At 32.9% G+C, this 72,089-nt stretch overlaps 1 pseudogene; it reads left to right on the plus strand.

The window, feature by feature from the left end:
* Window positions 1-41,596: 41,596 nt before the first annotated feature.
* On the plus strand, window positions 41,597-48,979 carry LOC101978303 (centromere protein Q pseudogene; annotated as a pseudogene).
* Window positions 48,980-72,089: the final 23,110 nt, after the last annotated feature.

Consider the following 72,089-nt stretch of genomic DNA (forward strand, 5'->3'; position numbering starts at 1 on the left):
GGTGTGTCCCTTCAATCTACAGTCTTGACAGGGTTCTGTGGAAAGGTAGGAGAGTATATTCTGTTTTTTTTTTAAAGGGCCTCAAGAAAGATAAGAATTTACATATGAGTGCCATTGCTACTGTACCTTCTCATGCTTCCTTGTCACTTTCCATTTCTTCTCTAGCACAGCTTGAAAGCCACCCAAAAGACCTAGACAAATGTCAAAGTCTATCCAATGGGTTCATCGTGTGGACCTTGCAGCTTCTGCTGCTGCTCCTACTTTCCTCACTTGAAGTAACCAGAATTCTGCTGGCAGCTCCTCAGGAGTCTGCATCTCACCACTTGCAGCAAGGGTCTGGATTCAGGTGTCAACATTCCTGCTGTAGCACCGACCATGTCCCCTGGTCAATTAGTTTCTATTTCAGGTCCAGAAAATGGGAATAGTTATAGGATTGTGACAAAAGATTGTGAAACTAGGGCACTTGCCCAGGATGTGTGAGGCCCTAGATCCCATCACCAGCAAAACACACACACACACACACACACACACACACACACACACACACACACACACCATAAGCATTGTCTGACTTAAATTAAAAAAAATCTAAGTAAAATATAAATTAATAACTAATTTTGATTCAAAATCACTATATCTTGGGATATCTAGAGTCCAAGATAAATAATTGTATTACACAAGATTCCTTACAATGAAGAAAATATTGAGAGGGGATAAAATTTGGAGGTTATTAGTGAAGCACTCAACTGTGTGCATGAGAGCAGGAATAACTACTTCCTTTCAATTTTCATTTTAGGACATAGAATGATCATTGCCTTTGTTTTCCTTCTTTTTATTTTTATTTTTTTTGTGATCCTTGGCAAATTCTAATATTTGATGTATTCAGAACATGTAATTCTTGTTTGATTCCAGAGACTGTCAATGAATAAATAACATGTTCGTACTTCAGGCCTCATCTGATTTTATTCGCTGTTGCTATTTTTGCTCACTTGCTGTACTTTTTTGTGTCCTACTTCCTTCTCAACCTTCTTACAGATAAAATCTTAGATGATTTCCTTTAATCTTAAAAAGCTTTTCATAATGATAAAAAATATAACTCTGTAGCTCAGAAACCAGGTGCACTTTTTAGTTCTCAATAGTGACATGAAATGCTTTCCCCAAATGCTTTCATTAGTTGAGATACCTTCAGCAGCTATATTCTAGGTTTAGCAAACCTGTGGAGAGGTCATTAATTTCATTCAAATGCCATGGATCTATGAATTTGCAATTTATGTTAAAAAAGCTATGAAGCCAATAGCACTTTACCCTCCCCACCTTAACTTTTTCTTGGCCTAGAAGTTGTCTTAGTCTGTTTTGTGTTGCTTTAGTAAAATACCCAAGGCTGGGTACTTTATAAAGAAAACAGGTTATTTGACACACAGTTCTGGGAACTCAAGAGCATGGTGTCAGCATGTGAATGGCTCTAGGGAGAGAGATCTGTCTATATCACAACATGACAAATGGCATATTAGTGGGAGTGTGTAGTAGAGTGATAGGTCACATAATGAGATATGAAGCCAGAGAGAATCAAGGGTCAAGATCACTCTTTTGTTATAACTCTCTCTCTCTCTGTCATGGAAACAAAGTGATGAAGTACATGAGAACCACATTAATCCTTTCCTGAGGCATTGCCCCCAGTCACATGTCACTTTCCACTAGGTCTCACCTTTCAACATCACTGCACTGAGGACCAAGCTTTCAGCTTATGAATCTCCGAGGAACAATCAAACCATGTGCAAACCACAGAAGAGATGTTTTATCAAAACCCTTTAAGAATATTATTGTTGTTGTTGTTGTTATTATGCCTCCTATCTGTATCAATACCTTCCTTAATTTTTCATTGTCATGAGATGAAAAAAAATTAAAACACTCATTTATGTGCCTCAGAATCAAATATGATAAACCTCTTTATCAATAACTTCTTGATTTTTATTATTTTTTTTTCAAGTTGAAATTGTTATTTTAAAGTAAGAATAATGGATATTTACAACAGCTGGTCATTTATAATTGGTCTTTGCAATAGTTGAGAGACAAGATCAATTAATTCTCCTTGAGAGGCAACCATAGGTGAACTTAACAGGCCAGTCTGTCCATTTCAGAATTGCCCTCCACACCACATGCCATTGAGGTTGACCTTAAAAGCAGATGGTAGCTCACTAAGAAAATGTGAGTTCATTGTCAATGTAATTAATGCTTTTTTTTTTCAATGAGAAATACTAGCCTTGGAAATATGAGCTCTAAGAATTTATAACATACATATTTTTGTATCCTGTATTTTGCAAGATGAAGAAGGCTAAGAGAGCTAAATTCTGAGCTATAGGAAAACCAAAGCCCATTCCCATAATGGTTTAGGTAATTTCCAACTTATGGAGATGTGATTTCTGTGGATGACAATTTCCCCTATTATTTAAGATAAAAATATTTGTGCAATATATTCATCTTAAGTGTTGTGATATGGCATTTTGGATTCTACATTTTGATGAGGCTGAGTAAATGATCCTGGATATCTATGCATACTTAGTTTAACATTCCCTCAACAGTTTTCAATTTGATATATAGCAGCTTTACGTTAGGTCAAACACTTGACAAGTTTTTCTTTAGCCACTACCAAAATATCACAAGGTATCTACTTGATAACTTTAAAGTGGAAGGTTCCAGAGAGGTTTCTAATATATTTTCAAGCAAATTATCATGATCTCACTATTTTTTTTAAATTATCAAATGCAATCTTTACATTGAGACTTTAAAAGTGCACCCTCAATATTCTTTATGATTTTCCTTATGATATATTTCCACTTCAAAGATAATTTTGCTGTATTTAATCAATTGTACATTTATATTGTAGTATACTAACACTCCTTATCTTCATTAAACAACCTTCTGTCTTTCATGTTTGAAGGAATATTTATAGCCGAAGACAAGTATCTTTGATAATTCTGCTTTAGGTAGCTTCCAAAATTAGAGGCTTGTTTATGTAACCATATTAATATTCTCCTTCCATAGACTGACACTGAAAGACCATGAAGGGTTTGTTAGTTTATTACACAGGACTACTGCACTGATGGTATCACAAGTGTTTCTTTAGTGCAGTAGCTGACAGCAGAAATACCAGTTTTAATGAAGCTTTGCACAGGCTCTTATCTCCTGCTGGGACTGACTCTGTTCTAAATAGCTTGGCCATTGACTCATCATTAGACTCATATCAAGAATCAGCCTGTACTTCTCTGGCTTACTCAGAGACCTTCCCTGCTTTATGGCTTGTATTTTTATATTCATACAGAGTGGACAAAGTTCATTTAACAGTCTTATTTTTCCATTATTTTATATGACGAAATGAAAGTTGATCATTTGTAATTTCTGGGTGGCTGAATTTTGGAGATATACTCTTGCTGTGTGAGCAACTCCTCTAGCATAAATGGTGTTGTTCTATATGCTTACCTCAGCTTTCTTTCTGTGTGTGTGTGTGTGTGTGTGTGTGTGTGTGCGTGCGCGCGCGCATGTTGATTGTGTTTACAACATGAAAGAAGGAGAGAGGATAATGTGAGTCTTTCAGAATTTTCCAGTGGGGAAAGAAATACCAATATCCTATCACTGCAGTTTCTCACCTGCCATGTGCTTTATATAGATATGACACCCTTCCCTGTAGAACATTACGGATTTGGCATTGCTACAAATCAAGAGGAAATAAGAAATAAGCAAGATTGAGGTAATACGATATATATGGGTATATGATTCACATATTAGGGTAATGCTGTTAACTGCCACAACATAGCTCCTCCAAATCAAACTGCTTGAAGTGCATTAATAAATCTTTTTACTCACGTCATAGTCTCTTGTGATAACCTGGGTCTCTGGAAGCCTCATTTTGAAGGGGTGACTTAAGGATCTGAGCTCCTGCTACAGTGTGGCTCTAATACCTTGAAGTAATTTCCTTATGACTACAGAAACAAGGGTGAGGGATGGGAGAAAGAGAGAGGGAGAGAGAGGGGGAGAGAAGTGAAAATGAGAGGGAGGGAGAGGAGAGGAAATGAGGGAGGCAGATGAAAATGTGGAATTACAAAAGGTTTACCTTTTGTAAGTGAAAGTGCATTATTTCTTTTTGCTTTTTATTATTGGGCAAACCTACTTAGGAAGTAACAACCTCACTGCAGAGAGGGATGGCATATGTTTAAATATGTTTGATAAAACATGCAGCTGAATTGTGAGTAGTTGGTGAGTCCTCTGGTTACCAGTAGCTCCTCATTCTTCTTTGTATACAGAACACATTCAGCCTTTCCCAAAGCTGTTGACTCCAAATATCCATCAGTCATCACATGCAGCTCGACATCTAGGATTTTTAACTGATGTTCATTCTTTTCACTGAATTCAGCTATGACTTTTTCTGGTCTGAAGAACCTACTGCCTAAACTAGATATTATATGTACAGCCTCTTCCCACCACCACAGATTATTTAAAGTTGAGACAAGGTATCTGTTTACAGTAAATTACAGGCTTTTAAGAGTTTTTACATCCTGGTCAAAAACCCATGAATCCCCTTCATAAGACTCATTTATTTGATACTATATGTTCTCTTTTTTTTCTTTTCCCCAAGCAAGAACTCCACACATGTACACATTGTGCAATGCTTAAATCATCCAAACATCCAAATCCTCAAACACTCATCATCTTTCCATGGCCCAAAGATTCAAAACTCTCTCCTTCAGCCCTCTGAAACATTCAGCACTGCACAATTATCTATAGTCACCGCCGTGCAGTAGCACATCAAAATTTCTAGCTCCTGTCTGGCTGTGACTTAGTACACACTGATCAACCTTTTCCCATTCTGTCTTCCCTAGTACTCTCTGAAGCCTCTGTTAACTACAATTCTACTCTCAATTTCTATGAGTTCAACAATTTTGAATTTTATGAATGAGTGAAATCAAGTGATACTTTTCTTTCTCTGCTTGGATTCTTTTACTCAACATAATGATCTTTACCTCCATCCCTGATGTTATTAATAACAGGGTTTCTTCCTTTTGATGAATGAATAGTATTTCATTGTGTACATGTGCCATATTTTTCTTTATCCTTTCCTCCATTGATAGACACTTAAGTTGTTTTCCATTTCTTGGCTATCGTGAATAATGATACAATAAAACACTGGAGTGCAGATGCATCTTCAATATACTGATTTCACTTCCTTTGGATATATATCAATTCGTGGAATTACTGGATCATGTTATAATTTTGTAATTCTTTTTTTAACTGTTTGATGGACTTCCAAGCTGTTTTTCACAATAGCTGTTTTAATTTGCATTACTACTTACAGTGTGCACACTCTCTTTTCCAAATTCTTGCCAGCACTTGTTTTCTTTCGTCTTTTTGATAATAGGCCTCTTACTAGAGTGGTGTGAAACTTCATGTGGTTTTCATTTACTTTGTCCAGATGATTAGTGATGTTGAGTACTTTTTTAAAAAAAAAAACCTGTTGGCCATTCATATGCTTTCCTTTAAGAAATGTCTCTGTAAATTTATTACCCCCTTTTTCAATCAGATTTTTTGTTCATGTTTTCTAATGGGTTAAGTTTCTTATATATTCTCAATATTAATCCATTTTCAGATGTATAGTTTCTCCCATTCTATAGGTTGTTTCTTCATTCTGGTTGATTGTTTCTTTGGCTGCACACCAATTTTTTAGTCTGAGTAATTTGATTTGTCTGTTTTTGATTTTGTTTACTGGGATTCTGATTTCACCCCTGCCCATTTCAATTACATGATTTTCATAACTGGTGAGAGATAGTGGAGTCATTTTATTCCTCTACTGGCTTTACTGTGAATATCCAGTTTTCCTAGCACCATTTTTTGAAAAGAACAAAATGCTGTTCACTCTATATTCTTGGCATTTGTCAAAAAATCATGTGGCTAAAGATGCACAGGTTTACTTCTAGTCTTTCTTTTTAGTTTCATGTCTTTTTTTATGCCAATATCATTCTTTTTTGAATTCCACAACTTTTTGCCATATATTTTGAAATCAGGTATATAAAATCTCATTCTTTGTTCAGGATGGCTTTGGGTTTTTTTTTTTTTTTGTAGATCCATACAAATTTTTGGACCACTTTTTTTTTTCTAGTTTGATGAAGAGTTTCATTGGTATTTTTATAGGAATGGCATTGAATCGGTAGATCATTTTGTGCAGAATGGACATTTTATCAATATTGATTCAATCCACGAAAATGGTATGTCTTTCATATTTTGTTTGTTTATGTATCTTTTCATCTTTTTCTCATTAATGTTTAATATATTTCACCATTGATATCTTTCCCCTCTTTGGTTAAATTTATTCCTAGAGATTCTATTTGTAGTTATTGCAAATGCAACTTTTTTCCTGATTTCTATTTTAGATAATTTACCATTGATATGTAACAAAAATATTGATTTCTGTATGTGGATTTATATGCTGTAACTTTGCTAAATTAATTTATTAGTTGTAGTAGTTTTTTGATGAAGTCACTGGATTTTATATATGTGACTTTTTTAATAAATCAAAGTATTTATTTCCCAAGATCTGCTCACAATACAAAATAGTATTTTATATATAATAAAGTTCAAATCAAACGTATTCCAATAAAATATGATTAAAATACAAAAGTATTAAGGTTTCTTCTTTTCAGACAAAAGCCAAAACATCAAGTCCTTTTCTTATTCATATTAACTCATACTACATCTTTTTAAAATTTAGGTATGCAAAAATATTATGCCATTTTCACTGATTTGCATTTTATTAATTGATTATATTTTCATTGTCCTAGTTTCATTGTCATAAACTAAATTCAATAACCCCTTGGAAACAGCATCAATATCAAGAAATGTGACATGTTTTTACATAAAAAATTTATAGACTTCCAATTCATCTCTTTGAGTGAGTTTCATATGTCAGACATCATGACGAGCATTCTCCTTGAGTATTCCTCAGGATTTGCCATTTGTTCTCTCAATGGTCTCCATGCCTTTCTAGATTTATTTATAACCATGTCCTGGCATAGGAGATGATAAAAAATCAGCATATTTGAAAAATATCACTAAAAATAAAGCAGAATGTTTTTAAGATAGATTGACCAGAGCCTCTATGTTCACTTGATTTAATATTTTTTATTAAAACAAGCAAACAAACATCAAATTTTAACCCAGTATTTTATCCAAAAAGTCTGAAAGAAATTCTGAGTAACATTTTTGTGACAAGTGATAATTACATTAGTCCCCTCTGTTATTTACTCTCTCCTGGACGTATTACTCAGTCCTTCTACATCTCATCTCTAAAATAAAGATAAAAATATTATTTTCCTAATGTAACTTTGAAGACTAAATAACATGACACAAATTTTAGTGATAGTAACTAAATCTTCAGAATGTTATTTTTATTGTTGCTTTTATCATAATTTTCATCCATAGTTGCAGTGTTACATGAGTGTGTTGTCTCTAATGTAGGTAACATAAAACAAATGTTTATTTACGTGAACATAAAATAAGATATAACCTTTAAGAAAGCTGTTTAGTGACTTCTTTGTAAATAATCTATAGTAATTTGAGAAGATTCAACTTTTTAAAAAATATTTTTTTAGTCATACATGGACACAATATCTTTATTCTATTATTATTTTTTTAATGGTGGTGCTGAGGATCGAACTCAGTGCCTCACATGTGTGAGGTAAGTGCTCTGCCACTGAGCCACAACCCCAGCCCGAGGAGATTAACTTTTATATTCAACATTGCTTTCTTTCACCTGATTAGTTCATGGATGTCCACAGATTAAATGAATCCTTATTTAGTCAGTTAACAGCATTTGTAGTAGCAGATGGCATGTTGTATATATATTCTTTCTTTAGGCTTTAGTGATATATTGAGCAATCATATGCTGTGTAATGGTTGCCTCAGGAAATATACAGCAATTTATTCCAAAAGTACAGGGCAGCCATGTAGTATTTGGGCACAATGGCATAAACAGACATATGCAGATGGCAATGACAGCAATACAACCAGCATAAGTACTAGCAGTGGATTTTAAGCACCAATATGCCTTTGGGGCTCCAACATGCACTACCCATATTGCCATTCTTGATTTGTTTTAAGAAGACATTAACTAACTTTTATTTAGTTTTAACTCTTTGTTTTAGATATGGTAGTCTGAATCAAGATACTGAATAATGCATTATGATCAACTTAGCTCTTCAAATCTTATTCAAGGTGTTGTCTGATGAATCATACACTTTCAGTAAGAAACATATCTTCTAATTTGCATATTTATATATATTGCTGACAAAATAAGAATGTCTTTTCCTCTTCAATTATTACTTTTTGTTTTGTTTTGTTTTTAGTAGATCAAGATATGATATCCTTGTTCTCTTGAACATAAATGAAAACAACTCTGTGCATGGAAGAAGGTATGTCTTGAATTACCAATCTGAAGAGGGTTGGAAATCACATTTTCACATTCATTTAAGCATTACTGTTCTTACTTAATATTTAACTATTATAATATTCCATACCCTGAAGAGAAAAACTGAATGAAATCAATGATGTTTTAGTTAATTAAATAGGCTATGTTTTGTCAATTAAAAATTTTCACCTGGAAGTTTGTGAAAACATGAGTTTATAAACTCATAACAGAGTTGATCAGGCTTTTCATGTTTTCCTGGGTTTATAATTAGACTGATGGAACTTCTAATATAATGACTTTATCACTATCATTTTATCAGCATAAAAATACTGTATATTTTGTATTAACAAATTTCTCTCTTTCACTTTTCTCTCAGAAACTACATTCATATTATGGCAAAACAGTTTGGAAAAAGAAGCCATTCTTTTGACCACTCTACTTTTTTTTTCCCCTCTCCTTAATGCTGTTCGTGTTTTCTCAGGCTTCACAACACAAGACCTTGCTCTTCAGAGGATAGCCACTCTCCTCCTCATCTTTGAAAATCAATGGACGTTTTCCTCTTTTCCACTTTTCAAGCTCTCAGAAACATCTAACACAAAACAAGCTCTTTTTTTCTGAAGTACTTACATTTCTTGGTTGTTCAGAAGACACACTCTTTGTCTTGCTTTCTACCTACTTTTTCTCTCTACTTTTGCCTTTGTTAAAAAACAAATAAACAAACAAAACACTTCTCTGCTACTTATCTTTCAAAGATGGTGCCGCCTCAGTGTTTTACTTACCTCATTTCTCTATCCCTTATTATGGTTAAAAATGTAGGTTATGAATCAGACTGTCTTAATCTGAATCCTCTGCCTTTATGCATGCTACATAGGTTCTTAGTGCTTCAGTCTTCTGAATTGCAAAATGAGATAGAAATACTGTTTTAAGATGAAGCTTTTATGATTAGATGAGCTAATTTAAATTACATATAAAATAGTGTATGGCAATATACATATTATATGTATATCTATATATGTATTTGAATGATGTGCACATTGTTATGATCGATTTTCAAGGGATCTAGAATTATTCAATTAAGTTACAAATTTATTATTATGGATGATGGCTCATGCGAAATTTGGAATTTTGTTTCTATAATTCCATCCCTGAGTTTTCTGTTGAGATCCCATGTTGGTAACTACCTGACAGCTTAATACCTCCACTTTATTGTCTAATAGCAATATGAAATTTAGTATAAGTCAACCAAAATTGTTTACTTTTTATATATCTATAACTTATTTTTCCTTTAGTCTTCAGTTTATTTTTTTAATATTTAATTTTTAGTTGTAGTTGGACATAATACCTTTTTATTCATTTATTTTTATGTGGTGCTGATGATCAAACCCAGGGCCTCGCACGTGCTAGGTGAGCACTCTACTGCTGAGCCACAATCCCAGCCCTCAGTCTTCAGTCTCTTTAAATGACATGATTTTCTACCCATTAGCTCTAGACAAAAATTTAGGAATTGTCCTTTAGTCCTTATCATCCAACTATGTGTTCATTTTTAATTAATTAACTCATTAAAGAAATGTCTATTGATTAGTAAGTTTGTACCTAGTACTCTTATAGAGATACACCAGTAAACACCACAGTGAAATTCTTTGCTAGGCTAAACCTTACAATTAAGTGGGATTATATAAATAATACACAAATGGTTGAACTATTTAATAGCAAAGATCTCTGTGAGTAGCATGGGAATCAAGTTCTGTAAATGGAAAGAGTGGATCCAGGAGTCTGTGGAGTGAGAAGAGTCCTCTTAAAGAGATGTCAAACAATCTTGAACTTGAATTATTATTATGGCTTAGATATGAGATGCCCCCCCTCAAGCTCATGTGTAAGAAAATGCAAGAAAGTGTATACATGAAGTGATTGAGTTATGAGAGCTTTAACCTAATGAGTGTATTAATTCACTAATATAGATTAACTCAGGTGTAACTGTAGATAGGTGAGGAGTGGCTGGATGATGGTCACTGGGAGTTTAACTTTGGGGTTTGTATTTTGTCCCTGGTGAACAGACCTTCCCTGCTACTTATAGCCATGTCCTGAGCTGCTTTCTTCCTCCATGCCCATCTGCCATGAGGTTCTGCCTCATCTTGGTCTTAGAGCCAATTTGCTCTCTATGGACTGAGAACTCTGAAACTGTGAGCCCCCAAATAAACTTTTCTTCCTCTACATTGTTCGAGTTAGGTCTTTTGGTCAGAGTGATTAAAAAATTAACAAAACAGTCATACAAGAAGAAAGGTGAGAAAGAAAAAAAAATGTTTAGAATGAAGATTGAATTGTTTGAGGAAAATAAAATAATTAGTTTCATTAGTAGAAAATTATGATAGTTGAGATGAGGCAAAGCAAGTAAGCAGGGGCAAGATTGTCTGGGATATAAAAATCAGCTTAAGTGCAGAATCTCCTATAGACCAAATTACCTTTAAAAAAACTCAACTTCCCCTATATCTAATCAAAATCCCATATTTACATTGCTTAAAACACTCTAATAGCATTAATAATAAATTGAATCAATGAGTGTTTTTTCATATAGAAAACATGATAAATATCAAATATATGAATGATTAAATAAGGAAAATAAATTTTACAAAATTTTAAGGCTTTATGAAATAAAAAACCAATATTTCAAAATGAAACTTACTTACAATTCCATATTTTGCTAAAGTTAGTACATTTTAAATAAATTTTACATGGTTCAATAATTATGCACTGTATATGATATGTCTTCTTTATAAAAACACTGAATTATTTCTGTTCTCAATGAACTCAAAATCTAATAAGGCATGCTATAGTTCAACAGGAATTGAACTATAACTTGACTATAACTCTCAAGACAATGCCAAACATGGGATATTAGGATTTGCATGGGAGGTGTCCCCCAGATGCTGACATGTGAGACAATGCAAGAAGGTTCAGAGAAAAAATGATTGGGTTAGGAGAGCTTTAACTTAGTCAATTAATCACCTAATGGGATTCATTGAGAGGTAATTGCAGACAGGTAGGGCATGGCTGGAGGAGGTGAAGCATTGGGGGCATGGCTTTGGGGTATATATTTGTATCTGGCAAGTGGAGATCTCTCTATCTGCTGCCTGATCATCATGTTATCATAGGAAATCAGGGAGCTGAACATCCAAACCTCAGTTCTTGTGTTCTGAAGAAAGAAAATTTAAAGTCAGAAATAAAAGCCATGTAACAGTACTTTATTATAAGTGAAAGTAAAGAAAAAGCAGAAAATACTTTCAAGAAAAGAGTGGGTTATTTCTGAGAAGAGAACAACAAAGGAGAAAATGTTGTCTTCAAATTTATTACTGTTTGATGTTTACCAGGATAACTGGGGCTACGTTCTGTACTCTTTGCCAATCAGGTTTTGAACTCCTCCTTTATGTCAAGTAGTAAGTTTTTTACCTTAGTCCCTCCTCTCCAGAACTGTCATGGTGGCCATTCTATTTAGGGAGGTTCATCTACAAGTCAATCCCAAGTTCATGTGGGCACTGGGGTCAATAGCTGGTCAGGAGTTACCTTAGTGTGCCTGCACTACTAAAGGAATCTTCCTTCCCAGACAAATAGAAACACCTATAGCCATAATTATTAGCTTCACATCAATGTCAATGGACCCTAATAAGAATTATTTCCATTAATACTTTGCCGCGACCCCTCGCCAGCAAGGAGGACACAACACAGGATTCTTCTTTCAGCAGTTTATTCAGGCCTTTAGTTATGTGTCTCTGGAAGCTTCTCCTCCTCCTCCTCCTCCTCCTACTACTACTACTACTGCCTCTACTTCTACTTCTACTTCTACTCTACCACTACTACTCCACCCGAGCGCCCCAGCCTTGATAAAGCACATCAAGCCCCAATGCACAACTGCCACGTGGATCTTTCTCATAGGGTGTTTTACAGCTATGTGCCAACTCTCCCAAAACAAGGAGTTGTTTATCACAGGCCACGCGCTTATCAGCGCCATCTTGTAATGGCGGCCACAGTTCACAGAAACGGCTCACCACAATACTTTAAATGTACTTTTTCCATTAGATCCTTTGCTGCTGTTTATTTTCTACAAATTAACTCACTTTTGCTTTCTCATCTAATTTGGAAGTAGTTAAAAAAACAAACAAACAAATATTTGTGAAATGGCCATGCATTTCACTGTTCATTGTTAACTACTACCTAACAATGTGAGCTACTTCTCTTCTCCACACTCTTCCACCATGATGTTCTGCCTCACCATGAGCTCCAGTGAAGGGAGCTGGCTGTCCATAGACTGAGAGCTCTGAAATTGTGAAGCCTCAAATAAATTTTTTTTCCTCTACAGTTGTTCTGGTCAGGTCATTTGGTTACAGTAGTGAAAAAGCTGACTAGAATATAAATTGGTTCCAAGAGTGAAACCATTGCTGTGACAAACCTGACCATGTATTTCAAAAGCTAATGGAATGTTTTGAAATTTGTTCGAGGAATTTTGAGATTGCAAAGTGATAATGCTTTAGGTTGTTTTAAGTGTAGCTTAGTGACTAATTCTTGTGGCAACTCAAAAGACAATGAATACGGGGATCAAGAGGAAAAGGAGAACACTATTGGAATTTGGAGTAGAGGCCATTCATGTTGTGTTCTGGCTGAGAAGTTGTCTGCATTTTGACCATGTCCTGAGATTTTCTATGAAGCTGATTTTAAAGGCAATGGACTTGTGAATCTGGAAGAAGTATGTAGGCAGCATAGCATTCAGGCAGTGGCATGGATATTACCTGCAGCTTTTAGCCAAATTTATTGTGATAATCAGTAGCAGAAAGCAGAGCAGAAGAACTTGAAGAACTTGGACTTGAATTGTTAGAGTAAAACTGGGCATAGAAAAGTTTCATCTGTTAAAGACATTAGTCTCACTAAAGGAATGCCCCAAACTTTGTCCAGAGACAACGAGAAAGATGGCTAAAGAGCATCTCAGGAGCTGGTAAGGTCACACCTATCTCAGACTTAAGAAAGTAAAAGTAAAAATTCTTTTGAGAATAGACAAATGGGCTACCCTTCTTGTACAGTGGGGCCTAGGAAGTTTTTACAATGTGCTCAGACACTCAGAAGCTGCTGTACCAAGGGTCCCTGGAGGCTTGCCACTGCTTGAGGTGGCAGTAGACCTTGGGGGTCAACCACATGATACTGGTTCTGCAGGAATGCAGGATGCTCAAGTTAAGGGGTCATGGAGGCTTCTACCAAGATTTCAAAGGAAGGCCTGGGAGGCCAGGCAAAGTGCGCCAGGGTCTGAGTCCCTGAAGGCAGCTCCTGAGAGTGAAAAGTGTCAAGGAGTGAGGAAGAAAGCTATCTTACACAAGACAGAGGTTGAGTTGAAGAATGGAAATAATTTTAAGCCATCAAGGTGAGTGAGAAGGATATTGAATATTTACTGTTTTCAGAGGATTCTAGTCCTATTGGCATCTGAAAACAGTGCATCATGAAATTTCTTTAGACCTTGCTCTAATCTAATCTATTTATTATACAACTGTTATATATTAGTCAGCTTGGGAAGCCATAACAAGACAGGGTGGCTTGAATAACAGAGATTTGTTTTCTCATAGTTCCAGATGTGGAGGCCCAAGATCAATGAACCAGCAGTTAGTTTCTGGTGAGGTCTCTTTTCTTTGCTTTTGAATGACCACTTCTTCCAGTGTCTCACATGGTCTTTGTGCACATTCAGAGAGAGAAAAGAGAAAAGAGAGAGAGAAGAGAAGAGAGAGAGAGAGAGAAAGAGAGAGAGCGAGCACACACAATCTTTGGTGTTCAATCTCTTCTAATAAGAACAGTCCTTTTGGGTTTGGGACACACTATTAGGATTCATTTATCCTCAGTTACCTATATAAAAGACCATATCACCAAAGGAAGTCATCTTGGGGATTAAGACTTCAAAATATGAATGCAGTGGGGACAACTCAGTCTATGATGTGCTTTACACACTTAAAATTGGCTGCTATGTTAATTATCTATCAAGTTACCCCTAAACCTAGCAATTTCAGATAACAAAAATTTCATTGTTTTCAAGTTTCTCTCAAAGGAATTGGACAGAATGTTAGCTGGGTGATCCTGGCTCATGAATTTTCAGTCAACATTAGTAGGTGTTACAGTTCTAGGAAAGCTAGGCTGGGGCTGGGTGAGGTCCATGAAATCAATCACTCACTCTTGTGATTGTCAGCAGAAAGTCTCAGTTCTGTGCTGGCTCTTGGCCTGAGGCTTCCATTCTTCACTACATGCACCTTTTATGGGACTAACATGGAAGCTTTCTTCCATCAGTGTTGGTGATCCAGAAAAGAAGGAGAAGAAGGAAATGACAATTCATCATGCTATTCATCAGAAGTAAATTTCTAAGGATACTCATTCTGAAGAAAGGCAGAACTAGGCAATACCTTTTGCAGAGAAAATGTCAAAGACATTTAAGAATATAACTTAAAACCACTACATCATCCTAAAATAATTTCTAGCTTTATAAATTTTTATACTGTTAAGTAATTATAATTCACAGCAATGCTTTATGGATGAGGAAAGAAAGTATTGCTGAATGAAACTGACCAAATTGTGCTGTGTGCATATATGAATATATCACAATGAATTCTATTTATATGTATAATGATAATGTAATGATCTTAAAACCAATAAATAAAGAGAAGGAAGACCAGTGGGAGAAAGGGATCAGGTGAATGAGAGGAAGGGAGAGAAAGGCGAAGTATTGGGATTGAAATGGAGTAAATTATGTTATATGAATTTATGAATATGTCAGAAAAAACACTACTACTGTTGTATATAACTGTGATACAACAATAAAAACATGTAAAAACATAATTTAAAAAGATTTCCAGTTACTATATATTTCTTGTACTACCTGTTTTCTGGCTCAGGTCATTCTCAGTTTACAGTCTGTCTATCTTTGTGCCTAAAATAGAATGGAGTTAAATATAATTGTGAGCTATTCCTGAACAGCATATCAAGAATCTATTTCAGATAATAAGAAAACATTTGACTTATTCTACAAACCAAATGGAAAAGAAATGTCAATAATGGTGGTCATCAGTGTTAAGATAGCCTGGACTATAAAAACATTATAAGCAATTCATTTTGAACTTCTTGTCCGTTGGAAATACTTGTTCATTGGCTGGCTAAGGTTGGTTCGTCTTTGGTTCAGTAATCCATTAATTCATTTCTATTCTCACTGCTTTGCAGATTTAGAATAATAATAGAATAATTAAATTTATTTTGTAATCTATTAAACCACTTCTAAATGTTTTGGGCATTTCTCTCTATAGTATAATAGTGAGAAGACATCTTTTAAGCAAGAACTCCTAAGGAAAAAATATTCCAAAAAGAATGTCATAGGCATTGATCAATGTCTTATAATTATATTAAAGAATTATAAAAATATAATTATATTAAGACATTGATCAATGTCTTATAATTATATTAAACAATATAACTTTGATAACCTTAAATTAAGACAGTGGTTATATATTTAGTAAGTCATATGGAAGTGCAGTTTTTTTGTGTGTGAACTAATAATGGTAGAAATGAAAATAATTTATTCTGAAAGAAAAATGCTAAAGGAAGTGAGGCTTTAAGAAATGGATGAGTTGGACTATTTACTCTAAAATTCTGAAAGTAGTCTCTTGAAGACTCAACAGTTAATAGTAGGAATGATAGAAAAGTGAGACATAGCATTTTATCAGTATAAGCTTCCAGTGTCTGATTTTTTTATTTGTTCATAACAGTTTGCCTTGTAGCAAAATAAAATGCCTAGTAGTTAATTGTGGTTTAATGCCATTAAATAAGTATTCTTTTTTTAAAAAACAGAATATATTTCCTGAGGTACTATTGCCAAAAAAGACATTGGCCTTCCTTTAAGATAGCTACATGTCACTACCAAAATTGATTTACATTTTTTGTTCCTTGTCCCACAGTGTATAATTTCTTGAGGTAGTGAACAAGTGCTGTGACTTTAGCCTTGCATAGTAAGAGAAGGTATATTGCTGTCTTATCATTTTGGAATAGTCAATAGACTTTTTTTTTTTTGTACTTTTGACCTGCTAAGCTGTTTAAAGGACTAAGAATAAAGCAACAACAAAAGATGTGTTTGAGATGCTATCACTGAAAATGTTTTCTTCAGATGTCAACAGATATTCAGAGGCCAAGAAGACCTTTTTTTTTTTAAGAGAGAGAGAGAGAGAGAGAGAGAGAGAGAGAGAGAGAGAGAGAGAGAGAGAGAGAGAGAATGTGGTGCTGAGGATCGAACCCGGGCCTCACGCATGCCAGGCAAGCGCGCTACCCCTTGAGGCACATCCCCAGCCCACCAAGAAGACCTTAACCTTGCAATATTGAAACCAGGATTTGTAATTACTTTTAAAATGGTAGTGCTGGTTGGCACTGAACTTTCACAAAGTATAGCATTATAATTTATGGCCTTGCTTCAGAATTGGAAGAAAATGGTACTCTTGTAACTAAATTGTATTGAAAAGCAATTTCTAGGAAGTGAAGACTAGAAATCTTAAGTTTCAGAGACACGGACAGAACACTTAACCCTTCTTGATCTGTTTTATTTTATTTTTTTCCTGTACTACAAAGTAAGAAGTTAGTGCTCAACCTCATTGCCTTCTAAGGCATCATGGGGTTGAACAGTTCTATGATTATTATTTTGTAGTAAAAATTACAAAGTATCATTAGCATGCTTGCTATGGTAATAGCATTTTATCAGTATAAGCTACCAGGGTCTGATTTTTATTTATTTGTTCATAACAGTTTGCCTTGTAGAAAAATAAAATGCCTAATAGTTGATTGTGGTTTAATGCTATTGAATAAGTATTCCTTTTTTTTATCAATGAAAGAAATGAGCTATAGAAGATAGAGGTTTATTTGCTACATGACCAAGTCATTTTAGTAATTATAAGAATTGAAGATACCCAGAACATAATTTTTTGAAATATATATTTTAGTTGTAGGTGGACACAATACCTTTTTTATTTTATTTATTTATTAATTTATATATGGTGCTGAGGATAGAACCCAGTGCCTCACATGTGCTAGGCGAGCCCTCTACTGCTGAGCCACAACCCCAGCCCCCAAAACATAATTTATTCTAATATTTCAATTCTATGATAAGGTTAAGGATGATATCTAAATTGAGAACAGCTTTAGAGAAAGTGTGATGATCAAAGAAAAAATTATTAGATATCTTTTGTGAATTTCAGAAATAACAAAACTCTTTATAATATGTAATGTTAACATACCAGAAGGGACTGAAGTCATGGTTTATAGTTAGTATTACCACATAATGATTTGCTGATTAAATGACAGGTAATAGTTTTCTAAACACATTGTCATGAAAGTGATAATAGTGCAAGGAGGAAACTAAAATATTTTTAGAGTATGCTAAGACATGCTACCAAGATATTTAATTATATCATTTCAAATTAATTCATAAAATGATCCAAGATTGAAAGTCATTAGCTTGGGTAAATGTTTACTATAGAATAAAGGTGAGGAATATAACGCAATATATTGTGTATAGTCCACAATATTCTATTTTTGCTAGTAAGAGTTTTGACTTATGGATCTCATTATAAAGTTGAAAGGAGATTTAACGTGAAACCTGGATTTCAGTGTGTGATATTTTACTTGTTCACTGGGTAACATTAAGAAAGTTACTTAAAGTTTTGAAGCCTTAATTTTATTAGATTTAAAACGAGGATTGTATGAAGCATCTCTCAAGACTGTTTGAAGGATAAAATTAGACATTAAACAAAATATCTCACATGACATCCCTCACAGAGTAGGTGCTTCATCTGTAGAATCATATACTTATGTTCTCTTTTTAATATTCTTAACTAAGTCTGCCATTATTAAGACTAATATGATTCTGGTGAATATATATTTTAGATTTTCTTTGCTCAATTTAACCTCAATGAAATAAAAAATATTCCAGGACACATTGTTAATAGTCATAAAGGAATTTTACATTTGCATATTTATGACAATATTAAAAGTTTGTAAATATGTATATTAAAGTATAGCTGTTTATTATATGTGGTCCTATAATCTTAAAATACCCATAATTTGGAAGAAATTAGATATTATAGGCTGAAGTAATAGTTTAGATGCAGTTCTGATAATTTGGCTAAGTTAATGTCAAATAATTTTCATTAAAATTGAAAAAGTCAATTACATTAGAGAAATATATTTTACTAGTGGCACCCTGCAACAACCCCCACTACTTTTTTAGTCTAGAACTTATGTTCACTTTTCAATGACTGATATAGTATAGTGGATTAGTATGATGGACTAAGGTGAAGTCTAGAAATTCTACCAACAGAAATTTATTCCTATCTATGTAAGTTTTTGCCAGAGAGATCAGAACCAAAAAGTGAAATGTCAAAGTTTTCATAATCTGATGCTTCATTCTGAAATTTCTCTAATAATGGCAGACCCAGTACATTTCAGACAAAAAAAAGCTCTTTATAAGTGATAAAATGCTAAAATGATTTCTATTAACTGCAAACACAAAATATCATGATATGTGAAGCACATTAAGTACAATCCTGGAAGTTCATCATAGGGTTTTCTTTGGTGGCAAGGTGTTCCAGTTTCTGAAGGATATTGAAGTTCTTTCAAAGACTTGCAATAGAGTCCTTTGCCAGTTTATTTCATTGGCTCTACTTGTCAAGATGCCTGTCTGGCTCAATGGCTTGTACTCTGCTGGCAGAGCTATCTGGCTGGATGTCCATATCATCTGCAGCATAGGTGCTTGTATGCTGGATCAGAGAAGTGTTCATAGGGCCACCTGCTATGTTCATAGTAGCTAATATAACATTTTAATTTTAATATTATGAAACAAAACATGGGAAAGCTACTTGATGGTTTTTTAAAATTGTAATGTGTTATATATGAAAACAGAATGCATTACAATTCATATTACACATATAGAGCACAATTGTTCATATCTCTGGCTGCTCACAAAGTCAAGTCACATCTTTCGAGTCTTCATACATGTACTTAGGGTAATGATGATCATCAAATTCCACCATCTTTCCTACTCCTACCCTTCCTTTCTTCTCCCTCCCCTTTTCCCCTTAACCCTTTCTAGAGTTCATGTAATCCTCCCATTGCTACCCCCGCCTAAAGCAGCATCCTTAAATCAGAGAAATCATTCAGCATTTTTGGGAGGGGACTAGCTAATTTTACTTAGCATTACATTCTCCAGCTCCACCCATTTAACTGCAAATGCCATAATTTTATTCTCTTTTATTGCTGAGTAATATTTAATTGTGTATATGTGCCACATTTTCTTTATCCATTCATCTACTGAATGGTATATAGATTGGTTCCACAGTTTAGTTATTGTGAATTGTACTGCTGTAAACATTGATGAGGCTGTGTCTCTGTAGTATGCTGTTTTTAAGTCTTTTGGGTATAGACCAAAGAATGGGATAACTGGGTCAAATGATGGACCCATTTCCAGTTTTCCAAGGATTCTCCATACTGCTTTTCATATTGGCTGCACCAATTTGCAGTCCCACCAGTAATATATGAGTGTGCCTTCTCCCCCACATCCTTGCCAACACTTATTGTTGTTTGTATTCTTAATAGCTGCCACGATGACTGGAGTGAGATGAAATCTTAAGAGTAGTTTTGATTTGCATTTCTCTAATTGCTAGAGATGATGAACATTTTTTCATATATTGTTGACTGATTGTATATCCTCTTCTGAGAAGTGTCTGTTCAGTTCCTTGGCCCATTTTTTGATTGGGTTATTTGTTTTTTTGGTGTTAAGATTTGTGAGGTCTTTATATATTCTAGAGATTAGCGCTGTATCCAACATGTGTGTGGTAAGAATTTGTCCCCAATTAGTAGGCTTTCTTTTCACCTCACTGATTGTTTCTTTTGCTAAGAAAAAGCTTTTTAGTTTGAATCCATCCCATTTATTGATTCTTGATGTTAATTCTTGTGCTTTAGGAGTCTTTTTAAGGAAGTTGGGGCTGAATCCAATATGATGAAGATTTGGGCCTACTTTTTATTCTAATAGGCTCAGTGTCTCTGGTTTAATTCCTAAGTCCTTGATCCATCTTGAGTCTTCATACACGTACTTAGGGTTTTGTGCATGGTGAGAGATAGGGGTTTAATTTTTGTAAATCACAGACAAATCCTCTGAAAGGGAATCGAGGAATACCATACTATTTACAATAGCACAAAAAAAAATACTTGGGAATCAATAAAAGAGGCAAAAAGACCTCTACAATGAAATCTACACAACACTAAAGAAAAAAATTAAAGAAGACCTTAGAAGTTGGAAAGATCTACCTTGTTACCTTGTTCTTGGCTAAGCAGAATTAATATTGTCAAAATGATCATACTACCAAAAGCACTATAAAGGTTTAATGCAATTCTAATAAAAAAGCCAATGACATTCCTCATAGGAAAGAAAAGAAGTCGTGAAATTCATCTGGAATAATAAGAGACCAGACTAGCTAAAGCAATCATTAGCAAGAACAGTGAAGCAGGTGGCATCACTATACCAGACCTTAAACTATACTACAGAGCAATAGTAATAAAAACAGCATAGTATTGGCACCAAAATAGACTGGTAGACCAATGGTACAGAATAGAGGTACAGAGACTATCCCACAAAATTACATTTATCTTATATTAGACAAAGACGCCAAAAACATGCATTGGAGAAAAGATATCTGGGAAAATTGGAAATCCATATGCAACAAAATGAAACTAAGCTCCTATTGGATGGTTTAAATCTTGACATTTACTTATATTCATGTGATGATATTTATACATAAGTAAACTTAACCATGGCACTTGATAAGTTGGCTTAAGTTGAGGGTGGAAATTAAAAATATATTTCTGTGGTTTGGCTTGAAAGGTCCCTTCCAAAATGTTATCAGTGACAATATTCCAACTAGTCCTGGCCATTCTCAGTTTAGGTCTGCTGTTACAGTACAATTATTAAAAACTCTCCCTTATATCTCACAGTGTCCTTATTTTGAATGATTCACTCTATAATGTCCTTAATATTAAGATAATAAGCATCCAAGATTTTTCTAGAAATTCTACTCTTTCCTGTCTTTCATCATTAATTCAAAGTTGGACAAATAAGTTTTTCAAGTGTGTCTAAGAAATATTCTGATGATCTTAGAACAATCTTTCTCAATAAGTTAGTAGATCTATGTACAGGCCAGTCCAGAAAGAAACTGACTGACATTTGAATACATGTGATACTTGGGTGTTGAGGCAAGTGAAGGAAGAGAAGGAAGTAGCAATTTTAGGAGCTCCTTTTACCAATAAGGAGACTTATTATATTAAAAAATCCTATTATGTATTGAGATACATAATAAGGAGAGTAAAATAGGAAGTTTAAGAGCCCAGGAGAATATGGGCCCCGACAAAGAGGCTGAATAGGTGACAAATCAAGAGAATAATTGGTCATATGCAATATTGTGAGAGTTGTTTTGATGCAAAAAAAAGTTTGTATTTATAATTCTTGTCAGCAATAGAATCAGAAAATCTTTTTCAGAAGGGATTTTTAAAATTTGTTCTTTTTTAGTTATAGATTACAGAATCTATTTTGATATATTTATACAAACTTATAATATACCTTGTTTTAATTAAGGATATTTAATGAGATACTTCCTTGCCAAAGGTATCTTCAGCTTCCCACGTAGAAGTAGTATGTGTTGTAGAGATGTATGAGCCATATTGAAGCAACCAACATGTTTCGTTTCCTGACTTGAGGCTCACCAAACAACTTTCTTTGCTTCCCTATGAAGAGAAATACAGCATTTATACTTCTCAGTGCAAACTGGTAAATTAGCATTCTGGAAAATGTATATGAAAGGTTACATAAATCAGTTTCTTCTTAGTATAACAATATCCCTAAATTTACTTCACAAGGTGACATGAACACTTGGGGAACATGTCACTTCATGAGTTTATCACCTCAAGAAACATTCACTTGCTTACCCACTTGCATAAAGTCAATTGTCAAATATAGTGAGTAAGTGTCCAAATATATGTACTAAAATACTGAAATTTGAAAAATACAATTTTGTATTCAATATAGTAAGTATTGAAACCTAGAGTGTAAATCAGGAGTAATGTAGGGAAGGAATAGAATATAATTTTCCAAATTTATGTTCATTGCTGAGCTTATGAACCTATATATTTTAAAGTTATGGTTTAAATAACAGTGAAAATATGTGCTTACATCTTTTCAGAAGAGATATAAAAGTATGTAAGCATACTGGTAATGATTTCATTTAAAAAAATATAGTGACTCTCTCTTGGTATTTATAAGGCAGTCAAAGCCATTAACTTGAGATGACATTATTTCCAGTTGACATTAAACATCTTAGGCCTATTTTAGATAACATTTGAATCCTAGACTTGGTTTAACAGTTGGGTACATCTTTCCATCAATCAATGCTTTTCCATCTTTGAGCAGTCTTAAATAAAACCTGATTTTTGTTTTTCTGGGAAAGGTAATATATTCACAGAGCACAATTTCAAAAGGAATTTAAAAATTGAATTAAAACTAAGGCTTTCTCTTTAGCCCTCGCAGAATCTAGTTTTTGTCTTGAGAAGCACCCACTGTTAGCAGTTTCTTACATTTTCTGTCTTCCATGCATTGTTTAAGATTAAACTACACACCTACACTTTTATTATTTCATATCAAAACAGCTACACTTGATATATCACTGCTATATAGATTATAATTCTTTTCTTTATCAGTGTAAGTAAAACTGCCACACTTTTTTCATATTCCAATGAATGTACGAACATAATTGATATAAGCCGGTTCAGTTCCTAAACATATAAATTACTTTCATGGCTTCCCTGAATTTCCTTGCAATCTGTTATTTTGTTTGGAATAACAAAAGAAGCCAAATAACTGGTAGTAGTCTACCTAGGTAAAGGGATATGAAAATTTAGAAATTTTATAAATATTATCATGTTGCAGTAGATAGTATTTCTGTTTGTATTTTCCCTGAGTGCATGTAGGCATATAGAAAGTGCCACTTTCCTTCATCTTTGCCCACAATATGTGAAACCAAATCTTCAGTTCTTGTCCATATGGTAGGTTGAAACAGAATCTATTTGAAGTTTAAATTTACATTTTCCTTAAATTAATTTTGACACCTTACTGTGTTTAATATCCAGTTTCTATGAAATGTTTACTTCTTTTGCCCTAGAGGAAGAGCACATTGGTGGCATCAATATCCCCTTTGTCATTTATTAAGAAACCATTTTCCAACATTTCCTGTAGGCAGATGGCTAAATTCTTACTGAAGGAATATGAACAAAAATATGTGTATAACCTCTCAGTTGTGCTTTTGAAATATATATCCCTTTTAACCTCCTAATCTCTTTAATAATGGCTGAAATTTGTGCAAAATAATGGAGGGAGATAGTTTAGCCATCCAGGACAATGACAGAAGTCATGTTTTTAAAGAAGTCAGGTGACAATGTGAATTCTGATTTTTTAGGTACACACCATTTTATGAAAAAAAAAAAAGCCCAAACAGTTATCTTATTTTAGCTATTATCATTTTGGAGTTTAACATAGAATACTATTCTATATCTTTCTCTATATAAACAAATTATATGGAATATTTTTAATTATTATTGATTTGTAGATGCGGTTATATATTAAAAACAAAACAAAAAAACCAAAAATAGTCTGAGTCATTCATGATAAATTTTCATCTCCATTTTCTATTTGTTCTTTGACTTCATGTTTGTTTGTTTAACTAAACAAATTTGTTTTTGCTTTCATGTTTTCAATTTGGCCATATAAATTTTTTATGTAATCTAGATTTGAGTCATTGTTATAAAGAGTTTGCCCCCATGTAATGTTTCCTAATTGGTTTAGTTGTTTTTTTAATTTTTTTATTATTTTTTTAATTGTCAATGAATCTTTTTATTTTTTCCAATTTATTTAAATGCGGTGCTGAGGATCGAACCCAGGTCCTCACACATGCCAGGCAATCGCTCTACCACTGAGCCACAACTCCAGCCCTGGTTTAGTTGTTTTTTAAACATGCATTTACCCAAAGATCAATGACAGGGTGATTAGAGATGTAAACGTGGTAGGTATTACACAATAGCATTAGAAGAAAACATAAAAACATAACTTTTGACAGTGATATGTGAATTTTTAAGTAAGAAATGCTAACCTAAAGAATGAAACAATAAATTTAAAAAGGTAAGTTAGACCCTGTTATGGTTTGGATATGGAATGTGCCTGAAAACCTTATCTTTTGAGGATCTGGTCCTCAAGGCAGGAGTGTTAACTGATGGACTTTGGGAACTGATTGGATCATGATGAGTATAATCTCATCAGTGGACTGATCTTTTTGATGGATTAATAATTTGAGTGGACCACTGGGAGGAGGTGGGAACTGTAGTCAGGGGGTACTTATTTGGAGGAAGTAGATCACTTGTAGACTATATGTCCCTCAGGCTTCTTCCTCTTCTCTAGCTCTGATTCTTAGCTGCTATAAGCTCAGCTCCTTTTCTCTGCTATACCCTCTGCTATGATGGTCTGCCTCATCTCAGGTCCAGAGCAATAGAACTGGGTGACCCTAAATTGAAACTTCTGAATTTGTGAACCGAATAAATCTTCTCTCCTCTAAGTTGTTTATCCCAGGTATTTTGGTCACGACCACCAAAAGCTGACTAACACATCCTATTAAGATTAAAATTTTGTGTTCATCAGAAAAAAGTGAGCACAAAACACAAGTATATATCAGTAGATACCATTTGCATCATTCTGAAACAGCACTTTATCCTGAATGTCTCAAGAACTCCTAAAAGTTAACAAGAAAAGAGAACAGAAGATGAACAGTATACATTAAAAATCACTTGACAAGAGAATCTATGCAAATGTGCAATAAGTATATGAGAAAAATAATTGCTATCATTGTTTATCAAAGAAATACAGATTAAAGCTACAATAAGACATCACTATATATCTACCAAAATAGCTAATGTTTTAAAATATTAACAATAGAAAAGTACCAATGAGTATATGAAGCAACTGAAATACTCATGCTCTGCTTGTGGGAATGTAAATTGGAAAACTATTTGGCAGAATCTAGATGTGCATATGAATAGCCTATTATCCAATACTACTAGTCCCAATAATTGAGTATCTGTATTATAGAAATGGTACAGAAAGGATTGGTATCCAAAAATGGACATGAATAAACTTTATCAATATTAAAACAGATTATCAGTGGGTTCTCCCAGTGAAATACCATAGAGAAACTAGGATAAAATGTTTCACATTCAACAACTGCATTAAATAATATGGGTGAATCTTACCAACATGTTAAGCCATTCACTCCTAACAGTAGTACTGTTGCTCCTCGGAAGGAGAAAACTGGGTTTTGGAAGGGAAACATATTTTTCTTATGTGCATATGAAAGAACATCTACACAAAAGGTACAAAATTTCAGTTGAACAAATTCTGGGACGCTAATGTATGACATGGTGATTGGTGTTACCAATACTGTATGGTACTGCTAGGAAGATCGATCCTAAATATCATCAAACACCAAAAACAACAATAACAAAATAAATAGAAACCATATGGGGTGATGCATATATTAATGAGTCTGACTATCATGATCATTTCTTTTGGCTACATATACCAAAATATCAACATATACATTTAAATATACATAATTTCTATTCATTAAGTTTGTACTCATTAATAATATCTCTATCAAGCTGAACTCAAACACAGATGTACATACATTGTAAAAATCAATAGAATATCAGTGGCATTAACTTTTCATGGGGGATCAATTAGCAAATAAAAACCTAAAATTCTTGTAGGTACAAAAACAAACAAAAATTTTAGAAACACGGTGTTAAGCACAAATGAATAAGAAAGCAAATAAGATACAAATGCATACTGATGGAATAATCCTATTTATAAAAAGTTTAAAAGCAGGTATATGGTCTTAAAAGTTAGTACATATTACCCATGGTCAGAGGGAGACGTCCTTTGATAGGAAGAAATATGAGAAGCTTCTGCAGGCTGCTTGAGTTCATTTTCTGGAGATGGGTGTTAATTATAGGCTGAGACTGAGTTTATGAAATTTTGTACATCTATTTACCTATGATCCATTCTCAGTTCAGTGATTTCTGTGTATCTGACAATAGTGAAGCATATGAATCATACAACTTCAGTCTTGTGTTTGTATATGTACATAGGTGTTAATGTCTGCTTTTCTTCCATCATTTACTGTTGATATTTAAAGAGTATTCATTTTATAATAAGTTCACAAAACATCCTTAAACCTATTTCTTAAAAGAGTACTTTGATTTCTCTTAGAAACTCCAAAGAATTAATTATTGTCATGTCCTTTCTTCCCTTATTATCCTACCTAATTATGGTAGATTATATTATTTTCCTTGGTATCAGCCTTTATATCTTTACATATACTTTTCCCTCTAGTACTAGATATATCATCTTTTTGTATTTTATTTATTTAAAGTGTTATTGATAGCCTTCAGCTTTAAAAAATGAGGAAATAAGTTACATACTGACTTTTTTTTTTTTTTTGCCATACTGGGAATTGAACCCAGGAGTGCTCTACCACTGAGTTGCATGCCCAGCACTATTTTTTTTTCTATTTTGAGACAAGGTCTCCATAAATTGTTGGCCGAGTCTGGCCTTCAATTTGTGATGCTCCTGTTAAGCCTCTGGAATAGCTGGGATTACAGGTGTGCGCCATCACACCAAGCTCTTTACTGCCCTTTTTGTTTTCACGTTTCATTTCAATTGTTTTTGTAGTCACAGCCACTCTACATTTTCTGCACTGTACTTTCTTTTCAATGTTTGTGTGAGTCCCAGTTCTGCAGGGCAGCCTTGAACATCACTAACTTGCCATTTCCTAGAACCAGAGTTGGAGAACTAAAGCTGGATTTCAGCCATCAGTACACATCAGAGATACACTAGTTTGAAATTTGTTTTTTTACTGATTAGCATCTGTTTTGATTAGTCAGAAGCTGTTCTGGCTGTTCAATGTTCTGAGCTGATATTATTGTCAAATATTTTTTAAAAAATAATCCCAGTGAGTGACCTCATCTAGTTTTTATTACTTAGGGTAACTGATAATTGTATTTTATGGTTTGGAATTATAGATTTCACAGTCGTCAGAAGTGGTTCTTATGTTTCTTTTTCTAATTATTCTTATTTTAGCAATTTATGAGAGAAGAAAGAAAAATATCAAAGCTATATATCCCATTATATTTCATCTGAAATTCTGTGATCTTATTAAACTTATTTTTAGATAAGACAAAAATACAAGTGCTTTTACTTCTTCTGTGCTACTGTCTATAAAATTATGGAAACAATAATTACACTGATATGATCATTATACAATGTATATCTGTGTGAAGCCATAATAATATACCTCATAAATTGGTACAATTATTGTATGTCAGTTTGAAATATAAACAACTAAACTCCAGGTTAGTAATATATTGACCCTATTTCCATACAACCAGAAATACTTATTATTTAATGTAACTCTATGAAACACTGCAACAACTCAATAAAATGTCCCTTTGAAACATCTGCTGAGAAGCAAAATTTTTAAACCTCCAACAAGGTAAATGTTTTTACCCCTTATGACTCTACCCCATGCCATCTTGATAAAACTCAGCCAAGTTAGCTTCCCTTCTGAGTTAATGTCACACTTATTCATAATTTTATCATTTGGGCCAGAAATCTATTTATTTCCATAAATCTTTGTTGTTATATATATTTTTTTGCTTTAAAATTTTCAGGGAAAAAAGTTGCACTCCCATCAAAGACTTGAGAGTTGGTTAAGGAACTTGCCTTAAGTAAGCAAATTACAAAAACCAAAAACAAAAAAGTTTTTATATACATTTCTTGTGATGGTAGTGTAGTTTGATGAGCAACTGCTTCCTTTCTGTTAGTTTTAAGGTGGAAGAGAAAAGACAGTTTACTATCTTCTACTGCACCCGAATAGATTCCAGAGCCATCTTGCCATTGAATTTGCTCACTATAAGGTGAGAAATAGGATTGAGGGCTAGGTGTCCTAATCCCAGGCATAAAAGTACTATAGAAGAAAGACATCTCCAAGGAAAAAATGGTAGGAATGAGGCATCCTGATATCCAGGCCCAAAGTATGGATTCTCAGTGACTGTCTAGACTGTTTGGATGCAGGGTAATTTGCTAATTGTTGTCAGGATATAACTATGCTCTTTGACCAATTAGTACCTAGTGAAAATGTTAGAATTTTGATGAATTGAGGACTGAATTTTTGTCATATATTAGCAAGTAAATGAATTAACTCAGATGCCAACATTTAATGCGTATTTTTTGGTTTCAAAATTCAAGTCAGAATTCATTTCTGACTCACTTATAGACCTCATCCTAATATTATGTATATTTACTACAAATATTAACCAATTACTTTACAATGCTTATTGTTGTAGCAGTTGAAATTTTGGCAAAGTTTTATCCAAGTTGGGAGTATTTTAAAATTAAATCCTTATCCTGACTCCATTAAATAAAATTTATTATTATAGTCATCATAATTTTCTTAACTAATATAAATATTAGAAATTATGAGTGACATTTTAATTTATCAATTGTCAGAACATCATTTTACACACTTTAAAAATATAAAATCCATCAAGTTAAACAAAAGTGGAAGTAAAATTGTAAATAAAAATAAATTGAAAAGTAGTCTGCAATCATGTTTTATGGCTATAATATTTGCATTTTACATCATTTAAACTTATGATGTAGAAATATTTCCTATTTCTACTTTCAGTTGAAACATAGTTCCAAAGATTTGGCTCTTTAAAATTTAAACAGCAACCAACATTTTGGTGTCAGTTTAGTAAATGTTGAGTAATGTCTTTTAGAAATTATTGTTTTTAGACAGTCCATAAATTAAAAAAAAACACTGTTCAAAGTTATCAAAACTATGGATAAAAAATAAATGTCACTCAAGTCCTTCAGAGAGTTTCACGTGTAAATATTTTCAATTAGAAAACTCAGAATATTAATCAAAAGGTTTATGAGTAGCATAATTGATTGTCTGCTTTGTCAAAACCCACTTTGTTTTCTCTATAAAATTTTGAACTCGGTTGATTCTGCTTTACAGAATGAAGGTATGTTAGGTAATCCAAGCACTGCATTTACTTTGTTGGACTGATTCAGTCCTCAGAATCTTCTAGTAACACAAGCACCATTCCATAGGGCAGGTATCTCTGTCAACTCCTTGAAAGTTCTGCACATATGTTTTTCTCCTCACACCAATTTCTTTCTTCCTTCAAAAACATGCTGACCTCATGAAGGTACTTCTTACCCTACTGAGAATACTGAAGTAATTATGGAAGAAAATCTAATCTTCTAGAAAAGTAATTGGTAATATCCATTTAGGAGTAATGCAGATTCCTTCTTTCTTGCTTCAGTGAAATGTCTCTCCTTCAATGAGGCAGTTTCCCTACTTTGCACAAGAAATGGTCCATCTTGTTTATTCTAGGACCTCGATCCTTCAATAATCTGTTTCTTCTCATATACCATCCATTTATTTTCCACTCTGTTGGATTATTCCCAGCAACACACATACAGAATGAATTAAGTCCTTTTTAATGATGTGAAAAAAATACCCAACAACTTTTAACCGCATATTTCCACTCGATTTTAGCCCCATTTCTCAGCTCTCTTTCTCAGCAAAAGAATTCTCAAAAGACTCCTCTACTTATTATCTCTACCTGTTCAATATCCAACTATTAATTCCATCACTATTGTAAAAATATATTATCCAACATTATAAAATATTTGGAACTTAAAACATAGTATAGAGAACTATACAATACATATCCCAATTCAAAACCACCCAAATTTAATAAATGCTAATATTTTGCAAATTTTTATGAACATTTTATATTTTAAATAGTTAATCTATGAGGTCTTTAAGGCATTGATTTATTAATAACTAAAATACCAGAAAATACATTTAATTTCAAACTTCCTTGCTTTCATATTGGAATTAATTCCCCAACATACCAGTGCACACACATGTATGCATACACATGTACACACACAAACACATACAATGGACCTTTTATCCTTTGACTTTTATTTCACATGCATAAATAGTTCCATTTTTGTTTTTATGTTATGTGAACACCATAATGCTCTAAATATCATGTTATTTCTATAGTTTTGACTGGGTAAAGAAAAATTTATACAATTGATCTCAGGAGTGCTAGAAATGAGTGTGTAAATACCATAGAAACATTATAGATCTGACTGGATATGTTTGCACATGAATGGATTTTTATTTCCTATTTTAGATGTTTACATAAGCCTTATTTCCATGATATATGATGGTCTCCAACCCATAAATTTTGTTCTCTACCCATAATTATTTAGATTGGAGGAAATTCTCATTAACTGTATATTCTACAGCAAATTAGATTTATTTATAAACTACAAAAACTTAAACTTTAATTTTGCATATTGTCTGTTAATGTAGGTATGGAACTAGTATAGAAATAAAGTTTTTAAATGTTTACATAACTGGAAATAATAGAGTTGCAACTATATATTTAGGTTGAGTGGAAAGGTTGGAAGCTGAGAAAAGATCCTTAGTTTTAAACATAAATTTCGGATTGAAGCTGTAATAGTGTGGTGGTACTCTTGTTGCATACATTTTGGATGTGCTAATAGATAGACTTTTGCTCAGGGTTTGTACAAAAGTTTTGATATGAGTAGTCTTTCCTTGAATCTTTTAATATAGCAGTCAAAATTTTATTTCACTGATTATTTGAAAGGTTTTGCAGGCAAATTCAGTCTGGGATTTTTCCTCATTCTATTTAAGTCTCTATAACAGTAATAATTCAATGGAAAAGACAAAAAAGTGACCCAAAATTTGAAATTTCATACAAATGAAAATTGGTCCATGACAAATTTTCCAGTTTGCAAATACAAGTTTAGAGTGTCCAACTTCATGCTACTTACTAATAACTTAATATTCTGTAACATTCAAATAATATGTTATATGCTAAAGAAAAAGTATTAACTGAAAACTGATCTCTTCCTAATTTATTCAAGAAATTTGGATCATTTTTATCCATAGCCACATGCACTATGTAGAATTGTGACATCATCACAAATATACATGTACACCCCATCACAAATATATATATATATATATAAAATAACATTATATATATGTGATATTATCTATAACATTATTGTTTGTCAAAAAAAGATTCTCTGACATTTTTCAAAAGATATAATGATAGTAATGTTAAGAGGGCAGGCTTAGCATTGATATTAGGTTAACATTCAGCTGTTCCATATTGAGATATTTCAAAGTTTATTCATAATGAAGTCTAAAAACTAGACATAATTTGATTGAGAACAAAAGATGTTTAGACATTGCTTTTAGAATCATCTATTTTAATGGAAACCTGTGTAGAGGTTGAGTAATAAGTTTCAGTGTTTTTTGTTTTGTTTTGCATGAAAGTGATTCTAAACTTTTTAAGAGAGGCCACATTTTCAAATAGTCTTGATCAAATTTTGCTTCATATTAATATCAGTTAAGTTTTAATTCCCAAAGAGGACTGTAAACACTGAAAAAAAAGCCAAAACATATGTTTTGGGAGTTGTATAAATACTGCATTAAATAAGAAACTGAAAATAATCAATTAGATTAATTTGAGAAATCTAAACCAAATCTTACAAATATTTTCTTGATGATTTGGAAGATCTACTTCTTTATTTAAAAATCTATATAACAAGGTATGGAATAAGTCATGAAAAGCCAATTTAAAAGTGGTTGGGGAAATGGAGGTTTTGCTGAGTGGTGGTACACTTGCTTACCATTTACAAGGTCCTGGGTTCAATGCCCAGCAATATAAAGAAAGAAAAAGTGTTAAAAGTGTGAAGAGTATATTCATGCCTACACACACACACACACACACACACACACACACACATATATACAAACACTCACAGATATACAAGCAAACATTTTTTTTATGTATTTACTTTAGGTAGAAAAATAATTAGAAAAAAGATTTTGGCTACCCAAGAAATCAGATTTTTTTTTTCATGTGAAAAAGCACATAAATTCAGCATATGAATTCTAAACATGTAACTATACATATATGCTTCTGAAGTTTTGGAGATTGCGTGGAGAGCAGTGGTTTAAATTATGGCCGATTGGATTCTCTCATGGTGTGCTTATGCTGGGAGGCCTGTGCGGACTTACAGGTTGAGATGGCCCAGTTGTTTGGTGATGCCTGCCTGAGAAAACTCTGTGCAAAGGCCCGATTTACCAGTCAAGATCTTTAGTTCAGACTCCGTGTCCCAGGGATACAGGATTCTGAGCAAAACAAGATGACCCCGATGTCTCATCAGCCCTGTGTCCTTCAGATTGCCTTTTTTGCTGAAACTTTCCTACAGATGACCTATTATATAGGTTCATTATATGAAACCTATAAAATATAAATGTGCTGAGCTATGCCTGAAGTCAGTCAAGCCTCATCAGGGCTCTGCTGAATCACCTGGTTCCACCTTTTATTCTCTCTGTTAGTCTGGTTGTCGTCTCTTCATTCCCTCATTTCCCCTCTACCAGTTTCTGAATTAACTGCCTAGGCATGAATCTTGACAGGATAAGATCCAGTGACCTAGGTTAAATATGTTGATTTTTCTCCCTATGATGATTTTTTTTATGGTAAAAAATTCCCTATAACAAGGAGAAGTAGTATAAAACATATTTTAAGTAGTCTTCAAGACCACACATCACTGAAACACAATATGAGAATATAGAGAGTATGTGAAATATGGAAGCTATAATAATTATTATAGTCACAACAAAATAATGGAATTAAAAATTAATGCAATAATTTAAATTGTGTTTCCATATCTCTAGGCACTCTAAGGATTTTCTTTTCATATTCAGTATTTCAAATAGAAATCCACTTTGTTGTGTACAATTGAAAAGTAAATCTATCTATCTATCTATCTGTCTATCTATCTATCTCTCTATATATATCTATCTATCAAACCTTTTACCTATTATGGAATCACTATGTGAAGTTTTCTCAACTGTGATTCTCAGATTTCCAGAAATCCTTAATAAGTAAAGTAGCATTCATCATAGTACACTTGTCTCAAACTTCATTAATTCATGTGATTTTTGCCTATAAAGTGTTTACTGTCATTCTTCTCTTATTCATATCATATCCTTGAAAGGAAAAATAATGCTTACTATTTGATATAGCTACATTAGGAGAAATGTAAGTAACTTATGAAATGAGAAAAAGATGTTTTATAGGATGTTCAGATTAGCCACTTCTTCCTTATGGGGTGAATAACACTTTGCTTTCATGTTTGTTTTAACAGCCTCATTCCATTCCACCTTCTATTATATACTCTTTTCTACTGTTATAACTTCCTTGGGGGCATAGTTGGTATGTGATGTATTTCTGTGTTTATATGCCACTAAGCACAGTGATTTTTCACACAAAAGCATGCAATAATAATTTTATTAAAGAATTAAAATAGCTTTAACACAACTATCTGTGATTGAATGGGATGAATTTGTGGCAGGGGAGTGAGTTTGTATATTATCTAGTATTATTCAACATTCATTCATCCAAGTGCTAAGTGACCACTGTGTCTCAGGCATGTTCCTGATTTTAGAGGTCCACCCATGAACAAAATATCAAAATTATTCTTGTATAATTTACAGTGTTCTGAAATAATACACTATTAAATAGATCCCTTTGTTTAGAAAATAATGTTTATGTAATGGTCTCTAAGAAGACATTTCAGAGTATATGCTTATAACCAACAAACTGACTATCAAACTGATTAACACCAAATCAGGTGTCAAGCAATTTGATAGAAATTCCAACATTTATTAATTTAAGGGCTTTCATTTTGAATATCTTAAATGTCAGCTTTAGTCATTATCGATAAGTTCATTCTGGATAATTACTCATTGATGACTAACTGAAGAAGTAAAAAAATCCATGAAGGTACTTTTATAAATTTAAAAAAAAAGTTATTTCTGTAGTTACTTTGTTTACAAAACTCAAGATTTAATTTTTTATACTTAAAAATTGAAAATGATTCTTGCTGGTCTTTTGAGTAAAGCTTACATCATTTAAAATTGTGTTTAAAAATATAGAAAAGTTGTAACGAGGTACCATGGTGCAACTTTAATCCCAGAAGCTTGGGAGGCTGAGGAAGGACGATTGCAAGTTCAAAGCCAGTCTCAGCAAAAGTGAGACACTAAGCAACTCAATGAGACCCCATCTCTAAATAAAACACAAAATAGGGCTGGGGATGTGGCTCAGTGGTCGATTGCCCCTGAGTTCAATCTCTGGTACCAACTCCCACAAAAAATGTTGAAAAGTTTAATAATGCCTTGTAGTGTACCTTCATGTGTTTAACACCACATTTTATTAAAATATAAATATTTTCATTTTTGCAGTATTTTTATGTTCAACCAAAAGGAATCTGAATTTTAAATAATTCCTGGGGGAAAATCTGATAAATATAGTAAATATAGATTTTATTAAATAATTAAATATAATTTAGTAAGATATTTTAAAGTGAAAAATATAAAATAATATAAACACTTTAAATTAAAAAATAAACATTTCCTTAATGGGCTAAATATTTGTTAAATAATAAATTCTTTTTTAACAATAAATTCTTTATGTACTGAATATTCACAGAATATTCATTAAGTTATCAAAAATATTGATTTTATGAATTTATCTGAAATAGCTCTGTCTGGATTCCTAAACCTTTCCTGATTTTACATTAATAACCAAAATTCATTTCTAATAATGGAAGTCCAGGGAAATCAGTTAACTAGTAAAAGTATACATAGAACAAAAAGAAAAATCTAAATCTAATATTAAAAATATGCCTTAAGGCATCAGAGAACCAGCAAAGTAAGAGACATTACCAGGCCATGATCCAAATAGAAATAAATTCAGAGAGGTCAGCCTGCCTTTCAGACACTTACTTACTGTAAGTATTTGCTGATTGCAGATTATGTGGCTGATGGAAGAGTTGCATTTCTCAGATTTTGGCATAGAATAAAAGTGAAAGTCTAGGGCCCCTCTGGACAGTTTCAAGACACAAAGACAATTTACAATGATTGATCCTATAATAAAGCAGTTCCCAAGTAATTTTAGAAGATTAATACCATTCAAAATGTATCTTCTTAACATAGTCAATAAACTCGGAAATCAATAGCAAACAGAAACAATTCCCATCATCCATGGCAGGTGTATTGTATGAAGCTGCAGGGAATGTTTAATTAGTGAATGCTGGAACATTACTCCCCAGGAAAAGCACAGAGTAGCCTCCTGCCAGACTCTGGTCATAATATTTCCTCAAGCCATCAGCACGTAACCATGTTTTATGTGTGCTTCTGTTTAAAGGAAACTTATTTAATTCATATCATGATTCATGAATGCTGAACACATGGCCAGTGGCACTATAAGGCGTGTCTGAATGCAGCTTATTTCACGGACGTGTTTTCTCTATAAGATGCATTACACCCTTTTTGTACTTAACAACACGAGACAGTATGTCAGCACTATGCTCTGGGGCCATCTTATCCCATGAAATCATCAACGAAATGCACAATAATGCCAAAAATGTGACACTTATTTACAATATGAGAGCTGAAACAAGGAGGCAGAATGTCTGTTCATTTGACTTCAGCTGGGGATGGGCACGACTCAAAATTTTCACCACTCTTCTGTGCATCCACAGGGACTATAAAAGAGTACTCCAAGTTCTTTGGATCTTAGTGAATTTGTAAATTTGGAATTCATGAATAGAAAAGATCAATTGTAACTTAAAAAGATAGTCTAAATTTATAGGTTGGAGAGTATTTCAAAATGGGAAAGAAAGTATGATTTGAACTGAAAGATAATGACCTTATGATAAAGGAAAATATGGAGTGACTAAGAAGATAAGTATATGCTTGTACCCATACATTACAAAAAACAAATGAAGAGCTAAGTGCCAATCTCAAGATATTTTTGAAAACTCAAAATACCCAGAAAAATGTAGGAAACCCAGAAAAATTAGGAAAAAATATAGTTAACTATCTGTACCCATGGTTCCACATCTATGGATTCAATCAACCATATGTAAAAACATTGGGAAAAAACTGCATCTGTACTGAAACTGAACAAAGTTGATCATATTCCTTAAACAATATAGTATGACAATTGCATAACATTTACAATTTATTAGGTATTGTAAGTATTTTAGAGATGATTTAAAGAATATGGAAGAATGTGCATATAAAAATATGCCATCTTCTTTAAGGGACTTGAGCATCCCTGGATTTTGAAATCTTAATTCATCCTTGTACCAGACCCCTCACAGATGCCATGTTCAAAGTCAGCCTCAGCAATTTAGTGAGGCCCTAAGCAACTTAGTGAGACCCTGTCTCAAAATGAGAAAATTAAAAATAAAAAGACTGGGGATGTGACTAAGTGGTGAGCACCCTTGGATGAGGGGGAGGGGGAGAGAGAACTAATATAGAATAGAAAGTCTTAATAAAGCTACCTTTTAGTTCTTTGGGAAAAAAAATCCTTGCTGATACTAATCAAGAGATAAAGAGATAATATAGCATTCTTTTAATATAATGAAACAATTAACAGAGAATAATAAATGTGTTCATTATAAACAATAGTATAAATGAGTTATTAACACAGACCCTGAGAAAACTTTATAGAAAATGAGAATTTATGAACTTTATAAAATTGATATAAATAGGTAAATTCCCAGGAAACTATCACTTACTAAAACTGATTTAGGATAAAAGAAAAATAATGATTAATTATATAACTAGTAAGATCATTGAATTAATAATTAAAAACCTATAGGCACAGATGTCTTCACAAGATAATTTTGCCAAAGATGTACAGAGGAAACAATTCCATACTATCCATATTCTTCCAAAGAATACACATTGTGACATCAACTTATGAGGCTGAATAATGCTATATCAAAATGATACAAGGACATTATAAGAAAAATAATAGTTTAATCTCATTCATGAGCACAGCTACAAAATGTTAAATATAGTGTTAAAAATTCAAAACCAGCAACTTAACCAGTGGGTAATACATTCTGATAAAATTGGCTTAGCTCCGGAAATATACAGGTTTATTCAATATTAGAAAACTACTTATGCTATTTACCACATTAAAATGATAAAGGATCAAAATTATGCATTTATTTCATATACATGGAAGAGCACTTGATATAATTCACATCAATAAAAGATAAACATTCTTAGCAAATAAATAATAAATGGGAATTTCAATTTGGTAGATGTGTTTTCCAAAATACATAGAAAATATCACAAGAAATTTTGAAATTGTGGAACCATTCTCCTAATATTGAGGACAAACAAAGACTCCTATGAGAGGTGTATCTTATTGTACTGGAGGGCCTAATCACCTCAGGAAGGCATAAAAAGAAAATGAAATATTTGAAGGTTGAAAGGAAGACAGAAACAAAATAATACCATTGCGTGAAAATACTTTGTATGCCAGACTATTTCTAACAAAATATATTCAAAGTTCTCAGAAAAATGTAACATTTTCCAAGACAAATAATTATACATATGGAGACAGAAGCCATGCTTATTATTAAAATTAATTAAAAGATATTAACTTTTCCATTTATTTTTTCTGTATGTGCAATGCAATTGCAATCAAACTACTGATGGGCTATTTTGTTTTGGATCCTGATATGCTCATTCAAAAATTCATGTGGAAGAGTTCATGAGGGCAGCAGCAGCAGTGAGCTGCTGACACTTCTCTCCCCAGCCCTGCACTGTGTGAACACAGTCATAATCCAAAGTCCAGCTCCGGGAACCACCCAGTTCCCTCTGTTCGCAGTGGCAGGCACTGATTACCTCAGTGGCTAAAAGAATGGAGTCCTCAAAGGAAGAAAAGCCTTTTGCCCAGATTCTCTGGGAAAGGCATTTGCTGATCCACAGGAATATACATGCTGTACTTCACCTTGCCCATCTTCCTCTGCCTGGGTTCAGGGCTGACTTTATATGCAGGAACTATCAGCTCTCAGGCAGCATTCTTGAAATTGCTGTCATATTCTTGAAGAAACAATTCTACTGGACCCTTCTACCATTTTCAAGTCAGGGAATATGAGAGGAAGTTTCATTGTTGCCCTTTCTTCCCAAGAGATCACCCTTCAACTTAGGATTCATGCCTACCTTCTGGCCTTTGAGGTCTGTGAAAACTTTAATTAAGATGAAGGCAACCATCCAGGCTGAAGCCATCCAACAGGAAGCTCCCATGTCCTCCATGGTAGCCCTGATAGTAGTGCTGATAATTAGTTTCTTATTGGCAGTGATTTCCTTTGTGACATACTGCTTCCACAAGTAGAAACCAAGAGGCTGTAAACTGCAGAGAGCTCCAGAAAAATATACCAGAAAATCAAAAGAAAAAATGCATTTCGTAGCCCTTCTTATTTGCTAAGAATGTAGTAAACTGACTATTGAAGGCCATCATCTGGAATAAAGTGACATGACAAGGAAGAAGAAGAAATGAACTACATTAAATAAGAAGAGATTATACATGAAATAACAAAATGTTAAACAACATGATGTAAAATCATAGGCAGTGAACTAACTCCCTGCAAAATGATGGGAAGTACGATAAGCAGAGAAAAATGACAATTGTAATCTGAAATCCACCAGACAACGAACTCTGAAAGCAAGAGTCCATGTTGTAGTTGAGCTGTTAATCAAGCTGCTCATTGTTTACAAGTTGCCTACGGTTTTCAGAATAGATTATAGGCAGCTTGATAGTGAATTTTGTCTTATTTCTTGGTGGGGCTTTGTTGTTGCTGTTTTGATTATTCGTGTTTCTGTTTCATTTTTTGGTGTAGAGTGAAAGCCAAGCCATCATGTATTTTATATCTACATTTTATTTGCCACCCACCTCTGATCTGGTGATGTGGATGACTAAGTAGTTCTGTACTGCTCTTTTACTCATCAAGGACAGCCAGATGAATACAAATAGGAATTTCATTTAGTGTCAGGCTTATAAAATAGCAGTTCATTTCCTGGCTAAAAATGTTTGCCATGAAGATAAGGAAAAGAAAAAGAAACACTCTGTTATCCTATCACATACAATTAAGATTTTATAATGTTTCATCAGCTTTTTCACTGCTGTGACCAAAAGATCTGACAAGAACAGTTAGAGGAGGAAAAGTTTATTTGGGGGCTCCTGGTTTCAGAGATCTCAGTTCAAACACCTGGCTTCATTCCTCAGGGTCTGAGGTGAAGCAGAAATTCAAGTCAGAAAGGTTGGCAGAGGAAAGCAGCTTAGGACATGGTAATTAGGAAGAAAAGAAGGCTGTGTTCAATAAGGACCAAAATTTATATTTGCATTTATACCCCAGGGCCCCACCTCTTCCAGCTACACTCTACTGGACTACAGTTACCACTCAGTTAATCAGGGGATTAATTCACTGATTAGGTTGAAACTCTCATAACAAAATCATTTCACCGCTGAACTTTCTTGCATTGTCTCACACATGAGCTTTTGGGGGACACCTTACTTCTAAACCATAACAAATACCAATTGGTATGGTATAACTCATACCAATGAGTTTTATTATTCATTTTTATGAATAATAAAACTCCATGTGTGTGTATATTTTACATTTACATTTATTTTTGTTATATATTTACATATTGTGTTTTTTTATTCATTCATATGTTATATATATATATATATATATATATATATATATATAGAGAGAGAGAGAGAGAGAGAGAGAGAGAGAGAGAGCGCTATTTTGAAATGTAGGCAATTTGTTTTACAAAAAAGAGGGGGGGAAGAAAATCAAGTATTAGGTAACTAACACCCCAATCCCCTGAAGTTTTGCTTAATTCATGGATTTCATGAAATTAATATTAATGTCATGTATGTTTGTAGAAAAATTCTTTTCTAATGATAGTGCTATAGGTACACTGGTTTTGGTAAAACAAAGTGACTACTTAAGTATGAATGACAGTATTTTAAAATATCTACTCTTTAAGTAAACTGATAATTAAAATGTCAAGTTCTTGGATGTTTTAAAACTAAAATAAAATTTATGTAGAAATATACAAGACCAAAAATAATAGGCAAAACATTTTTGAGTAAAAAGAAAGGCCTTAAGACTTATTCTATAAGAAAGCTGAACTTCTATAAGGTAGATAATTAGACTAATATAAAGAGAAAGTATCCAGAAATGTATTTATATGTGGACATTTGATTTAAAACAAAGCTGGTATTGAGGGATCATGGACACACACACATACACATGCACAAAAATACTGTTTTTGCATTATTTTTGGATAATTATCTCAAATTATGAAATAGCTCTTAAACAAAATAGGTGCTAACTATATAAAAATATTTTTAATTTTAGTAATACTAACAATAAAAATTTCTATTCATCAAAAACAATTATACTAATGGAACTGTAGGCACTAAAGTAGAATATACTTGCAAAATATAAGACAAAGGTTATCCGTCTATAAAGTAAATTTGGTAAGAGAAAGCTAGTGGAAAAGTTATTACAAAGTTTGAATCCACACTTTCCTCCAAAAAAAATTCACATGTCCAATTAAGAGTAGTTGGGTAAATGTAAATTAAAATCACCATGAGATACTAGAACATCCACTTACCGCACATGTATTGATTCCCAATTCATTGATTGCTAACTTTTTTTTCCCTACCTTGGCAAAAGTGAGCCCCAATAGTTCTTAGTCACTGTTGGTGTGACTGAAAGTTTTGCTATTTTTTAACTTATATTTAACACATATGTGATCTATAATGAAAGAGAATTTCAACTACAAGTACATCAAGAGACAAATCCAAGAATTTATGTAGCAGCATTATTATTGATAACCCTAAAATAGAAAAACAAAACAAAACAAAATGACCTGTGATAGGAGAACAGATGCATAAATTGAAGCCTATTCCTACAAGAGAATTTTACACATGAATGAAGATGAACAAACAGAAACAAAATGGATGGATCTCACAGGTATAATAACTAAAAGAAGTCACATATAAAATATTACCTACGATTATGATAGATTGATTTTTTGCTTGGTGCATATTAATTATGCAAAATAATGGATATCATTGTGTATACTTTTTGCATACATCAAAGCAATATTTGATTAACCTCTTCCACCCTGTTCTCCTCCCTCCCCCGACCTGGTCTCCTTTCTAATTTCATGGAGTCCCATCTGTTTGTTTATTTGTTTACTTTTTTCCTTGTAGCTCCTGCATATGAAAGAAAACACAGAACTTTTCTTTATGAGTCAGAAATGGTTTCCTTACAACCATGGTCTCCATTTCCATCCATTTTTCAGCAAGTGACATAATTTTATTCTTTTTTTATGAATAATAAAACTCCATGTGTGTGTATATTTTACATTTACATTTATTTTTGTTATATATTTACATATTGTGTTTTTTTATTCATTCATATGTTCATGGGCACCTAGGCTAAATCCATACGTTGGCTATTATGAATTATGTTGCAATAAACATGTGTGTGCACATATCTCTAAAATATAACTGACTTTAATTATCCTGGATAAATATCAGAGTGATATAGTTGGATCATTCGGTAGATAAATCTATAGCTTTTTGAGGAACCTCCATACTGATTTCTCTAGAGGTTGCACTAGTTTACATACCTACCCACAATGTATGAGAGTTCCTTTCCTGTCACATCCTAACTGGCATTTACTATTATCTATATTCTTGATGCTTCTCATTTTAACTAGAGTGAAATAGAGTTTCAGTATATTTTTGTTTCAAATTTCCCTGATAACTAAAGATGCTGAATTTTTTTTCATATAATTGCTTGCCATTTGTATTTCTTTTGAAAATGTGTTTAGTTCATTTGCTCATGATAAACAAACTCATAAAGTAAACTCAATAGCTTTTCTATATCCCAATAATGAATTCCGTAAAGAATAAATCAGGAAAACAATGTCATTCATAGTATCAAAAAAATAACTAGGAAGCTCCAGCATGGTGGTGCATGACTGTAATTCCAGTGGCTTGGGAGGCTGAGACAGGGGAATGATGACTTCAAAGCCAGCCTCAGCAATGGCAAGGCACTAAGCAACTCAGTGAGACCCTGTATTTAAATAAAATACAAAATAAAGAGCTCTATAATAAAAATTATAGGAGTCTGAAGAAAGAAATTGAAGAAGAGACTGGAGGATGAAAAAGCCTTCCATGTTCATAGATAGACAGAATTAATTTTGATAAAATGGGCATATTACCAAAAGCTATCTATAGATTCAATGCAATCCCTATCAAAATACCAATGATATTCTTCACAAAATTGGAAAAAAAACATTCCTAATGAATTTGGAAAGACAAAAGATCTAGAATAGCAAAAACAATCTTGGACAAAAGAAGCAATGCTGAAGACATCACAATACCCAATTTCAAATTATACTACAGAGCCATGGCAACTAAAACAATAGAGTACTAGCATAAAAACAGACAAGTAAACTGATGGAATAGAATAAATGCATAGAGATGCAACCACCCATCTTCATCATCTTATTCTTGACCAACGTGCTGAAACCATAATGTTGGAGAAAAGACAACCTCATTAAGAAATGATCCTAAGGAAACTGGATATGAATATGAAGAACAATGAAACTAGATCCCTGTCTCTCACCTGTATTAAAATGAACTAAAAAATAAATCAAAGAGCTACATTTTGCTAGTGTTAGAAGAAAAAATAAGAGAAACAATTCAACATATAGGTACAGGTAAACACTTCCTAAATAAGACCACTATAGCTAAAGGAATAAGGAAAAAAATTAATAAAGGAATTGCATAAAATTAAAAAGCTTCTGGACATCAAAGGAAACAATTTATAGAGTGAGAAAACAAGGGACAGAATAGGAGAAAATCTTTTCCAGTTACTCCTAATGAAAGACTAATTACAGAATATATATATATATATATATATATACACACACACACACACACACACTGAAAAAAACTCAATATAAAAAAAGACCCAATCCACAAATCAGTATGATATTGATTTATATAAATATCACAAATGGGTAAAACTAATCCACAGTGTAAAGACACACAAAAATTAAGGTAGCAGTTATATAGATGAGAATAATGGGGCTTTCACTTTGGGGGCACTGTTCTTCCTTATCTGCTTACACAGCTCACATTATAATTATGCATTAATCTATAAGTTTGTGTTCAATGCAACTTTAATTATAAGTGTTATGTTTCACTACAGAAAAAGTAGCTTTTGCTACATTGTTTATCAATATAAGAAAAAAAATGAACATCATCTCAAGGGAAGATTTTTCATTTTAGTATACTAAAGGTTTTTGTATACTGATGACCTTTGACTGGAACATAAGAAATGGTTATTTATAAGGAAAAAAATATTTCCATTAGTATAACAGACATTCTTTGCATTCTTTAATTTAAATGTGTATTGTACATGTATATACAGATAGAAGGAAAGCAGAGTTAATTGACATATGGTCTTGCAAGCAGGAGAATAAAGAGATTACCAGATAAATGCTCCCAGCTTTGTTGGTTACCTCTTGGACAGTAACTGCTTCTGTCTTGTGTGCCTTCCCAAGAACCATGTGAGCAGCTAATCTTTTGGTCTCAGAAGCCTCCAAGAGAGTTGGAACAGAATCTAATTATACTAAATCCAAGCATATAATGCACTTCTGGCTGATAGTGTTCTTTCTACTTTTCCCATCCCAAATTATACTGAGCAATGTTGGAAAATGCTATTTTAAAACAAATAGTCTTGTACTATCTACTTCAGATAAAAAGATAGTAACACATTTCCATTTTGTTTTGATCTCTAAATGAAATAACATCTTACTGATAAAGTTTGACTTTTAATATACTCTTTTCTTTAATATATAATTCTCCTTTAATTTTATCCATAGAGAAAATCATTAACAAGATTTTAATATGTGTGCTAGTACTTTATTATTTTGAATATGTATTTACCAATAAATATGAGATAGCAGTACGTTTTCTGCTTTTATTTGTGCAATTGATATATTGATCATATCTTTAAGAAATGTTTAGTTTTTATGTCACATTAAGGTTTTGAGATCTGGGTCTGTTCAAACATAAAATCCACCTTACTTTTATTATCTATAATTTGTCAAGGTAAATTAATGTTCAAAATAAGTTCTTCAAACAATACTAAGGTATTGAGTCCTAAATTTTCCCTAACTCTGTTTCTTATTGTTTTCCTTCTGCAAAAATGTCAATTACTTTTTTAAAAAAATTTTTAGGTACTAGGGATTGAACTCAGGGGTACTTAACCACTGAGTCACATCTCCAGTAATTTTTTATATTTTATTTAGAGACAGAGTCTCACTAAGTTTCTTAGAGCCTTTCTAAGTTGCTGAGGTTGACTTTGAACTCTTTGACTTGTTCCTCCTGTCAGCTTCCCAAGACACTGGGATTACAGGCGTGCACCACTCCATCCAGCTTCAATTGCTATCAATAACGTTAATCACTTTGCTAGTCATTAGTTATATTATCATATATTATAATGTTTCAGGCCTGCTATTTTTTTGCCATTCTTATTCTGTTTCTCTGGCTCATTTATCCTGTCACTTTCACCTGTGAGTAAACAGTTAATTATCATTCATTCTCTAATCTCTTTCACACAGAATAGAGCTATTATTACAGGGAACAGTGAGAATGGAGTCATCTGACCATATCTTACTGAAGGGGTGTAAGAGGATGTGTATATGTTATTTCCAGACCAAACAATTAAGTAGAGCTGAGTATTTGTTTGTTTTTGCTTTTTTACCTTATACACCCTCATGTTTCAGAAGGAAGCAGAAAATTCAAGAGAAAGGAGAATGTGAATAGAAGCAGGCTTGGTCCCTAAATTACCTTATTTTGAGAAGTTGTGCACTGATATGAAGTAGCCACATTCAACTGTTATTTGAGTGAGAAAATTTTATTTATTGAAGTACAGAGTTGTGGGGATTCATTTGTAATAATATTTAACATTACTTTAACTACTATACTTTTTCATATAAAACACTCCAGGGGAATAAGGACCTGATTTTATCTAGATGATTGCTTTGAGAATCTTAACATACCCTATATAATCCCTAATATCATCTATCTAAAACTATGAACACTATATATTTGACAATTTTTGATAGATTTCATTAGGCAAATTTAAGTATTCCTTCTATATTCTTCTCAAAGCATTACTTGTTGAAAATTCTCCTTCTTCCTCTAGTTGCAAACTTTGCTTTGCACATTTAAGTAGATATTAATTAGTATCAAAAGAGTACATTTAGCTTAATTATAAAGAATATTTTAAATTATTTTAAGGATAAATTAAAACATATGCATTTGTCAGCCACTGGAGATTCATATGCATCCTTCAGAGATAAGGGAACACTGTTCCATTAATTTATGAAAAGTGTCAAACATTTTTTTCTAAAGGAAATTGAGTCAAAAGCGTGTATTATTTTTCCATCTTCTATTCTTATGTTGGTATTTAGTTTAGAAATATTTCTATTATAGTTTATTATAAATGCTAGTTTATGGTCTAGGGCTGGAACTCAGCAGTAGAGAGCTTGCCTTGCACATGTGAGGCACTGAATTCTATCCTCAGCATCACATAAAAAAATAAACAAAATAAAGGTATTGTGTCCATCTACAACTAAATACACACACACACACACACACACACACATATATATATATATAAATGCTAGTTTATTATAAATTGCTAGAAATAATAAATAGATCACTTAAATCAATTGAAAAATCTCCAGGATTGGGAATTTTTGTCATAAAATATAACTTATGTAGATTTACTCTGTAACAAGTTCTTAGACCAATTTATTCAGTAGACAATTTGTTTTGTAGTTATTTTAGCTACTCAGGGTCTACTGATGCTTATTCTAGTAGCAGCACTCTGAAAAAAGTTCTTTCTTCTTGTATGCATCCTTGGAAAGGGTATCATTAACATTTATTATCTGTTCCTAAACAAGGTACAAGCATGTAACTCCAGTTAGCTCTGTAGACTCTTATCAGGACTTTAAATTGTAAGCTGGGTAATTTATAATTGGGGAGAAGTGATGGAGCTGATTGATCAAGCAGCAAGGGGAGAATCGATGTGTTCCTGCTTCTCCATTATCTGTGTTTGTAGAAGTTCTCGCTTTGTCCCAGCTAAAGTCTAGCTTTTCCTTCAGTGAGTTCTATTTTTGTCATGTTAGGGTAGGGCTCTGTAAAATACAACTAAAACACCTTGAAAAGATTTATTACAATGTTTGGATTATTCAAAGACTTTCTGGTGATTTTTTTAATTCCATTTGAATAACATGACTACCATTTGTCAAACTATTTTAAAATATGAATCAATCAAGCAAATGTAGCAGCTGATCTCACAGCTGTGTATATGGGAAATAAAATAAAAAGAATGCACCCTTTTTCTAGATGTTTACTATCTTATATTAATTTTCCTAATAACTCTGTAAAGTAAATAGAAAAATATATGGAACATATTATTCCCATCTTCAAGGGAGGAAACTAGGTTTGAAAAGGAAAAGGGGACAACAATAGAATGTCATTTAAATAAAATAATTTTGCATACGAACAGTGTATTGCAAAATCACATTTGGAGAGGTTCTTTTTGTTGTTGTTGTTGTTGTTTTTGCCCCCTGGGATTTAACTCAGGTGTGCTTAACCAATGAGCCATGGCTCTCAGCAATAGCCAGTCCTTTTCTTCCTTTATTTTTTTTCTTTTTAAATTTTGATACAGGGTCTTGCTAAATTGCTTAGAACCTGCTAAGTTACTAAGGCTGGCTTTGAACTTGAGCTTCCTGCCTCAGATTCCCAAGTTGCTGGGATTACAGGTGTGTGTCCACCATACCTGACAAAGTCCTTCATTTTAATGTAATTATCTTATGTATGTGAAGCTAAATTTATAAAACTGATCTTTTAGTTCAATGTTATTTGATCTCTTCCATCATCTCAATATATATTACTCATACCAGTCTAGCACTTGTATAAGTCATGGAAGAACTTTCAATTCAAATAATATATAGGAACATATGGTATTATTCTAAATAAAAAATGAGATTTATGATGTTCTTCTCACCTTCTGAGGGTTGATAAGTTTCTGCTCTAAGGGATGAAGCATGGGAGAGAAGAACTATTTATTTTCTAAAGTTTGTGATACTATTCAACCATCAAGAAATTAAAGAATTTGTGCTCAAGTTTGATGCATATTCATCTAGCACCTATCTGTCTTTAAAACCATTGTACAATATTATTAAAATTTATAAATATATAATTCACTATAAATATACTCTATGCATACATATAATATGTATGTATGTATACAGTTATTACATATAAACTTTTATATACATATGCATACAATTAATATTTATGTCTTAGAAACAAATCTGGTCTTCTCAGCTTTCTTCTCACCTCCTTCTGGGTCTCCTGGTTTTCAGTTTGGTGTGAAGTACTCTGAGAATGACTTCCTGAAACACTGAAGAAGAATTAATCAGTGATCAAGATGCTGGGTATACAAATGCTTCCAAGAAGAAGTTTCAACATCTGAAAATAAATTCAAAAAGAGAAATCAATAAATGAGGAACTGGAGTTGTCAGAGAAATAGTCAAGAAACACAGGAAAAAGAAATAAAAATCATCCAAAGCCTTTGTCTTCTGAAGAACAAACAAAACATATTAATCTAAAACAGATAAAAATAGCACCTAACAAGAGAAAAATCTGGCAAACATTTTCAGAGTACCAGAAAGCATTTGCAAACTATGATAGAATCAGTAATAATAGCAATTTTGAGTAACAATATTGAAGAAAAAGAACAAATTGAATGTCATCTCAACTACCTGAATATAAGATTGCTACAATTGTGTGAAACCATGAAAATCCCTAACCCAAAAGCTGAAATATTTTATTAATGTGCCAAATCTACTGAAAATGGAGAAAGCACAAGACAAAACTATTGAAGAAAGTCTGGCATTATTGTAGAAAGAAATAGATAAAATTGTAGAGACCACAGAATCAATGATTGGAGATATTCAGAGACTAAAAAGTAGAATTCAAATTGTGACACATGAGATAGAAGGAAGAGGAGGTAAAACAGATGTTTCAAATAGCTTATAGTGGGGTATTCTCTTTTCCAGGACTTTCTCAGAACAGTCTCAAAGCACCCACACTAATTTCATACCACACTGCTCTTCTAAAGGACCTGGGTATTCTTCACAATTCATTCCAGAAGAACAATTTGTCAGTGTTCATCAAAGAATTTATTAAAAACTAGATGCTTCTTAGAGTTTATTTTTTAAGATTGTTTCATATTAATTAAACATTTGTGAATTTGTAAAACTCTTAACCTATGATGATATTATTGAGGCTAATCCCTAATATGCACTTTAAAATTAACATCTAATGTAATCCTGGAAAATCTGTTTATAGTAGTTGTGTTAAATCCATAGAGAATCAATATTTATGTGGCTGTATCTAGTAGGTATTTGCCTAAAACCATAAAATAAGAATAGCCAGGATGTAATGATGTATAATGGCTGAATGAAGCACATTTATTGGTTAGCACCTAACTGTGATATGGTGGCTTTGTATATGTAGAGTGCCTAATGAATAAAAATATACGTGTTTGCAATCACTCATTCTTTAGCTGATAGTTTGCATTTTTCTGTCTAGTCTCCTGGAACTTGAGAAATTCTCAAATGCCTTTATTCTTACCTAACTCACAGTCTCTTTGTGGAGTAATTAAGATTTTTCAGGTACATTTAATGTTAAAAGTTGAGTCAACATTTTATTTCTTTGGATGGTTAGTGAGTAGATGCTGAATATTTATTTTTTTAATTAAAAAAATTATTAAAAAGAATCCTAAGCACATTTAGTTCTTCAAACAATAACCAACCAAAACAAAACTGTTTTAGGAAAACTAAAAACATCAGAACTAGATGCTAAAGGCAGAAGGTACTGAATCCAAAGAAGACAGAAGACAAATTCAGGATTACATAAAATGCAGTTTATTAAAGACTTATGCAGTATATCTTATGTGGCACCAAGACAGAAGAATCCCTTCCCCTACAGAAAGAAGAAGGGATATATTTGCTTAGAGTATCCTACAGCCAACAAAAATGCACCTGAACTTTTTCAAATACTGTTAACATGACAAATGTCAGTTAAGAGACAGTCCAGGTGTCAGTGTCTGGCACTAATACTCAGCTGGCAATCTTAATGGACTTGCCTATTGTTACAGAGTTTGGAAGGCACAGCAGGATCACCTGGCAGAGAGCTGGTACTTAGATGACTATAGTTGTGTAAAGTTGGATCCCTACAAAGCCCCTTTTTAATCAACCTGTCCTCGTTGTGTAATGAGCTTATAATTCAAATAAGTTATTTGAATAAATATTTAAAAAATATTTTCTAAGTCACTATAATATATTGTCTTGGTTATTTTACCTATTTGTAAAATAAAATAAATGTTGTTTAAAAAATTAATGGACCTGGTCTTTATTATAAAAATATCTGGAAAATAGTAACTCATATAAGTTAAAATATTTCCCCTTTTACAAATTGGCTGCATTTCTTTGTGCTCTTTTCTTGAAAGAAAAATAAATAAATAACTGGTCTATCATCATTTCTAAAAGAGACTTTAAACCTGAAGACTATTCTTAAATTATTCCTCAATTTCCTTTTCCAAACTAAATTGTCCTTTTTACTTTTACATTTTTCCCCCTTTCAGGGCTTGATTTTGGACCTTTAATCATGTAATTTTCTCAACTCTTGCCCAAATCACTACACATATTAAACTGCCATAAATTTATTCATTTGGGTGCCCACTGGGTAAACATACATCTGCAAAGTTTTTTTCCATTTTCTTATGATCTCAGCCAAATATAGAAATTTCAAAATAAAATAAACAGCTTACCATATGCTATATTCAAGGCTAAAAGATGAAGCCTGCAAAGTGTCAACCTTATCAGATAAAACCTGACCCACTGCAGATTTTTAGGTCAATGGGATTTGGGGATTTATACAGTTTCATTGATCATTCAATAAGTATTACCTTTCTTTATGATTGTTCATGATGATTGCATCTATGACTTTGAAGTTTACCTGACTTATAAAATATTTTAGGCAGCTATCTTTTTCACCATCATAAAAAAAAAAAGGAAAAACAAAATCAAATCTACATTGATCAGTTTGGATCTAAATAAACTCTGTTTTTACTACCAAGCTAAAAAGAAAGACAGAAAATCCCATTTTGTTTTGACTGATGGCTATTATATTTTTAACACTCAAGCATTTTTCCTTAAGCATCATTCAAAACAGTCAAGATTGTGTCAGTAGACTTTTATTTACCATTGTTTGAAGCAGGGAATTCAAAGGCTCACATTGAACTTCCAAGATAGTGTGTCTTCCTGCTGCTATTTCCCTTTTCCATCTTCAGGGTGAGACTGTGAACTAATGCTACTAAACCACTAGCTTTTTAGGACCTGTTATAGAACTATAATCACATACCCTGTGGACACTGGTACAATGTGTGCTCTCTGCCAATGAGGTAACATGTCTAGGTCACATATTGGTTTGCTACTCAGTCTCTCATCACATATATTTACCTTCCAAATTGGGCTATTATGCAGATTAAAGGAAAATATTGTATATTGTATATAAGATTCTTGGTACATTTCTTGGCATAGAGTAAATACTGACAAAATGAATTATACTATTAAATACAATGATATTTAATCATATTTATTAAATACAATAATATTTAATAAATGCTGTTATGAAAGTAGAGACAGCAAGATTATAAATAATAAAATTTAATAACTCAATGGCTTAAAATAAAGGTATATTATTTATTACATATAGAAAAATTTAAACTTATCTGAATTAAGCTAAATTATATATTTTTACTTTAAAAGTAAAATGCAGAAATACCAAAGGAACACAGATTCCTTCTAACACAGACATAATAAAACCTTATTTGGCTATAAAATATGATATTTACTGGTGTACCTTTAAAAAAAACTATTTTCAGAAAAAAGGGCATTAAAATAAAAAAAACTATTTAAAGTCCAAATCTGAAACATAATAATTAACTTGTGTACTTTGCAGTTGACTGATCACTTTCAGCTTAATGAGGTCCTTAATACAATAATATATTAAACTACTTTTTCAAAGTTTAAGGATACACAAATAATGAGTATAAATATAACATAATTTTCTTCAGATGGTAGGAAAGTCCTGCATGCTTCCTCTAATTGCAATCCCCTCATTTTTCAACAAAATTAATTTACAAATTGTTTCTAAATTGCTCTTAATCCATAAAGATGCCAGCACAAAGGATGAAGATAATTAAATTCAGAAATACCTTTCTCTTACTAAAATAATTTCCTATTTGAGAGAGGTTATTATAGAAAAGTTTTCAACTGTAAACTTAAAATTTGGGCAAGTACTTTTCCTAGTTCCCTCAAAACCTAGCTTTTTTTAAAAGCTATTACATATTTTATAAATAATCTTTAAAAAGTATGCTCTATATAATTACTTATAAATAAAAATGTTAGATAAAAATTATGACATTCAAAATGTGCAAAAGACAACAGTGCATGTTCAGAATTTGGAAATAAGTTCAAATTCTAACAATATATAATATAATGTGTTGTGTTTTGGTGAATATTAAGTGAGAAAATATTTATGTAAATGCCCAATGCAGGATTAGGCCAGCCCATAGTAGACATTTAGCAAGTATAAATATCCTATTCTGTATTTTAATTTCTTTCATTTTCTCTCATTTTTCCCTATTCCATTCCCTTTTTCTAGATTTCAGCAACCCACAGTGTTATATAGACATCAAGAAAACATAACTTTGAATATATCTCCAGTTCTTTTAAAATTGAACATTGAGAATAAATTAAACCAAAAGTCTATAGTAGGTCAATATATGCAGCCACTTCATTCAGTTCAGACATTTTAACACATTGTCATATTTTGTGATTGTACAATTTAAAATAATTATCTCAGTAAGAACAAGTGGACAAACAAATTATGTAGGGAGAACAAAAACTTTCAATATAAGTATTGATGTTGTTTGATTATTGGAACATTGATGGAGATTGGATAGCTTCAGACAAAAATAGTTCAAGAATTTCTAGCTATTTTATAAATATTTTTCAAAGAGTAGTAACAATTTTGTTGCCACCTTGAATTAATTTAAAAAGTTAACAAACATTACTAAATTTTTAAAATGTAAAAATGTGATTATTAAAAATGCAATGTGTTTACAATATTATGTATTGTTTCCTTATTTTGTACCCTAAACAGTGAATGCCTAATTAACAGTGAATGTTTTGACTGAGCTTGAAAATTTTATTAGTGCAATAAAATTTAAATCCCTAAAATAAGAGCAGATTTTAAAAATAATCGTTAGTATTCATTTTCAAACACAGTTACCAATTCCTTGTTGTAATAAAGCTTGCTGAACCAGTTTGAATATTAGAAACATTATGTTTAAATTTTGATTTATTAGGCCAGGTAAAGCAGTGCATATCTGTAATCTTAGCTACTCAGAAGGCTGAGGCAGGAGAATCACAGGTTCAAGGTCAACTTGGGCAATATAGCAAGACTCTGTCTCAAAAATAAAAATAAAAAGAACTAGGGATATAGCTCAGTGGCAAAGCATTAAAGCATCCCTAGGTCAAATCATTAGTACCAAACGAAGAAAAGAAAGGACAAAAAAAAAAAAAAAGAAAGAAAGAATTTTGAATTCTTATATCAATTTGACAGATGGTCTGTCCTTTTAGAAGTAAGGTAATGCGTATGAGCAATTTCTTCTCTGTACACACAGCTCTCTGCCCTCTTAACTATATAGTTCCTCTATATTTTCTGTGCTTATTTTGAAAGTATCTGTTCGTTGTAATTTCAAAAAATCACATAGATAATTTATTTTGAGCACTATACACACAATTTCTACATTCTAGTCCTTCCATTCACTCATTATTTATTTGTGCTCATTGTTTGTCTACCATATGCTTGACTATGAGCTAACTGCTAGTGAGTCCAATATGATGTTTGATTTTATAAAGTCTTATTCTATATCTTATAGAGTCTTATAAATTCTTATTCTATTGGAGAAATAACATATACTCTTCAGCATAAGAAGTGATAAAGGAAAATGTGAAATTATAGCAATGAAAGCAACCTAGTGATGGCACAGGTTACAAGTGAGAAGGCAGCTAAGACCTCAACTCACCTGTCAACACTTAATAGGCATCATAGCATGTGTTGCTTAGTAGATGATGTCACAAAAGCTGGATCATTAGATGGAGAGAAATAAAGTTAAATCCCTACCTAACTGGACATATCTTGAATTTCAGATTAATGTCATAAATGTGAAAAAAAAAGACCTGCAAGTTAGTCATGTTAATATGTGAAAGAACTTTGTATTGAAATAGGGGAAAACAGACAAAAATTTTTCAATAGCCTGCAAGTATTCAAGTGAAAGGAAGAGTAGCACTTCTCTCACTTTAAATCAAAAGCTAGGAATGGTTAAGCTTAGTGAGGAAAATAGGTTCAAAGCTGAGACTGGCCTATTATACAAACAGCTGGCCATACTGTGAATGTAAAGGAAAAGGTACTAAAGGAAGTCAAAAGCAAAACTTTAATGAACAAACAATAAGAAAGTAAAAGAGCTTTTTTGATAATATAAAGAAAATTTTAGTGGTCTGCAGAGAAACTCAAACTAGCCACAGTATTCTCTTAAGCCAAAGACTAACCTAGAGATCAAGGCCCTTTCCTCAATTCTATCAAGACTTAGAGAGATATGGAAGCTTCAGAGAAAAATTTTGAAGCTAGTAGAGGGTTGGTGCAGAAGGTTTAAGGGAGGAAATCTTCATAATATAGAAGCTCAAAGAGAAGCAGAAAATATTAATATAGAAGCTACAATAAATTATCCAGAAGAACCAGCTAAGGGCATTGATATTCAATGTCAATTAAATAGCCTTACAATGCAAGAAGATACCAATGAAAGAACGAACAAGGCTCATTGTCTGAGCCCATTTATTGAGGAACATATCTGCATATTTATAGAGCTGGGGGTGGTTTGACAGTTATGACAGTTTAATGGTTGAAGGGTTTGACAGTTGGCATGGGGTGCTTTCTGATTGGTGGGTAAGGATAATGTGAGCCAGCAGGGCTAGTCTGATTGGTGGGTAAGGATCATGTGAGCCAGCAGGGCTCACCATTGGATGGCACTTCTTGGGGGATGGGAAAGTTAGTCTTTGGAGTGGCGGGGGGACTCCCAACAATACCGCTAGAACTTTCGTAGCCGAAGAGGAAAAGTCAATGCCTGCCTTCAAATCTTCAAGATCTTCAAGGGTAGTCTAGCTCTCTCATTGGGGAATAATGCAGCTGGTGTCTCTAAGAGAAACCAGTAGTGACTTAAGATTCTGAAAATCACAGGGCCCTTAAGAATCTACTCCACTGTGTTCTACAAAAGGAACAAAACATGGATGAAGATATTATTTTTTACAACCTGATTAGGAAATATCTTAAGCCAATTGTTGAGACCTATTGTTAAAAAAAGAAAGAAAGAAAAAAACCCAGAGATTTGTTTCAAATTATTAATGCACATTGATAAAGCACCTGGTTATCCAAGACATCTGATGGAGATGTTTAAAGAGATCAATGTCCTTCCATTTCACAGCTCATGCGTCAAGTAGTGTTATCAACTTTGAAGTCTAATTACATGCATTTTATAAGGCTACAGCTTAAATTCACCATATTTGTCAATTCCTTTCAAGGCACAGGGAGTAATAGTATTGCCATGTTTAGATCTGGATTCCATATTAGATTTGGCCCAGAACATGAATTATTTATGTGGCATCTTAGCAGCTTTTCAATGCTTAATAAGTTTTAATTTTTCATCATCTTTGTTATTTTCATTGTTTTTGTCTGGATTGATGATTGTGATTCTTAGCCCAATTTATTGTTGGAGACATATAATTATTTTTGTTCCATTAAAGAAACTATCACATTCTTTAGAAATTTCTCTTAAGACATATCTTCTATTTTCTCCTTTTTGCTGTTCTTTTTCTCACTCTATTTTTAACTTTTTTTTATTCTCAATGTGACACAAACACTGGATACAAAATTCAGTAATTATTTAACTGATGTAAGATGTGAAAACTTGTTTTCTTGCTCTTGTCTAGTCAATAATGCATTATACTTGTAATATAAATTATTATCTAAAATGTTATATCTTTTTTCCATGCTATCAGAATGTGCCAGTGTTGCAATAGGCAACCCCCAAATCTCTGTGCCTCAAAATTATAATATTTTCTTCTCATAAAGAGTTCAGTCCAATCCTGCCGCAGCCCGGCTGGCTGGGCAAAATAACCGGGGCGGGGGGGGGGGGGGGTGACGAGGAATTTGCTTAGATTGATACAGCAGGAGTGGGAGCCATTTATTGTAGGACAGGAGCGGTATATATACATTCCACACAATTTATCTTAATTAACATAAACTCGATACAGCATTCAACCAATAAGAAATCTCCACATTTAGTGGCTCCCTGGAGTTACTTCACAAACCACTCCCTCTAGCAAAATGCCAGGCGCCATCTAGACTTGTTTACAGACTCTAACATTTGCCAGGCGCCATCCTGACTTATTTACAGACTCTAACATAATCCAATGTTGGCAGCCAGATTCTGTGGGAAGTTTAAGCAACCTGTGACCTTCTGATTTTTAGATTCTCAAATCTTCCCACTGACGCCTTTATATCTGTCTTTGAAAGAGCTATAGTTTGCCACAGGATATTTAGGGGGGTCAGATGTGTATGACATTTCCATTAACAATCCATTGCCTATTGGCACAGCCTCATGCAGATATAAGGTGGCTGGGAAATGTAGAACCATTCATTCTTCCTTCCACAGCCAGTCTCAACAGTTATTAACATAGTCCTGTATTAACTGAAGATGACTGAAACTTGAGGAAGGGTCCTAATATTTGGCCAAGTCTTCTATTAGTAAGATAAGCTGAGGCAGATATAGATAGTTAAGACACTTATTGAGCTATAAAATTGTCATTTGCAAGGTTCTATCTTTGATAATATATAGTCATGGGTTTTAATCTCTTTAAAGTGAATGTCTTTATGTAACTAGTCATGTAATATTGTGATTTGAAAAAGTTAGCCAAGTATTGGGGAAGCTATCTACATTTCTCTTTCTTTCTGAAGTTTTTGAGTTTGGAACTACATAAATAATCCAAACTTAGCCTGATATTTTTTGTTAGTGATTCTCAAAGGATTAATTAGAGTTTCACTTTTCTTTTGAACTAACTGACCATTAACTTTTCATCTTTCTTCATATTTTTAAGATGTCTTACATTAAAGGTAACAGTCACTTTGGTTTTAAGTACTCATTTCTGATTTTGAATTAGTAAGACCTGTTTTTCATTTATTATTTAAGTCACCTCTTTATACTCACACACTTATTAGTACTGTATATATTCAATAGTATGTGCACAACCATTCATTTGTCATAATGATAAAATAAGTTTTAGATAATCTAATATTTTATTCCACAAAGTTTTTTAGTTTTCTACAAAGAATAATAACTATGGTCTCCATTCTTACTATTACTGATCTTACCTATATTCCTACACACTGTATGCTGACTATTTAGAATGAATAGAAAAAGATTGCAATTCTTGTTGAAATATTTATTTTCATTTTATATGTGATAATCTTAATTTGGTTGAATTATATGATCTTCAAATTACTATATTAGGGCTACATCTTTTTTAACTTGGTTTCTAAAAGTGCTGATATATCTAGTATTTTATACTCAAAATCAGTCTTATTTTTACCGCCTTTATATTGCGGGACCTTAAACATTTATATTTATATAATAATATTATATATTTTGTAATATATTTATTACATTTTGTAATATCTTTCCATTTCAAAGTAACAGATTATTAAAGGTTGCATTTTATAGGTATAATTATTATCTATTCTCTCAAATGATATTAGCTGTCTTTTCAAAACTTTCTCATTTTAATTAATTTTGGGGGGGAGTTCTGGGACCAAAACTTTGTTCTTTTTTTTTTCCCAAGGGGAATTGAACTAAGGGGCACTAGAACACTGAGTCACATTCCCTTCTCAATTTTGTATTTTTATTTAGAGACAGGGTCTCACTGAGTTGCTTAGCGCATCACTTTTTCTGAGGCTGGTTTTGAATTTGCCATCTCCCTTCAGTGTCCAAAACTGCTGGGATTATAGGCATCTGCTACTGCACCTGGCCCTACGTTTTGTTCTTTGACTCAAAATTCTATTCAGAATGGTGATTCAAGCACCTAAGCCATTTACTCATTTGAACTGACCATTCATTCTCCACCTTCTTAGAGACTGGGTATATTTTTATATTTGCAGTTATTTCATTTTGTCCTGTATTACAATTAAGGTTTGCAGGTGTATACATTTTTACTGTCTTTGTCTCTCTTTCCAAGGTCTATTCTATTAAAAGTACATGGGAAGAGTTCAAATGGTCTTAGAGTGAAAATCCTCAGTGGAACCAGAGTGAAGCTTAGGAAAAAATGACTCTCTCTTCTTCAGTCTTTCATACCAACTAGTGTATTCTATACTTTCTGAAATTACCCTGATAACATATTCTTTTTGAATAAATACAAATATAAAAAATAATGAAAATGACCTAGAATGTGTGGTTTTATTTTTAGGAGACTAATGATAAAATCATCAAGTAAAATATCTTGACAATGTCTATTATCAAATATTTTAGTTAGCATAGTTTTACTTGTGGCACATGTGAAGATATGTATGTCATATAAAATGTTTAAGACATAATGAGAGAATAAAGAAAAAAATAATTAAATTATATTCAAGGAATTAGGTGTCAATTGAATTAAAATATACCTGGCATTTAAAAGAGATGCTTTACTTTCATTGGCAATGTTTTTTCTGACAATGTTTTGATGTAAACTCAATGGAAGAAGAACATTGACTTATTAATACCTATAAATAAAATGCATAGATGGCAGAAAGGAGGAAATAAAAATCTATTTTCTCATAACATGATTATCTAAATAGAAAATTCTAAGGAATGTAAAAAAAATGAGCTACTTGAAACAAGTAGTTGGCAACATCATAGTATATAGTCTTTAGAAAATTATTTGTGATTTTTTGTATTAAATCTAATTTATTTTAATGGATACAAAAATATAGAATTTTATAAATTAACAGGGTAATGTGATGTGTCATAGTGGCAAAAAAAATGAAAATTCAAATCTTCAAATGCATCATTTATAATAGCAATAAACAACATATCTCAGTACATAGACTAATTACTAAAAAATTTACACAAAATTTACGACAGACATAAAAACCAACGTAAGTGGAAAGACATATCATATTCATGAATTAGAAGACATTGTTAATTCTCCCCAAGTAATATGTAGGATGCAATCCCAATAAAAATTCCAGCAGGCTCTCTTTTCTTTTTCTTATTTATTTATTTATTTATTTTCTTCTTCCCTTTCTTTTCTTTCCCAGTACTGGGTATTGAACTCCGAGCCTTACACCTTGCCTGTGTTAAGCAGTGCTTTACCTCCAAACTATATCCCCCGGCTGGTAAAGGCTGTTTATTAAATTAATATGGAACTTCTTATAATACCTTCCTCTCCCACCCCACCACTTCCAATTTTTAGGGATCTTTCAAAACAAAAGCACATATGAAGATCTTACTCCACCTGTTTTTAAGTCCCCATATAACATTGCTGTAACCAATAAAATGTGGGTTTGGTATAAAAATAGTTATGCAGATAAATGGAGGAGAGGAAAGTATACAGAATAGACCTGATATATCTAAGTTATATATTATTTAACCATTTTTTTTTGGTTTGGATATTCTATAGGTTCTCCAAATGCTCATATGTTAAAGTCTTGGTCCTGAGCTAGTGGCACAAGGATTGGGAGGTGACATAAATTTTAGGAGGTGAACCCTACGTGAAAGATAGGTCATTGGTGGTATGTTCTTGAATAGAATCTTGGGGACCCAGCCCTTCCTCTATATTTCTCTGTTTAATGCTTCCCAGCTGCCATGAGCTGAGCAGCTTCTCCCCACCAGGCATTCCCTGCTGTGATGCTCTGCCTTCCCACAGGCCCCCAAATGAGGAGGCCAAGTGATGGTGAACTGAAACTACGAAAACCTTGAGCCCAAATAAGTCTTTCCTCCTTTTATATTGTTTATATCAGGTATTTTGGTATTGCAAAGGAAAGCTGACGAACTCAGGCTTCTGTTTATATGGCATTTTGGAAAAGGTAAAACTAGGAACTTGAAACTGATCAGGGTTTGCAAGTTGTAGAAGGAACTGATTTTAAAGAGTTAGACATATTATGTGAGGGAAGGGGAGGGGGGATAGTAGGGGATAGGAAAGGTATCAGAATACAACAATTACTAATAGGGCATTATGTAAAATTGTGGATGTGTGACCGACGTGATTCTGCAAAATGCATTTGGGGTAAGATTGAGAGTTCATAACCCACTTCAATCTAATGTATGAAATATGATATGTCAAGAGCTTTGTAATGTTGTGAACAACCAATAAAATAAAATAAAATAAAATAAAAAATAAAATAAAAAAATAAAGAATGAGGGGTTGGGACGGAACTCAGTGGAGGAACACATACTTAGCGTGAGTGAGGCTCAGATTCAATCTCCAGCACCAATAAATAAACATTAAAGAATGCACCTTAAAAAAAAGAGTTAGACATATTAACATTTTTGTAGGAAGAAATTATTCCATTTATTAATTATTTTATAGCTAGATTAAATTATGAATTTTTTAAAAAAACTGAATAATGACTGGATATTTAATACTATTAATAAATACCTTTGATTTTGTGGCGAGGATATGATGTGCAATTGTGCTTATATTTATAGGTGTATGTACTTATCTTTTAAATAGATACATTGAAATAATTACAGATAGACTGGGATGAAGCTCAGTGGTAGGGCCCCTGCTTAGCATTAGTGAGACCCTGATTCAACACTTCAATCCCCAGTACCCCAAAAGCAGTGGGGATAATGACAGATGAAATGTAGGGTCTCAGATATGGGATATGTTTCTTCTTAATTTCTTGTTATTACAGGTGAAGGAATTGGCTGGATAGTAGAAGAAACCTATACTTGAAACTAGATGATAAAACTGAGAGTTACTTGCACTATACTAAGTACTATTATATTTTATTGAAAAATTTATAACCTAAATACATTGGCATAGTCTACTGTTGAAGGTTATTGAACATTCTTCTTAAATTTGAAAAAATAAGTTATATTTCACTTTCAGGTGTCAGTAAATTTTATAAAAACACTGCTTGAAGATTTTTTGATGTGGCAAAAAGGAAGTTACAAAATTTTTATGAAGGCATAAAAAGATTTCCATTATTAATGTCATGGATTTGTGTGATCTTGCATTGAAAGTTAGTGACTTTTTATGCACTGTACTGAGATTTACCAACCAAATAAAAACAATAATTCAAGAAGACAAAATACAGTAACACAGAGCAAAATAACAAATGAGTCATATTTTCAGTGGAACAAATTGATATTTCACACTAGATGCCCTAAATGATGTGTTAAAGATCTCCCAATGAGCTAGGTAGCAGAAGCACAGTATACCTCCAGAGATGGTTCCAAGTCAAGGACTATCATTAAGAAGAAAAGACTAGACTTTTAAATAAAAAAGATATATAAAAGAGAAAAGAAAAGGTGAGTGATTTTCTGCAGAGCTCAACAATTATTTCTACTTTATTATATACAAATTTGTTAATGTGGAAGTCATATCAATGTTAGTCTCAGTTTGTGGTTAATCTGATATTTTTGATTCTGTAACCTGTACTTTTCATCTACAAAAAAAAAAAAAGAAGAAAAGAAAAGGAAAACTAAGTATGGACAAGATTTGCCATTAGTTTTTTTTTTTTTTTAATTAGGAACTTTAGCAATCAGTATAGATGAATTCTATTATCCATTAAAGAGACTATAACTTGTGTTTTTTTAAGAGAAAAACATTTTAAATATTCATTTTAATTAGTAGGAAAACATTGTAATTCATTATTTTAAATTATATTAAATCAGATTTATCAATCAAAATTGAATACCATTTTCATGTAGCAATATAGTGAATTAATGTTCCCTCACGTCTCATTAATAACCATTTGGCATAAACCCTGAGGATATCTAAATCTCTAGGACATTAGCAATTAAAATTTTGAATGTATTTTATTTCTTGAAAAAACTGTCTTGAAGGTCAACTCAATATTTACTATTTATAAAAGGATTAATGTTTAAATGATGGAACTATTATAGAAAAATTTATTACCTACTCATTAATGAATACCATATACGGACTTTCTTATCGATTACTAATACTTTCTTTGTAAAAAAGCTGCCTGGCAGTAACTTAATAAGTTATAACATTTCCATAAATCTACCTTTAAAAATGTGTACGTAGTTAAATCAAACTGCTGGTATGATGTTGCAAGTCCACTGGGTTTCCAAAACCAAATATCATAGACATCGCAAGAAAATATGAGCCCAGCCTCATATCCTGTTATGATAAACAAGAAAAATTTATTCCTTACAATTTTAAACAAGAAAAATTTATTCCTTACAGTTCTGGAGATAAGTGCAAGATCTAAGTGCCAGAAGATTTAATGTCTGGTGAGTACCTTCTGCTTCTTAGTTGGTGCTTTGTGTTGTGTCCTTAGATGGTCTCTCCTATAAGTTTACTTATCTTATTCATGGGGTCAGAGCCTTTATGATCTAATCACCACCCAAAGTCCCCACTTTTTAATACTATTGAAATGGAAATTAGATTTCAAAGTTTTGGAAGGGTGCAAAATTCAAATAATAGCATATGGATTTAACTAGATGGTCCTAAGTTAAACAAATAAAAATAATCCAGATGGGGCTGGGTTGTAGCTCAGTGGTAGACCATTTGCCTGGCATGGGTGAGGTCCTGGGTTTGATCTTTAGCACAAAATAAAAATAAATAAATAAAAGGTAAAAATAATAATAATAATACAAATGATTTTCAAGCTTCAGGCTGCCTCCAGCAAGGCAAGCAACCAACCAATAATAAAAAAACTGACCAACATTGTATCAAATTAACAATAATAGTAGATAATGGATATTATGTGCATGTTAAGCACCACAATTTTAAGCATCTAACAAATATTAGCTCAAATTATCCTCAAAATACTCACGTGGGAAAGGTATTATTATTACCTCCTCTTTCACAGGAGGAATATAAATTTGTAAAAATAATTAACTTGTCCAAGTAAGACCAATAGCAATATGTTAAAACTGGGAATTTAATCCACAAAGTCTTGTTCCAGAAACTAAATTTAACCAGCTAATTTTTACTGAGATTTTTCAGGTAGTATTTCGAAAGTGGTTCTGTAAGTGTATTTAACATACAATGTAGACTCAAAAATTTTAACCAAAATAATTTTATGAAAAATAATTAAAAATTATGACAATCAGAGACACCCACCAGAGCCCAGCCTCCGGCACAGAATCTGACCAGCAGACTACCACAGGAGCCCAGACCCAGGCGAGATCCGCATACCCCAACTTGTCTGGGACCCAGGTCCAGGGTAGGTCCCAGTTCATCCCCCCAGCTGGGAGCCTAAGCCTAACCCACTCCCATCTTGGGACACTGCAGTTATCACCATAGCCTTCCTCATGCAGTAGCCCCTAAGTTTTTGATAGTACACAGGGCCTAGAAGCAGCTCCATCTCAGAGCAGGCATCTCAAAGACAATGTGAGGCCCACTCTTTCAGCCCCATCTCTGTAAGACATTGCTCACATCTTGGGGCACCTTAACTGTTATCTTGAGTTACCTTGGCTATTGCCACCATCACCTTTACATGCTGCCAAAGTCTGGCTTGGCACAAATCAGGAGCCACTTGTCAAAAAGAAACTAACTTTATTTTTAGAACTACAAACGCCAAACAAAACAGCTCCTCAGGGAAAAAACCCTCAGAGCCCAAATGCCACCACTGACTTCCACAAGCCTCTCCTCCCCCCAACCTCCCAACCTCCCACAATCCTCCTGCTCTTGAGGCCGATTGGCTGGGTCGCGTGGGCGGAGCCAAAGAAGTCCCCCAATGAGCAGCTCCGTGGAGGAGCCAATCAGCTAGATGTTGCTGGGGCCGCTGTGAGCCAATCATCAGCTGGCAGTCTGAAGGGCAGGGAAACAGCCCAATGAACATCACCGCAGAGGAGCCAATCAGCTAGATGTTGCTGGGGCCACTGTGAACCAATCATCAGCTGGCAGTCTGAAGCTTGCTGGCAGCTGGAAGTTTGCTGGGGCCCCTTTGGCTGTGGCTCTCAACAACATGCAGCAGCATACATTGAGAGACACCAGCAGGTGTCTGAAAGCCCAATATCAAGGAGAGGTAAAGACAATCTGCACAGGTACTACATGAATATAGGGAAGAAACCATAATATCTCAGATTCATGATGCAAGACACATAGACAACATGAAGAAACAGGGGAGGAAAATGCCTCAAACAAACCAGGATACTATAAAACAGAACCCATGGACAGCAAAGTTGATGAAATGTCAGAGAAGGAGTTCAGAAGGTTCATAATTAAAATGATTTGTGAACTAAAGAATGACCTAAATGAGCAAATACAGGCAAAAATTGCTAACTTCAACAAAGAGAAAATACAGTTAGCAAAAGATTACATCAAGAGAGAGATAGAGACTCTGAAAACCTTGAAATGAAGGATACAATAAACCAAATAAAAAACTCAATAGAAAGCATAACCAGCAGACTATATCACTTGAAAGACAGAACATCAGATAACAAAGACCAAGTATACAATCTGGAAAATAAAGTTGACCACATAGAGAAGAAAGTTAGAAACTATGAATGAAACAACCAAGAATTATGGAACAGCATCAAAATACCAAATATAAGAGTTATTGGGATAGAGAAAGGTACAGAGTTTCAAACCAAAGGAATGCATAATCTTTTCAATGAGTTAGTATCAGAAAATTTCCCAAGCATGAAGAATGAATTGGAAAACCAAATACAAGAAGCTTACTCGACACCAAATGTACAAAATTACAACAGATCTACACCAAGGCACATTATAATGAAAATGCCTAGCATATAGAATAAGGATAGAATCTTAAAAGCCACAAGAGAGAGGAATCAGATCACATATGGGGGAGACGAATTTGAATCTCAGCAGATTTTTCAACCCAGACCCTCAAAGCCAGGAGATAGTGGGACATATACAAAGCTCTGGAAGAAAATGGATGCCAATCAAGAATCTTACATCCAGCAAAACTAAGCTTTAGATTTGATGACGAAATAAAAACCTTCCAAAATAAGCAAAAGTTTAAAGAATTTACAATTAGAAAACCTGTACTACAACATACTCAGCAAAATATTTCAAGAAGAAGAAATGAAAAAAAATAATGAAAATCAGCAGAGGGATGGATTACACTAAAGAAAAATCTAATCAGAGGAGAAACCAAGTCACATTAAATACCAAAAATAAATAAAAATTGCTAGGAATATAAATCATGTCTCAGTAATAATCCTGAATGTTAATGGTCTAAACTCACCAGTCAAAAGACATAAACTAGCATATTGGATTAAAAAGATAAAGATCCAACAATATGCTGCCTCTGAGAGATTCATCTCATAAAAAAAAAGATATCCAAAGAGTGAAGGTGAAGGGTTGGGAAAAATCATACTACTCACATGGACTGTGGAAGCAAGCAAGGATTTCCATCCTCATATCAAATAGACTTCAAGCTAACGTCAATCAAAAAGGACAAAGAAATATACTATATTGCTCAAGGGAACCATATACCAACAAGACTTAACAATTATAAATATATATGCAACAAACAATGGAGTATCTATGTTCATCAAACAAACTCTTCTCAAGTTCAACAGTCAAATAGACCACAACACAATAATTTTGGGTGACTTTAACACACCTGTTTCACTACTGAATAGATCTTCCAAAAAACTGAACAAAGAAACTATAGAACTCAATAATGCAATCAATAACTTAGACTTAAATGACATATATAGAATATTTCAACTTGCATCAAGTGGATACATTTTCTTCTCGGAAGCATATGGATCCTTCTTTAAAATAGAACATACATTATGCCACAAAGAAACTCTTAGCAAACATAAAAAATTATAGATACTACCCTGCATTCTATCAGATCATAATGGAATGAAATTATAAATCAATGATAAAATAAGAAATAAAATATACTCCAACACCTGGAGATTAAATAATATGTTACTGAATGAACAATGGATTACAGAAGTCATCAAGGAGGAGAATAAAAATTTTTAGAGGTGAATGAGAACACAGATACAACATATCAAAATTCTTGGGGCACTATGAAAACAGTTCTAAGAGGAAAGTTCATTGCATGGAGTTCATTCCTTAAAAGAGGAAAAAGTCAACAAATAAATGATTTAATATTACATCTCAAAGCCCTAGAAAAAGAAGAACAAATCAACATCAAAAGCAGTGGAAGACAGGAAATAATTAAAATCAGAGCTGAAATCAAGAAAATTGAAATAAAAGAAACAATTAAAAAATTGACAAAACAAAAAGTTGGTTCTTTGAAAAAATAAATAAAATTGACAGACCCTTAGCCATGCAAGCAAACAGAAGGAGAGAGAAAACTCAAATTACTAACATATTTGATGAAAAAGGAAATATCACAACAGACACTACAGAAATAAGAAGATAATTAGAAATTATTTTGAAAACTTGTACTCCAATAAAATAGAAAATATTGAGGGCATTGACAAATTTAGAGAGTCATATATATAATTTGTCCATTTGAATCAGGATGATATACACAATTTAAACAGATTAATTTTAAATGACAAAATAGAAGGTGCTATCAAAAGTCTACCAACCCAAGAAAAGCCCAGGACTGGATGAATACACAGCCAAGTTCCACAAAACCTTTAAGGAAAAACTAATACCAATACTTTTAATTTATTTCAGAAAATATAAAAAAAGCAGCACTTCCAAACATATTCTATGAGGCCAATATCACTCTGAATCCAAACTAGGCAAAGACACATCAAAGCAAGAAAACTTCAGACCAATATCTCTAATAAACATAGATGCAAAAATTCTCAATAGAATTCTGGCAAATCAAATATAAAAACATCAAAAAGATCATGCACCACGATCAAGTGGGATTCATTCCAGGGATGCAAGGTTGGTTCAACATACAGGAATCAATAAATGTAATTCATCACATCAATAGACCTAAAGATAAGAATCATATGATCATCTCAATAGATGCAGAAAAAGCATTTGACAAAATACAGCACCCCTTTATGTTCAAAACACTAGAAAAAAATAGGGATAACAGGAAAATATCTCAACATCATAAAGGATATCTATGCTAAGCCCCAGGCCAACATCATTCTAAATAGAGAAAAATTGAAAGCATTTCCTCTAAAATCTGAAACAAGACAGAGATGCCCTCTTTCATCACTTCTATTTAACATAGATCTTAAAACGCTGGCCAGAGCAATTACACAAATAAAAGAAATTAAAGGGATACACATAGGAAAAGAAGAACACAAATTGGCACTATATGCTGATGACATGCTTCTATACCTAGAAGACCCTAAAAGTTCCAGTAGAAAACATCTAGAACTCGTAAATGAATTCAGTAAAGTATCAGGATATAAAATTAACACCCATAAATCAAGGGCATTTCTGTAAATCAGTGACAAACCCACTGAAAGGGAAACCAGGAAAACTATTTCATTTACAATAGCCTCCAAAAAAAACCAAAAACCTTGGAAATCAACTTAACGAAAGAGTTGAAAGATCTATATAATGAACATTACAGAATCCTAAAGAAAGAAGTCAAAGAAAACCTTAGAAGATGGAAAGATCTACCTTGCTCTTGGGTAGGCAGAATTAATATTATCAAAATAACCATACTACCAAAAGCACTATACAGACTTAATGCAATTCTAATCAAAATCCCAATGACATTCCTCATAGAAATAGAAAAAGCAGTCATGGAATTCATCTGGAAAAATAAGAGACCCAGAATAGCTAAAGCAATCCTTAGCAGTACGAGTAAAGCACATGGCATCACTATACCAGACCTTAAACAATCCTACAATGACTAATAACAAAAACAGCATGGTATTGACACCAAAACTGACTGGTAAACTAATGGTAAAGAACAGAGGATACAGAGACTAACCCACAAAATTACAATTATCTTATATTAGACAAAAGTGTCAAAAACATGCATTGGAGAAAAGATAGTCTCTTCAACAAATGTTGCTAAGAAAACTGGAAATCCATATGCAACAAGATAAAATTAAACCCCTATCTCTCACCATGCACAAAATTGACAAAGAACCTAGGAATAAAATCAGAGACCCTGTGTCTAATGCAAGAAAAAGTAGGCCCTAATCTCCATCATGTGGGATTAGGCCCCAACTTCCTTAATAAGACTCGTGTGGCTTAAGAATTAAAATCAAGAATCAAGGGCTGGGGATGTGGCTCAAGCAGTAACACGCTTACCTGGCATGTGTGGGGCACTGGGTTCGATCCTCAGCACCACATACAAACAAAAGATGTTGTGTCCGCCAAAAAATAAAAAAAAATAAAAAATATTAAAATTCTCTCTCTCTTCTCTCTCTCTCTCTCTCTCTCTCTCTCTCTCTCTCTCTCTCTTAAAAAAAGAATTAATAAATGGGATGGACTGAAACTAAAGTTTCTTCTTAACAAAAGAAACAATCTGTGAGGTGAATAGATAGCCTACATCTTGGGAGCAAATCTTTACCCCTCACACATTAGATAGACCACTAATCTCTAGGATATATAAAGAACTCATAAAGCTAAGCACCAAAAAATAAACAAAAACCCAATCAAAAAATGGGCCAAGGATCTGAACAGACACTTCTCAGAAGAAATATACAATCAACCCACAACTAAATGAAAAAATGTTCATCATCACTAGGAATTAGATAAATGCAAATAAAAACTACTCTAAGGTTTCATCTCACTGCAGTTAGAATGGCAGCTATTATGAATACAAACAATAATTGTTGGTGAGTATGTGGGGGAAAAGGCACACTTATACACTGCTGGTGGGACTGCAAATTGGTGGTCAGTATGGAAAGCAGTATGGAGATTCCTTGGAAAATTGGGAATGGAACCACCATTTGACCCAGCTATCCCTCTCCTCAGTCTGTACCCAAAGTACTTAAAAACAGCATACTACAGCAACATAGCCACATCAATGTTTATAGCAGCACAATTCACAATAGCTAAACTGTGCAACCAACCTAGATGCCCTTCAGTAGATGAATGGATAAAGAAAATGTGGCATATATACACAATGGAATTTTACTCATCAATAAAAGAGAATAAAATCATGGCATTTGCAGGAAAATGGATGGAGTTGGAGAAGACAATGCTAAGTGAAGTTAATCAATGCCCAAAACCAAATATCAAAAGTTTTCTCTGTTATAAGGAGGCTGATTCATAGTGGTGCACAGAGGGGGACCATAAGAGGAATAGACAAACTCTAGATAGGGCAGAGAGGTGGGAAGGGAAAGGAGGGGTTTAGAAATGATTGTGGAATGTGATGGACATTATTAACCAAAGTACATGTATGAATACACTAATTGGTGTGAATATACTTTGTGTACAACCAGAGATAGGAAAAATTGTGTTCTATATGTGTAATAAGAATTGTAATGCATTACCACTGTCATATGTAAATAAAAAAATAATTAGAATAAAAAGTATGACACTCAGACTAGGATATAGTTCAGTGGTAGAGTGCTTACTTAGCATGTGTGAGGGATTCAATCCTAACACCAAAAAAAAAAAAAAGTAAGTATGATGCTCAGTTCAAGTACAGATATAATAGTAATGAAATGAGAGAGAATGTAGAATGTCCACCTTACAGCAAAGATGGACTTTACAAGGTCCCACACCTGTCACATTTGTTGCTCCCTTATACAGATGCCAAAACTTGAAAGGTGAGAATAAATACTCAAAAATGGGAATAGATACTCAGTGACAAAGAAATTGAGGCTGCTTTTAACATACCTAAAATTTTTGAGTGCTGGGTTGTCACTATTAAGAGTCCACCGGGTCAAGGAAAAACAAAAGAGATTTTTTTTTTCCCAGTAGTCACACACATTCAAATTTGTGGGCCAATTGATAGGTAAAGAAATGAGAATCATTTGTATAATGTTTCTTTTGTTTTCAAAATATATGTAAGGATATAGAAAAGCAATTCACTGGGGTCTGAATGCTCTTACTCATGAGAGCAAAGTTTAAGATTATTGGTTGCAATACTTTAAGACTTAGTACTTCCTTCCTTAGTGAGTGAAAGAGGTGCCCCAAATGTTTTTCACTGGTTTATTTCTTGTGTGTATTTTTGATGTACATTGTATGGCCTATAGGAGATCCCTTTTGTCTGAGCGGAAGTTCTATAGTGATTACAATGATGTAGCAAGGAGTTAGCAAACTGTGTAGATGAGCATTGACATCTAGCCAAAAGACTATGCACCCCTAAGAAGAAAACTTCAACAAAAGAATATCTTAAAATTGGCATAAAACGCATTTGATGTAATTTTATTATTTTAAGATTTTTCTCTAATTTTTTGAATAACTCTTCAGATGATAAAAATACTTCAATTATTTGCACAAGGATCTGCATTAAAGTACTTTTGTGGGGCAAAATATCAAGGAAAATTAACAAATAAGTAAGCAAAACTTTCTGATATTGCACAGCTATTCCATAATTGAACCAGAAATTACCTGCTTTTTTGTTGTTTTTGTTTCAAAGCCCTTCATCTACCCACTATAGCATGCCTTTTTGGTATCTTCTGTATGAACAGATAGATGGAACTATCAAGAAGTCTTTATCTGTATGTGGATGGACACAGCTTTATTTGGAATATGCATGTTATACATCCTTAACACATATATTTTTTTCTATAATTTTTCATGCAAACATATCACGATCTGCAGTTACTATTGTTTCTGAAGTTTAACTAGCTAACAAGTCCAGAATAATAAGCAGTTTAGTAAATACACATGCTTCTCTTATAGTTTCTATAATATCTGTGAGTCTGTACTGCCATTATTGATGTAAATATAAAAATAAGGCATTTGTAATGTTTCTCTTGAAACTATCATCTGATTTGGTGTAGTATAATTAGTATTTAGACATTATAAATGGCATAATCATCCAAAAAAATAATAATATTTGTTAAAAAAAGTCATTTTTATTTTTTTACAATTTAAGCATAAATGTCTGTAAAAAATTATAGAAGAAAGTAAAAGGGATTAAAACATTTTTTGAAAAATTAAAAACAAGTCGAATCTTATTAAATACAAATTATATATATATATATCCATATATATGCATATTATATATAATCTATAGAGCATATCACAAAAGTTATATAGTATTAAATTTTTGAATTAGTGCTAAGTATAATGTTCTGTGATTGTCACATATCTTTAAATTAAGTAGAACTGATATTATAAAGTAGAATAAAATGAAAAATACTATAAAGCTTTATTTATAATTATGTGATTTAAAAAATATAATAAAGCATATATTATATAAACACACAGATATATGGAATAAAATGCTTTACATATAATATGTTAGTACTTCCCACTAGATCTGATTGTGGAGGAGTACAGAGCACTTGAATAATCCACACCCTACCCATGGTTCTATGTTGGGTAAAATATGAAAAAGCCAAAAATAATAGTGATTGTTATATGAAATGATTACTTGAGGTCACAAATTAAATTACAGCTACTATATGATTCTTAGAGTCTGTGGTAAACTTTAGCACTCTGAATATCATAACTATTCACTAAAGGCTTCTATTCAGTCTGATGCTTGCTGCTTGTCAACTCCCCTGTAACTTTTCTATTTTACTGCTATTATTCTGTTCCAGACACTCAGATCATCTGTCTATAATCATTTCTGCCTTAGAAAAATTTACTTTTAGCTATTTCTCACTACAGAAATTTTTCCCAGGTAGTTTCAAGACTGTCTGCTTCTCTAAGTTCTGAACTCACATATTAAATCCTTGGAGACTCTTTCTCTGGCCAACCAAACAAAATTAACAGCACCCTGACTTGTGCATTAGCTAATCACACTGATTAAATTGTTTCATAGAAATGAAAGTTTTTCTGATCATTTGATAAACATATATGTGTCTCCTTCTCCATGTTCTTATTAGAATATAAACATTGAAAACCAGGACCACACATGTCCCATTCACTCATTCATCAACAAC

The sequence above is a fragment of the Ictidomys tridecemlineatus genome, chromosome 6, assembly GCF_052094955.1.
Source record: "Ictidomys tridecemlineatus isolate mIctTri1 chromosome 6, mIctTri1.hap1, whole genome shotgun sequence".
Lineage (NCBI taxonomy): Eukaryota > Metazoa > Chordata > Mammalia > Rodentia > Sciuridae > Ictidomys > Ictidomys tridecemlineatus.